This window comes from Ipomoea triloba, chromosome 15, assembly GCF_003576645.1.
Source record: "Ipomoea triloba cultivar NCNSP0323 chromosome 15, ASM357664v1".
NCBI lineage: Eukaryota > Viridiplantae > Streptophyta > Magnoliopsida > Solanales > Convolvulaceae > Ipomoea > Ipomoea triloba.
In genome coordinates this window covers 15,654,034-15,726,122 of record NC_044930.1, presented here as the reverse complement: position 1 = coordinate 15,726,122, position 72,089 = coordinate 15,654,034, and the positions used below count along the sequence as shown (strand labels likewise).

General features: G+C 37.0%; 3 protein-coding genes, 1 long non-coding RNA gene, 1 other non-coding gene and 1 pseudogene across 6 annotated transcripts in view; 2 read left to right on the top strand and 4 right to left on the bottom strand.

The window, feature by feature from the left end:
* The window catches only part of LOC116005759, a 591-nt gene extending 36 nt beyond the window's left edge, over positions 1-555 (bottom strand). The window contains exon 1 of the mRNA XM_031245995.1: positions 1-555. This exon is cut by the window's left edge and continues 36 nt beyond it. Coding sequence (XP_031101855.1) covers positions 1-555 — 555 coding nt within the window.
* Positions 556-15,127: 14,572 nt separating this feature from the next.
* On the bottom strand, positions 15,128-21,891 carry LOC116005758 (annotated as a pseudogene).
* LOC116007720 lies at positions 21,392-21,498 on the top strand. Its single transcript, XR_004095324.1, has one exon. It is a non-coding gene; the product is annotated as a small nucleolar RNA R71 (small nucleolar RNA).
* A 4,780-nt stretch (positions 21,892-26,671) lies between the features above and the next one.
* On the top strand, positions 26,672-30,173 carry LOC116007219. The gene is made up of 5 exons (XM_031247831.1): positions 26,672-27,405; positions 28,142-28,360; positions 29,032-29,130; positions 29,349-29,450; positions 29,599-30,173. The coding sequence occupies exons 1-5, from the start codon at positions 26,884-26,886 to the stop codon at positions 29,722-29,724; spliced, it is 1,068 nt and encodes a 355-aa protein (XP_031103691.1). The 5' UTR covers positions 26,672-26,883; the 3' UTR covers positions 29,725-30,173.
* A 25,473-nt stretch (positions 30,174-55,646) lies between these two features.
* LOC116007586 (CASP-like protein 2B1) lies at positions 55,647-58,119 on the bottom strand. The gene is made up of 3 exons (XM_031248301.1): positions 57,761-58,119; positions 57,528-57,660; positions 55,647-56,080 (listed from the first exon to the last, which is right to left on the bottom strand). The coding sequence occupies exons 1-3, from the start codon at positions 57,982-57,984 to the stop codon at positions 55,832-55,834; spliced, it is 606 nt and encodes a 201-aa protein (XP_031104161.1). The 5' UTR covers positions 57,985-58,119; the 3' UTR covers positions 55,647-55,831.
* A 7,226-nt stretch (positions 58,120-65,345) lies between these two features.
* LOC116007334 overlaps positions 65,346-72,089 on the bottom strand; it is a 9,712-nt gene continuing 2,968 nt past the window's right edge. For both annotated transcript variants that reach the window (XR_004095235.1, XR_004095233.1), the window contains one exon: positions 65,346-65,953. This is a non-coding gene — a long non-coding RNA (uncharacterized LOC116007334). The remainder of the gene's footprint in view (positions 65,954-72,089) is intronic.

Here is a 72,089-nt window from a genome sequence, read left to right as displayed (position 1 = left end):
TCTGATTTCTTCTTTCATCTTCCTTATGAACTCTTCAACCCTCCTATTAAGCTCTTCTGTGTTTATGTTCATATCATTGTCTTCTTCTTCTTCTTCTTCTTCATCATCTGTCTGCAACGCATCTACTAAACCTGCTCCTCCACCTTTCTCATCATCAGCTTCTACCTTCAAAGCTCCACCATGCCCTGATGATGAGAATATCTCTTCTTTCTCTTCTTCTTCTTCTTCTTCTTCTTGTTGTTGAAGCTGATGAGCATCGTGGTCAAGGCCAATAAGAGTCTCCGGTGGCAGAGATTGAACATTAAATGGCGTGTAGTCGAGATCAGTAAAGGAAGAGGTAAAAGTGAGGGTCTTAGCGAGAAAGAAAAGTATTCCATTACAAATGAGGAACATGTACTTCCTCTCCAAGGCGTGGGAGAAGTGAAAATTATAGGAGGACAAAATTAGGAGAGACAATGGGACTAAGAACTGCAATGCTTTCTTGAGGTAGCACAAGGGGTACTTGTTTGGTTTTGTTGAAGTTGTTTCAATGGCTTCACTTCCATACAAATCCATCATTGTATTCATAGATCAGAATTAATTAAGAAAGGTCGTAGGTATATATGTAGGGATCGGAATTGAAGCACGGTGCGTGATGAAGTTTGATATATATATGGGAATGAAATATGATTTTTAATTTGTTTCTTGAGACTTGAGACTTGAGACTCAATTTGGCAAGGCTAGGCTAGCAGCTTATTCTATCTTTTACATGGGGAGCTGAGGCCAAGCTTTATATTTACGTACAATTGTACGTGTGTGTAGTATGTGGTGGTGCCATAAGTCCATAACAATAATAATACGTGTAAATGTTGTTTGCCGAGAATACCCTTGATGATTAAATTGAGGGTAGCTAGGCACTAGGCAGGCAGGCAGAGAGACAAGCAACCAATTATATACATGTATATTTTTCTCTATTAATATTAACTTTAGTGCAGAATATATATAATTAAATATATTTTTTCTACATCTAAAATGGATCATAATTAAATTTGGGATCAGCCTTATATATAAATTTTGTGCTTACTGAATAAAGCTTTGATTAAGATGAGAGGTAGGCAAACTATTGTACTGTGTTGACTAATTACGTAATTAGTCACACATTTGGAAGATCTCATATATGAGTTGCATGCATGACTTAGAGTTTTAGAGAACCCCCTAGAAAGTGCATGTCTATCTCTTTTCACACAAATTGCATAATTGTTGTATTTACACATACTATGTTATTATTAATTATTTATTATTTTTATTATTAATATTGTTATAATTATAAAGAAAAGCTAGAGTTTGGGTGATAAGTCATTTTCTAAACACCACATAATTTTCATTTTTGACATTATATTGTAGTAGAAGGCATTTGAGAAAACTATAAGTTATTATATTATATGGATGGTAAGCGTAATTTTGGATAAATAGTGTTTTTGAGCATAGCTAGCTAAAAAGTAATGCATTGATGCATGGTTAGGAAGAAAACACTTGGTATGATTGAGTGACAAAATTATTGGAACCTCAAGACTACTTTACCAAATTATGGAAAAAAAAATTGTGGACCAAAATGAATGTAGAGGAATCCTAATTTTGAACTTGAATGAAATGTTATATATGAGTAAAATGAAGGTATAGTAAGTGATGCTGGGAATCGAATTCCAATCCCTTTATAGATGTGTTGAAAGTTGATGCATGGATATATATGATGGTATATTGGTATTAATCAAACCATAAGGAGCATAACTTTATGGTACATGCATGTAGCGAAGTTTCTAGCACTTGCTGCAAAAAGATGAGTCGGTCGGCGTGACTCAGACGGCAGCAACAGTTCTAATGCATTATACATTATCCATATCAATAATATTAAATTACATCAACTCGTATTTTATTTTTCTCTTATAACGCAATATATTTTAATTGATTTTTAAAAATCACAATTTTGCATGTTTTATGCAATAAAATTATAAGGATACATGATAAAAGTTTTATTATTTAATTAAGGGCATCCATGTTACAAAATTTAGTTTTTACAAAGAGAACTCCTCAAATGAGGCTGTGATGTTAGAGCAAAGAAAGGAAGAAGCATCGGATTGGAGACGATAGTTCTTTCTCATAACTTCTCAGAAAACATTGGGTGTGTTTGATTCATGAGATTATACACAAAGAATGAGAATGAAAGTCAAATATATTATTTGGTTGATAATTTTTTACAACAAAAGTATATGATTTGATTACCCTTATACTTATAAAATTCATTACTTAATTGAAATAATGTATCATTCCATTAATTAAACCTTATCACTATTATTTCATCGCTTCCTCATTTCGTCGCATCCTCACTCACCTCTCATCACTGCATTGCAATAAGTGCTAATCCTTAATTAATATTTTTATGTGCATAATTGATATCAAACTCATATGATTTCATGTTAATTAGAAGGTAAGTATGTGCTTATTTGATTACTTTGTGTCATTTAGGTGATTTAGAGGCACTGATTGTAACATCATGTAAATTGGAGCTCAATTGGATGTGTTTTGAAGTCATCTTCGCACAAAGACATATTCTGGGAGTCATGAGATGTCAAGAAAGTGAAAAAGATCTAGTTGGAAGTATCATGACATGACTTGGGATCCAAAGGAACAAAGGAGATGAAGAGATAAGCATTTTGCAGTGAAAATCAGGGCTCACGCTAGTGGTCACGGCACGACTCCACTTTGTTCTGCACTTTTCTCTAACAGGCAACGTCTTGGTATTTTGAGCATATCTCGAGGTAGGAGTATCTAAATCAGGTGATTCAAGAGACATTGAAACTTACACTCAAAGGGCTACAACTTTAATGAAGATCACAAAGGCTAGTTCAGACGTCTACAAGGTCAAAAATGACCTACAAACCAGAATAACTGCGTAGTGTGGGTGGTTACGGTCGAGGTCACGGTGTGAACTCAACCATGACCTTTGGAACCTACGAATTGTGCTGAAAAGTCACGGTAGAACACACACCGTGAGCCCCATCATGACCACAGGCCTAGAATCCTTTTTAAATTGTATTTTTAGGGCGATTTGAGAGGTATAAATAACCCTAGGCGGTTATTTTTAGAAAACTTTTCATTCCCCACTCTCTCTCCAAACAATTCCAAACATTTCATTTGTGTAATCAATTTTATAACAATTGAATTTATTTGAAGAAGAGTTGATTTTAGATTTTTTCTTGCAATTTATAGATTTTATTTCCCTAGTTCTTAATCCAAGCTAAGTCTTTCTTGTTTCTTTTACAATTTCTTTCTTCCAATTGTGATTGCAATGTCTCTTGTTTCAATTGATGCTTTCATTTACATTCCTAACATGAATGGATGGATTCAATTAGGGATTGGATTAAGTCATCTTTTATGATTGATGCTATGTAATTGAATTGTGCTATGAGCTAGTGTAATAACTTAATTATTGCTCTAGTTGTGAGCTTGGTGGTTTGTATTGACTCTTGTATGTATGTGGACAAATTATGCAAGAAGTACATGGACAAGGTGTTGTCACTATGATAATAGAGCAAAACCATACTGATTAGGGTTGAGAATGTAGATGTGGATGGAAATAAGGTTGGGAAAGGTGGTTTCCCGGGAATGTCGTTCTCAAAGGATAAAAATTTGGACACGATGTGTAGTAAGTCAAAAGAAGGACTAAAGCCCTTCAAGTACGAGATCCAAGGTGTGTGCAAGCATTAGGTGGAAAGTAGCAAGAATCAAGTGTTCAAGTGTCAAAAGTAAACAAGTATTCAACAAGTAAACTAAATGATTTGATATGAAACGGGGTATCTATTAGCTTTTCCTTGCAATAGTGCTTCTAGTGTCTAATCTAGGAATTGCATGATTATTATTGGACTTCAATTGAGGTGATTGCTATTGCCATAGCCATTTTAGGTATTGATGGCCTATCATGCTGTATTAGAGCACCCGAGTGACAGTGTTACACCTATGAGACATTATCAAACACCTTCTCTACACCTCATTCCAGACTAAACCTCTCGGATCTAACTCGAGAAAAACAAGTGAGATTTAGGATCTAGCATGTAGCAATCTCTTGCCAAACATGCTAAGTCCTTAAGGAGTAGGAGATTTAGGACTTTAATCCCCCTTTTTGGCATCATCACACCAATTTGATGTTGGGGCTTTAGACAAAAAGGAGGTCGACAATAGCAAGCCTTTCATCTAATTCACCTTATTTAGCAAGAAATACAACTACTCGGTGGATGAGTTTCTTTGATCTTGGGAGTCTACACAAGAGATGAGATGGGGAATCCCGCTTTCCGTAAGTACCGCCCTAAGTTCTACACGGATCGCGAGGCTTCTATCTATTGGAAGAGCATCACGGGTAATTCAGAGTACAATTCGAGTAATTTGCACGCAAAGGACATCATACCCAACCATCTCAAGGCAATAAGGTTAGCATTGGCGATCAATCTATCCAGGGGGACAACAAACTTGAACAAAGCCTATTGCCAAGATCTCTTTTATTTGTGGAGCATGGAGAAGAACGAGCCAGTGAATATGGGTGTGCAAGTGAAAAAGTGGCTTGCAGCTCAAATCAAGACAAATGTGCAAACCGTGTTTGTTGGGACATTGGTGACGGAGCTATGTCATGGCTTGGATCTCGAGGAAAGATTGGCAAGAGAGAAGATTGAAGCAAGGATGGAGTTGATTACAAGTGCGGAGTTTCTTAGCATGGGCTTGAAGAAAGAAGGTGATGCCGCGAAAGAGGAGAATGAAGGGGAGGAACAACAAGAAGAACAAGGAGGAGCAGAAGCCGAGCCGCAGGTGATTCCACAACTCCACAAGTCATGGATTGGAGAGCAGGGAGCTTTCCAACTTCAATTACATCACAAGCAAATGGCACTCCTCCATCAACATGGGAACACTCTCACCCAATATGGAGACACCCTCACCCAACATGGAAATATGACCACTCAACATGGGCACATGCTTACACAACAAGGAGAGGCTAACACAAGGCATAGTGATGCCATTGCCTTGTAAAGGGATGAAATTGCTAGAGCAAGAGAGGCCGTGGAAAGACAAGGACGAATGATTGAAGCTCTTCAAGCGCAATTTATGAGCCATTTTCGCCCTTCGTCCCATGATAATGATGATCAATGATGCCCCACTACTCCACTCCATTCCACAACTCCAAAACTCATTACCTAATTGAAATCATGTATCATCATTCCATTAATTCAGCCTTATCACTCATCATTTCATTGCTTCCTCATTTCGTCGCATCCTCACTCATCTCTCATCACTGCATTGTGATATAAGTGCTAATTCTTAATACTTTTATGTGCATAATTGATATCAAACTCATATGATTTCATGTTAATTGGAAGGTAAGTATGTGCTTATTTGATTCCTTTGTGTCATTTAGGTGATTTAGAGACATTGATTGTAACATCATGTAAATTGGAGCTCAATTGGATGAGTTTTGAAGTTATCTTCGCACAAAGACATATTCCGAGAATCACAAGAGGTCAAGAAAGTGAAAAAGATCTAGTCGGAAGTATCATGACATGAACTACGATCCAAAGGAACAAAGGAGATGAAGAAATATGTATTTTGGACTGAAAATCAAGGCTCACACTGGTGGTCACGGCGTGACCACCAGCGTGACTCCACTCTGTTATGCATTTTTCTCTGCCAGGTGACATCTTGGTATTTTGAGAATATCTTAGGCTAAGAGTGTCTAAATTAGGTGATTCAAGGAGCATTGGAACAAAAACTCAAAGGGCTACAACTTTAATGAGACCACAAATGCTAGTTCAGACGTCTACAAGGTGAAAAATGACCTAGAAACCAGAACTACTGCGCAGAATGGGTAGTTACGGTTGAGGTCAAGGCGTAAACTCGACCATGACCTATGTGCTAAAAAGTCATCGTGGAACTCACACCGTGAGCCCCATCATTATCACAAGTCTAGAGTCCTTTTTAAATTGTATTTTTAGCGCGATTTGAGAGGTATAAATAGCCTTAGGCGGTTATTTTGAGAAAACTTTTCATTCTCTACTCTCTCTCTCCAAACATCTCCAAACATTTTATTTGTGTAATCAATTTTAGAACAATTGATTTCATTTGAAGAAGATTTGAAGAACAATTTTAGATTTCTTCTTGCAATTTACAAATTTCATTTCCCTAGTTCTTAATCCAAGTTAAGTCTTTCTTGTTTCTTTTGCAATTTCTTTCTTCTAATTGTGATTGCAATGTCTCTTGTTTCAATTGATGCTTTCATTTACATTCCTAACATAAATAGATAGATTTAATTAGGGATTGAATTAAGTCATCTTTTGGCTATGTGATTGGATTGTGCTATGAGCTAGTGTAATGACTTAACGATTGCTTTAGTTGTGATCTTGGTGGTTTGTATTGACTCTTGTATTGTTGTAGACAAATTATGCAAGAAGTACATGGAAAAGGTGTTGTCACTATGAGAATTGAGCAAAACCATCATGATTAGGGTTGTGAATATAGCGGTGGAACGCGTTGATGTGTAGCAAGTCAAAAGAAGGAGCAAAGCCCTTCAAGTACAAGATCTAATGGGTGTGCAAACATAATGTGGAAAGTAGCAAGAATCAAGTGTTCAAGTGTCAAAAGTAAACAAGTATTCAACAAGTAAACTAAATAATTTGAGATGAGACGGGGTATGGATTAGCCTTTCCTTGCAATAGTGCTTCTAGTGTCAAAGCTAGAAATTGCATGATTGTTATTGGACTTCAAGTGAGGTGATTGCTATTGCTATAGCCATTTTAGGACTTGATAGCTTATCATGGTGTATTAGAGCACCCGAGTGACAATGTTACACCTATGAGACATTTTATCAAACATATCCCCTACACTTCATTTCGGACTTTACCCTCTCGGATCTAAGACGAGAAATGCAAGTGAGATTTAGGCTCTATCATGTAGCAATCTCTTGTCAAACATGCTAAGTCCTTAAGGTTTAGGAGATTTAGGACTTCAATCCCCATTTTGGAATCATCACCACGATATGATGCTAGGGCTTTGGAGAACCCAAGAATCAGCGATTTCCCATAAAGTTTGCATTTCATTTTCCCCAATAGTTAAGATGTTCTCGTTAACAAGGCTCATCCTCTTGCAAGACAAATCAACTCGTTCCTTGAGTCCAAATTGGTTGTGCTTCAAGGAGCGTTGTTCCTTCTAGACCTTTTCTTGGCCTTGATGAAAATTAGCCATCCCTTATAGAACAACTTCCATTGAGCGCAACATAGAAGCCATCATCGTCTCAGTGTTGGCAAGTGAGTTAAGCATAAATTCGTGAAGTTCCTAATCACAAGACGATGATCCAGTTTGACTCGTATGAGGGAGTTGAGTCTCGACGAAGGTTCTGGTAGCATTGGCTTCTTGAACAACAAAAGCCTTCGTCTCATCAGTCACTTTCCTGATGCGACGGATTACCTTCTTCATCTCCTTAAAGTGTTGCTTGTTGTCCCTGGCCATGGATTGAAGAACATTCAGAATTGATGAAACACCGCCCATTGGCCTTGGAGTTTTATGTAGCATCGCCTTTAGTTCAGCACTAAAAGGCATACAGTCTTCGTGGCTCGCACCACGTGGTGCATCCCTATTTCCACCATTGGTTGTGCTCGGACTTAGCTCGTAAACAAATCCTGCCAAAAGAGGCGGATGAGTTCGTGCTGATGGAGTAGTTGTTGGCTTGCTATCATTCCTCGGTACATCTTCCTCTCAAGGTGTGAATGACGGTTGGCGGCCTGAAATCACTTGAGACAAGTCCCTCTTTGGAATTTCTATATCTCCGAATGGTGAAGGACTGTTCGGAATGTCAATGGTTTCAACCCTTTGGCTCGGTACTGCATCCTCTCGAGCAAGAGGGGTTGAATTGACCACTCCTTGGTCTAGAATCATTTGCATCTTATTGATTACCTCCTCAACTTGCTCGGTTGACTCATCGACAATAGATGGTGTTGCGTCCTTTGCCTCAGGAACATTGTCTTGATTATGTGAAGGCTTGACCTCAGCAACAGAAGTGGCATCCACTTCGTCCATCACTATATCTACCTTTTAGTTTGTTTCATCTCCTGTCTCCTCGGCCTGATTGTTACAGTTGCTTGGGCCAGCTTGAGGATTGGGATAAACAAACCCAACTTCAAAGCAAGAAATTACTCTAGCAAGTGTGAGTTGTTTTCTCAAGGCTTAGTTTGGGTCAGCATGAGTCGAATCGTCGTCGTCGACCGCTCTGCCCTTGCCTTTGGCATGATCTCTACGAGCCATTTTCTCTTGAAAGACTCAGTCTATCTCATCAATTCGGGTGGCTGCGTAGACGGAAGAGGTGCTCATCCATTCTAAGGAAAAAGTCACTTCGTCCCACATGTGAGTCAACCCCTCAGTAACAACTGTTAGACTCGATATACTATTTCTGCTAATGAACAACTCGTTGAAGCTCGACTAGTAGGGTTTCTTTGCTAGGGTTTCTTCATGGGCTATTTGATACGCCAACGCGGCATCATCATGTATAGGACTTCTTGGTGGAACTAAGTCCTCGATAGTGGTTGTAACCTCTGTTTCCTCGCCAGTTGTACGAACAATCCCAACTATCACGTCGGACACATCTTCACTCGTCACCTCATCTATCCGAGTAGGTTCTTGTGGGAGGCTTGGTCATAACATCATCTAGAGCCGCATCCACTCGTTGGTCTTCCCCCTGAGTAGGCGTTGTCTCAACTATTGGTGTGGCCAACCCCTTGGCCATCCTTTTAATGTGCCTTAGAACTACAAGGCCACAAGATTTAGAAATCTTAGACTTTTTCTTCTTCTTCTTGGGTGGTTCAGGTGCCGATCCGGCATCAGTGGCCGGTTGAGTCTAGGTGCCCTCTGGTTGCTTGCGTTTATGCATCTGGGCTTAATAAATCACCTCGGCCAGGGGAATGTCAGGAGAGCTTTCAACTCGGACTATGTCCAGAACTTGGACTTCTATAGTTGGTGCAACAGCTTGAGTCTCAACTATAATAACCACACCTGGAACTTCAGCCAGAGAGACGGCTGGATCATAAGCTAGAATGGGTGCTTAGATGGGTGGTGGAGCAAGAGCAGATATCTTCTTCTTCGAAGGCTTCTTCGCCGGCTCAGCCTGATCTTTGGCTAGAGCCTTCAAAGTGTCTTTCTTCGAAGCCTTGGTAGGTGCCTTCTTGTGTAACACCTCAAGTACAGTTAAAGTGGAAGCTTCTTTCACAGCCGGAGAAGATGGTGCTCATTTTGCTACCAAAGTCTTCGACTTTTTCTTTGTTGATGAGGGGGCTACTAGAGTTGTTGCCTTTTTCTTCTTATAGCCTGTGGTCTTTGACTTCATATGGTAATGAGTCTGATGAGTATTAGTGCCCTCACGAAGCTTGACACCTTTGGATTTCAACAGCTCGCCCACAAGAAATCCAAATCCAAGAGTTTTGGTGATTGCGTGATGACTAACTCCATCCTTAACACATGACTTGAGGAAGTTATAGACTACCATTGACCAATCAATGGGGTAGTTGTTCAAGAATGCGCTCAACATCCTCAACTTGTCCTCAGACACATCGTCGGTGTCATAAGCCTTGTTCCCAACCACCTTGCTCAGGATCTTCACAGAATACTTATCTAGCTTGAGCATCTTCCTTTTTTTTTTTATGGGAAACTTGGGCTTTGCTGGAGCTTCAGCACCACAAATCATCTGCCAAAAGGCATCTCTCTCGTAAACATGACTAGAGCAGTGTAACACCCCGCATTTCCGTATTATTATTTTAAATATAAATATTTAAATTAAGTGGTTATTTTCCTATTAAGTAATTATTAAGATGATTATAAGTACAATTATTTCACTATGGGCTCGGGACAATATACTTTTATATAATATTATTATGTTACTACCAAAGTGTCCTTAGCCCAATATGCATACAAATATGTTTCATACTATAATTATTATAAAGCCCAATGATTTATATTTTCTATAGCTATCTAAGCCCATAATTATGTGTATATGTCTTATAACATATTGTTAATATGGAACCCAAACACCTAGACCCAACCTTCCATATTTGGCCCAATCCAAAATGGGTAACCTAGTGCTTAGATATAAATAGTAGCTTCCACATTTGGTAACCATGGACCCTCTCCCTGTCTCTCTCGTCTCTCATTTTCCTCTCTCCCGAAGTAGCACTACAGCCTTACCTCACTTCTACTAACCATCATGAACGGCAAACCAGTAGCAAGAAATGGTGAACCAAAGCTCCCTCTCCTCTCGTCGACGGCAGCAAGTGGACGGAACCCGCAGCAGCTCCGGTCTCCTTTCTCTGTTTCTGACGAGCAGCTACGGTAGCAACGGAGTTGGCGCAACGGTTTACCGGCAACGGAGCAACAGCTCATTCCCTCCGGTAGCTTCTTCCTCTTCATCCTCTCTTCCACTCTCCGCAAACCAGAATGACGTCCACCTCCTCTGTTTTTCCGGCGTCGAGCAGCAAGAGCAGAGCAGCAAACGGCGGCATTTCCGTTGGCGAATCAGAGCAGCGGTCGTCGGCGGTGGGAGGTCTTGGCGGTGATGCTCCCGGCGTGGGTTGCAGCGACGGTAATATCGGTTTTCCTCTCGTCGACGGTAGTGGGTGGCGGACTGCAGCAACGACATTCCCTCCCCCGTCAGGCACGAGCACCATGCAGCAAAAGGCGGCAAACCATCCAGTCCGGCGTAGCAGCGCTATAATGGAACTCCCGTTCAACGCCCAGTTGTGACGTGTGGATCATCTCTGGCATTGTGGTGGCGACGGCATGGCGTGTCCGACAGCGGCATTATGGTTCCAGCAAGTAGCAGCTTAGGCTTGGCTTAGGATTAAGGTACAGTTCCTTATTTATAGTCTTAATTATAGTAGGTGGGCTAGTATTAATTTCTACCTTTGTTATTATTAATTAATTAAGGTAATCTCATAATTTATTAATAAGCCTATAGCTTTAGTGTTAATTATAGTATTATAGCCTATGTATAGATTAGTATTTATAGCTCCTAATTAGGATTGTTATATTAAGTAGGCTATTGAGCTTATTATGGTGATTACGACGATCTTATTAGTAGCTAATCTTTGATTATGGATTAATGATAATCATGTTATTAGGTTTAATCATAGCTTTGGTAATAATGACCCGTATCAATGCCTAAGTATGATCCTAGTCCAATTAGTGATTGTTATGGACCCGGGTAATGATTATAATAAACCAATTAGGACCATTAATGTCATTATATTTATTAGTAGCCTATAGTGATGGTATTAGATTACATTAATCTTCAGGTTCGTAAAGTATGGACTTGCTTTTGAGATGAGCTTATGTTGGTGTGGCTTTTGGATTAATACGCTACAAGATGTAACCATCATGTCTCACAAAACCTATTTTACACTCTTGATCTATAAGCATATGATTTGGTGTTGGAATCCTGTAAATTTTCTTGGAATTATAGCTTTGTTGATGGTCTGTGAACCTTTGTTTGTGGATTGTTGGACTTGTGTTCATCATCCTTTGTATCTAGGTGTGTGTGGATAATTCTTGTTATGGATTCCATGATTTATTGGCTTCTGAGATGTATGATCTGTGTATTCTAAGCATGACTCGTATTCTGGAATGATTCATCGCATGATCTGTTCTGTCCGGTGTGTTGGGTTGCACTTACGGTGCATGTTGGCGGAACAATGTGCCCCGCCAACACGTTCCGCAAGGGTAACGGTGGTAGGTTGTGGCGGAGAGAAGCGATCCGTTGATCTCTTCCGTCTGTTCGTGCGGTATAGTCCAGCGGACCAGGGCACTCCGCTACTGTGTTCTGCCAGTTCATTTGTAATTCTGATCTAGTGTCTGTTTTTGCGATCCTTGGACTCTGTTTGATTCCTTTTGATTCTGGAATGTGTGCTGAACCTTTTGTTGAGTATTCTACCTTGATTCTTGAGTATTTATTCATGATCTTTAGTCATTGATCTTGATTTATTGAACTAGCATTGTTAGCTTATCCTTTGCTATCATTCTGAGTATGTACTATGTTTATATTCTGAAATGAACACTGTTGTTGGGTGATTCTTTGGGAATGAATCTGAGTTGGTATGTGGAGACTTTGACTCCTTACGAGTGTCTCCTTATCTTGTTGAGTCTTTGATATTCTTGTTGGGATTTAGTTGGTGGAATTATGGTTTATTTGTGATTGGTATTGTTTGGGGTATTGTATGCCTCCGTAATTAGGCCCGTGTGCCTCTATGATTGGGGATTGGGTACCTCTGTGATGATGGGCTCGTATGCCTCTGTAATGATGGGCTCGTATGCCTCTGTATGGTGATATTAGTATGGAGGGTTGGTTTGGTGGTTGGTATTGTAGTTTGGTGCTTATTTCTTGGTATCGTTGATTGTTGTCTTCCTTTGTAGTTCCTTGATTGAGTTGTATCTCGATTGATATCTTGTTGTTTCTTTGTGTTTACTCTGTCTGTTGAAGTCATGATTCAGTCAGTATCTTGTATCTGGACGTGATGTCTTGTGCATTCGTATTGGATATGTGTTTTCATTGGAAGAGTCCTTGGTTTATGGCTTATTCAGCGTGTTGTTGTTGAGTATCCGTTTTAACTAAAAGAACAGTTCGTTGGTGTGTATATTCTATACGGGTGTGTAAACCTATTTACAAACTTACTATATTATGTATGTTCTCACGAGTGTGAGTGGTGGTTGCTTAGCAGTCTTTTGCTAATGGTTTCTTACATGTTTTCCAGGTATGGAGTAAGTCTAAGCGAGAGCGCGTTAGAGCTTTATCATTATGAGGCCAGCTTAGACTAGTTTATGTTTGTTTAGACTTGAGTTTTTGGGCCTGTGTGCCTATGTTTGGATTATGTACCTTTGACTAGTATTCCTGTTACGTTTATGAGTTGAGGATTTTATGTTATGTTTTCTTGGATAGCCTGTGCGTCTAGGCTGTATTTTACCTAGATGTGGCATGATACCCCTTAAGTTATAAATCGCTTCCGCTATGTTGTGTTTGGTAGTTGAGATAGGCAGCTTTTATGCTTAAAGTTTAGCTATCTCAGCTTGTGAAAAGTTGGGGTGTCACAAGCAGTCTAGATGATAACTGTCATCCCTTTCTAAAAAGTCAAAGAGAGTCCTGATATCACCCTGGACAATGGTGACCTTCGCGCCATTTACAGTGGATAGGATGGCATCCTTAGTGTTTGAGATCCTGGAGTTGATGTAGAACTCCGTCGCATCATCCAAGTGATGTTGCTTGTAATCAAAGGTCGCGTACTTCAGAAGTCCTCCATCCTCGAGGCACTTCAAGACCTTTTTGCCTAACTCCTTGTCGTTGATGAACGTGAGCAAGCCGGCAGTATCCAGTATAGAACCTGTTTGCAGCTTGGGCTTGAAGGTTTCTATGATGGGGGCATTAGATAAGGGTTCCAAAGACTCAACATACTGAGTGGGGGAGTGCACCGATTGCTCGGATTGCTCTAAGTGGGTTGAATCTTGAGAGTTCGCCGCCATTGATGGAGGTTGGAAGCTTTGAAGAAGATTATTGGTGAGTAAAAGTGGTGATAGTAAAAAAGGGGTGAAAATGTCGTTCTGTTGAGGATTGGGCTATGACACGTACTTGTATGAATTGCAAGATTCTAGACACTAATATATTGAAATTCAGAAGGATCTAAGCAAATTATGACTGAGTATGTAAAATAAAAGGAATGCAAATTAAACAGTGAATAAACTATATGAATAAAGATGGGTCCAGATTAGAGGTAGTGCTTTCTTGATGCACTAACTCAAAATTAAAGGAAAAACAATTCATCAAGGGAATTATGGCAATGCACAAAAGAATTCAGGTTCAAGCTATGGTAGTAATCAATAAACAAGAATTAGAGTAGGATTGCCTCATTGTTGTGATGAATCAATCCTAACCCTTAAAACACAAAAGATTTATAAGCCCCAAAATGCCCCCTATTGATGGACAATTTAAATAAAGTGTCCTCGCAAGTGCACGAATCACTGTAGCAATAGTGTACAAAAGCAAGGGTCGAACCCATAGGGAATTAATACTATGCAATTTAAATTCTTAGAAATAATTGATTCAAAGCATGCAAAAGTCAAAATGCAACAAGTGCGGTATCAAAAGTGATAATTAACTCAAACGCGGTGTAGAAAACCAAGAAAAGAAACAAGCTATTAAAAACCTTGACAAAAAGATTGTAAATAAATTAATAGCTAACAGGAGAAAAGAAAGTTTAGGTATGTGAATAAACTATCATTATAGTAAAGAAATTTCGACTAATAAATAATTGAGCACTAAAGATTTTATTTAGCAAACTGTAAGCATTAAACAGTGGCATTGTAATTCATACTCATAATGCATTAAAATGGTAATTGCTAATTATTCTAAGCTAAAACCAAAAGCCAAAGGAGTGAATCAGAGTTTGTATTCTAATTTCAAATTAAAAGCAAATAAAGGAAAAACTATTGCCTAGACATTAACGCTGCTAACTTAGAAACTAAGAACTAAAACCAAAGTTCCAAAAATAAATAATCAAAACTCTTAACAACTTGAGAATTAAAGAGCCAGATGGACGTGATGCAAAGTGAAAACAAAGAGGAAAAACGAAGCCAGAATTAGATGCCAATTGCCAATTGAGATTAGCTACCCATTTTAAAGATATAATTATCTCAAATATGCACAGTGTACTGTCATCAAATAATTAACACATGGAAAAGTGATTTGCTAAGCAAACCCAGTGAAAACAAACAACAATAGCAAATGAATGATTACACTCGAAGAGAATGGAGAAAACTTATGCCGATTACTACTGTCTCAGAAATTGCCGCAGCGCCAAGACCTGCTACGATCGGACCTACAAACGCCGACCGAGGTTGCTTCGGAGAGAAATTGGTAGATTGGTGATTCGGATGGATTTTTCTCCGAAATTATCCGGTGATGAGGTGCTCCTTCCTTCAATCCGCCTCCCCTCTTATAGCACTTAGTCTCAACTGATTCTCCGATCTTGCCCGTACCAGCTCGCAAACGGCCTCAATCCAAGGCAATCGGCGAAGACCATTCCTTCAGCTATTCAATCGGATCTTCAACAAGACCAAAACTCCTCCATTTACGTCGTCCGGAGACTGGGTTCGTTGCTGCCTCGCTCTCTCTCGTTCGCATCCGAACGTCCGTTCGCGTCAACCTACTACCTCGCGTCTTTCTCTTCCGATCGAATGCTCTGTTGACTGGAAGATAGGAGAGTCTGGGCTTAAGAACTGGGCCAGCAAAGAATAAACAGCCCATTTGGCAAAAACCCTATAAAAGTATTAATAAAAGCAGCAAAAAGCCCATTCTTCATTATTTTAACAAAACTAATTGCAAAACAATTGATAATAAAAATATAAACACAATTGATTCTTAAAGACAAATTAATAGCAGAAAAACTATTTAAAATAGTACTAAAAAATTATGTTTATCAAATTTCCCCACACTTATTTATTTGCTTGTCCCTAAGCAAAGAGATTATTAAAAAGGAATAAAAGAAATAAAACCATGTATTAGATCAAGCTCTGCCCAAACAGCCATTCAAAATTATTGCCTCATTAATGCAAAATTAGTATCAACTCAAAGAATGTATAGAACATTTGACTAGAAAATTCAATGAGCCTAATTTGTAAAAAAAAAAAAGCTTATACCCCTTATATGTATTATACAAGAATTCTATAAAATAAATATGGAAATTTCATAAAGTACCACCTAAGCCAAATTCAGAAACGTTCTATCACAGTGTAGGTGCAAAATATGAAGGGCACAAGGATCAAGACATTTATTGAAAATTAAAATGCAAATGCTCGTCTCTTCCAGAGTTCACTCATTATTTTTCTGTTTATGACTTTTTCCAAAGAGAACTTCCCCAAAAAACCTCGCCATTTTACGCCAGGCATGTTTGGGTTTTCAATTTTGTGTGTACTCATGAAACAAACCACAACACTTATTTATTTATTTATGGTACATGTGTAGGTGGCTGATTCAGTGGAGTAGAATCTCTGATTTATTGCAAAAATAAATAACTAATTAAAACACTCTCAAATTTTTTTTTTTCTTTAATATTTTTCACCTCACTTATGCCACATAGATGATCCTTGAACCCAACAAACTACACCACAATTTATAGCACTCAAGAACTATTTAAGAATTTGAAAAAGATAATATAAAGTGAAACTAACATACAAACCATCAAAGAAATTGCATAAAACATATAAGGGTGTTCGCAATTTTCAAATTCTCTTTATTTTGCTCTTTTTTTCTTTGTTTTTTTTTTTTTGACAAAGTTATTCAAAATATAAAACTAAAGCAATCAATAACTAGCCACATGCAATATACACACTAAGAGCTGACAGAACTTTGCATTATTTTCATCATAGGCTATTCAAAAGGTTTATTGGGTAAGAGCTCAAGTTCAAAGTTTTTTTTTTTTTTTTTTTGGGTAAGAATGAATTGAAATAGAAATCCCTTCCCCACACTTATTCCAAGCATTGTCCTCAATGTTGAGAACAAAAATTAAAAGAGAAACACAACATAAGAGCTCATCAAATTACGGAAAGAACAAAAATAAGGGAAATGAAAATAAAAGAATTGAGAAAGGGAACCAGGTTGCCTCCCAAAAAACGCTTCAGTTATTATGACAACATGGGCATTCATAATCTTGCAACTGTACCTGGTCAACAATATGGGCTGATGGATCACCCTCAAAGTATTGCTTAAGTCTTTGCCCATTTACCTTAAATTTTTCACCTGTTTCTGGATTTTCAATCTCACAGGCACCATGAGAAAATACTTCAACTACCACAAATGGCCCTGTCCATCTTGATTTTAATTTACCTGGAAACAATCTCAATCGAGAGTTAAATAACTAAACTTTCATACCAGGTTCAAAATTTTTCCTCAAAATGAATTTATCATGATAGGCCTTGGTTCTCTCTTTATAAATTTTTGAATTTTCATAAGCTTCATTTCTCATTTCATCCAATTCATTCAAATTCAATTTTCTTATCTCACCAGCTTTTTGCAAATCAAAATTCAGAAATTTAATAGCCCAATAGGCTCTATGTTCTAACTCCATTGGTAGATGACAATCCTTGCCAAATACTAACCTGTACGGGCTCATGCCAATCGGGGTCTTGTAGGCTGTCCTGTAAGCCCACAGTGCATCATTCAGCTTGATGGCCCAATCCTTTCGGGAAGAATTTACTGTTTTTTTCCAAAATTCCTTTAATTTGCTTGTTACTCACCTCTACTTGGCCAGAGGTTTGTGGATGGTACGGGGTAACCACTCTATGAATAATGCCATATTTTTTTAGTAGACCTGCAAAAAGTTTATTACAGAAGTGGGTACCTTCATCGCTAATAATAGCTCTCAGCGTCCCAAACCTGGCAAAAATATCTTTCAAAAACTTCAAAACAACTTTATTGTCATTTGTCCTAGTAGCTACAGCTTCAACCCATTTTGACACGTAATCAACAGCCACAAGAATATATTTATAACCAAAGGAAGTAGGAAAAGGCCCTATGAAATCAATTCCCCAAACATCAAAGAGATCAATAACCAGAATATTTGAAAGGGGCATTTCATGACGCTTACTTATATTACCAGTCCTCTGGCATCTATCACACTTAGCACAAAATTCAAATGCATCCTTGAACAAAGTGGGCCAATAAAAACCAGACTGCAAAACTTTCAATGCAGTTTTCTTCCCACTAAAATGTCCTCCGCAACTTAAAGTGTGGCTATGATTCAAAATATTTTGCTGTTCAAACTTAGGAATACACCTTCTAATTATTTGATCAGGACAGATTTTAAACAAATAAGGCTCATCCCAAAAGAAATGTTTTGCATTAGAAAGAAAATGTTTTTTCCCTTGTGAATTCAAGTCTGGGTGAAATTGACCCGAGACTAAATAATTCACAAAATCTGCATACCAAGGCTCTTTATTTTGTAACGAAAGCAACTGTTCATCAGGGAACCTGTCATTTATAGGAATGTCAAAATTAGGACAATTATTAGCACCATCAGGTAAACGAGACAAATGATCAGCGACCACATTCTCGCACCCTTTCTTATCCTTGATAGTCAAATCAAATTCTTGAAGCAATAAAATTCATCTTATTAGCCTAGGCTTAGCATCTTTTTTAGCCAACAAAAATTTCAGAGCAGAATGATCAGAGTAAACAATCACCATAGAACCAATCAAGTAAGAACGAAATTTTTCTAATGCAAAGACTACAGCTAATAATTCCTTTTCAGTAGTTGTGTAGTTAACCTGAGCATTATCCAAAGTTTTACTTGCATAATGAATCACATAAGGCAGTTTATTAATCTTTTGTCCTAAAACAGCACCTATGGCATAATCAGATGCATCACACATTATTTCAAAAGGATGCTCCCAATTAGGTGCAGCAAGAATGGGAGCAGAAGTTAATTTTTCTTTCAAAAAGTTGAAAGCAGACAAACATTCATTGTCAAACTTGAAGACAACATCTTTTGCTAACAGGTTACACGTGGGCCTACAAATTTTTGAAAAGTCTTTTATGAAGCACCTGTAAAAACCTGCATGACCAAGAAAACTTCGCACTTCTTTCATAGATGTAGGGGGAGGTAATTTAGAAATAACTTCAATTTTAGCCTTGTCAACCTCTATGCCCCTGTCAGAAATTATATGCCCCAAAACAATGCCTTCTTTAACGATGAAATTACTTTTTTCCCAACTCAAGGTTAAGTTCATTTTAACACATCTTTCAAGCACAGAAGATAAATGAGAAAGACAGTTATCAAAAGAATCACCAAACAGAGAAAAATCATCCATAAACACTTCAACATATCTTTCAATCATATCAGAAAATATCGACATCATACACCTTTGAAAAGTCGTAGGTGCATTACATAATCCAAATGACATTCTGCGGTAAGCAAAAGTGCCAAAAGGGCATGTAAATGTCGTTTTTTCTTGATCTTCAGGTGCAATAGGAATTTGAAAATAACCTTGAAAGCCATCTAGAAAACAGTAATAAGCATGCCCAGCTAATCTTTCTAACATTTGGTCAATAAAGGGCAAAGGAAAATGATCTTTTTTAGTGGCAGCATTCAACTTTCTGTAGTCTATGCACATGCGCCACCCAGTTACTGTTCTAGTTGGGATCAACTCATTTTTTTCATTAGTAACTACAGTAATTCCAGATTTTTTTGGCACTACGTGAACTGGACTTACCCATTTACTATCTGAGATTGGGTAAATAATACCCGAGTCCAGCAACTTTAGGACTTCTGCACGTAAAACCTCCTTCATATTTGGATTTAACCTGCGCTGAGGTTGACGGACAGGAGTTGCCCCTTCTTCAAGTAGGATTCGGTGCATACAAACTGTTGGACTTATTCCTTTAATATCTTCTACTGTCCAACCTATTGCACTTTTATATTTTTTTAATACTTCTAGCAGACTCTTTTCTTGTTCCTGTGAAAGGTTAGAGGCAATTATTACAGGGTAAGTATTATTTGGACCTAAGAAAGCATATTTTAAAGAACTAGGAAGAGGTTTTAATTCCAGCTTGGGCGGAACGTCAGCTACAATTGAGGGATGGTGTTTTTCTTTTATTTGCTCCAGACAGTTTGCGAGTGAACAACCTTCAACACCTCCCTCTTTTATTGGGCTTTGATCATGTTCCTCTTCATCAGCTTCGACCTTCAACGGAGATTCATCTAAAAACTCAGCAGAAATTATGGAATCTAAAATGTCTACAGCAAAGCAATGATTATTATTGTTTTCAGGCAATTTCATTGATTTCAGAATGGAAAATTCAACAGTTTCATCAAGGACAGTCATGGTTAATTTTCCATTTTGGACATCAATCATTGTTTTTGCTGTGGCCATAAAAGGTCGACCAAGAAAAATAGGCATGTCCTGCGCATGATTGCACTTTTTATTTATATCTAAAACAACAAAGTCGACAGGAATTATTAATTTGTCAACTTGGACCAAGACATCTTCTACAATGCCCCTAGGATATCTAACAGAGCGATCAGCAAGCTCTAGGGACATTGTAGTAGGTTTTAATCTATCCAGACCTAACTGCAAGTAGACAGAATAAGGCATCAAGTTAATGCTTGCCCCTAAATCAAGCATTGCCTTTTCTTTCTTAGAATTCCCCACTGTAATATTTATTATGAAACTACCAGGGTCTTCTAATTTTGGGGGCAAGTCAGTTTGCAAAACAGCACTAACGGTTTTAGACATAAAAACATTTTCATTATGTTCATACCTACGCTTTCTAGTGTTTAGTTCTTTCAAAAACTTAGCATAGGCAGACATATTTTTAATCATGTCTAACAAAGGCAAATTGACATTCACTTTAGATAAAAAATCATAAATCTCAGAAAATGATCTATCAAACTTTGAATTTTTCAACCTACCAGGAAATGGAACTGGGGGAGCATATGGCTTAGGGGGCACATAAGGATTATTAGCATCATTATCAACATTCAAAATTTCAACTATTTCAGCTTGTTTAGAAGTGGTATTTTCTTTAACAACATTTTCAATAACTCTACCACTTCTTAACACAGTCATAACCTTAGCTTCTTCAGGTTGGCTAGGCAACTTACCTGGCACATGGCCTTGTAGAGCTTCGGCAATTTGCCCCACTTGGACTTTCAACTTTCTCATGGAAGCTTCATTTCTAGCAAGTGAAGCTTCAATTTTGGCAAGTGATGCCTCAGTTCGTTGGAACCGTTGATCGTTCGCTTCTTGTTGCATCTGGAACCGCTGGTCATTTGCTTCTTGCTGCCTATTACAATTCTGTATAAAAATATTCAAAGAATCCTCCCAAGATGGTTTTTTCGGTTGAGGTGGAGCAATTGGTTGAAAATTATTCTGATTATTATTCCAAGAAAAATTAGGATGGTTTTTCCAACCCGGATTATAAGAGTTAGAATACGGGTCATTTCTAGGCCTTTGATTGAAACTATTCATTGCATTGACCTGTTCGAAATTATTAGCGTGTTTTTCAACCATAGATGCATTGTTTTGCTTCATACTCATCATAGAATACATGTTTTTCACTTGTTTAGCTAACTCAGACACTTGAATTTCCAACCCAGCATTTGAATTAACTTCATACATACCTGGCGTCCGCCCCCTTATACTCTTTTGTTGGGAGTTTGCCCCTAGCATTTCATACAATGCTAAGGTTTCCTCCGCAGTCTTTTCCCTCATGGCACCTCCAGCCGCATTGTCAACCATTGATTGGCTGGTTTGAGTCAAACCATCATAGAAAGTCTAATTTTGAAGCTCCAACGGGTAGCCATGGTGGGGGCATTGAATGAACAACATGTTGAACCTTTCCCATGCCTCATGGAATGGTTCACCTTCAGCTTGCGAAAAGGTCGCAATTTTTCTTCTCAATTCAGCAGTTTTAGCATGGGAATAGAACTTACCAATAAACTTGTTATACACCTCCGGCCATGTCCGAAGGGACCCAGGTGTAAGAGTCATGAACCATGTTTTTGCTGCATCTTTCAAGGTATATGGGAAACACCTCATCCTTAGTGCAACCTCGGTCAAGTCATTCAACGGGAAGTGTTGGACTATCCCGTAGAAATCCCTGATAAAGGTAAGGGCATCTTCGTTTGCTGAACCGTGAAAAGACGGCAATTGGTTGTAGTGAACCGTCTTTAGCTCATAATTCCTGGCTGCATCAGAAAGCACTATGCAAGAAGGTGAAGCTCCTACTTGGGGTCTACCAAAGTCTTTCATTAGCCTGGGGTTGGGTTGAGGGTTTGGTTGAGGAAGTGCATCCATGGTTGTGGTTGTGTATTGTGATTTAGGTTTAGGATTTTCAAAAGGTAAAGACTTTTTCTTTTTCTTTTTCTTGTCAATGTTGTCGTCCAAAGGCAATAGTGTAGGTTTTAAAGAACGACGACATTGCATAAATTAAAAGCACAAATAAACTAACAAATAAATAAATAAATAAATAATCAATTAAGAGTAAAAGGGAAAGAAAAAAAAACTAAACAAATACTAAGCACATTGTTAAATTTTTTTTTTTTGAAAGCAATACTAAGCAACTAAATTAAATTAAATGAGTGTTCTAATTATTTAAAGCAGAGGAAGAAAAAAAACAAATTAAATTGCACAATAAATAGTTCCTCGGCAACGGCGCCAAAAATTGATGGACAATTTAAATAAAGTGTCCTCGCAAGTGCACGAATCACTGTAGCAATAGTGTACAAAAGCAAGGGTCGAACCCATAGGGAATTAATACTATGCAATTTAAATTCTTAGAAATAATTGATTCAAAGCATGCAAAAGTCAAAATGCAACAAGTGCGGTATCAAAAGTGATAATTAACTCAAACGCGGTGTAGAAAACCAAGAAAAGAAACAAGCTATTAAAAACCTTGACAAAAAGATTGTAAATAAATTAATAGCTAACAGGAGAAAAGAAAGTTTAGGTATGTGAATAAACTATCATTATAGTAAAGAAATTTCGACTAATAAATAATTGAGCACTAAAGATTTTATTTAGCAAACTGTAAGCATTAAACAGTGGCATTGTAATTCATACTCATAATGCATTAAAATGGTAATTGCTAATTATTCTAAGCTAAAACCAAAAGCCAAAGGAGTGAATCAGAGTTTGTATTCTAATTTCAAATTAAAAGCAAATAAAGGAAAAACTATTGCCTAGACATTAACGCTGCTAACTTAGAAACTAAGAACTAAAACCAAAGTTCCAAAAATAAATAATCAAAACTCTTAACAACTTGAGAATTAAAGAGCCAGATGGACGTGATGCAAAGTGAAAACAAAGAGGAAAAACGAAGCCAGAATTAGATGCCAATTGCCAATTGAGATTAGCTATCCATTTTAAAGATATAATTATCTCAAATACGCACAGTGTACTGTCATCAAATAATTAACACATGGAAAAGTGATTTGCTAAGCAAACCCAGTGAAAACAAACAACAATAGCAAATGAATGATTACACTGGAAGAGAATGGAGAAAACTTATGCCGATTGCTACTGTCTCAGAAATTGCCGCACCGCCAAGACCTGCTACGATCGGACCTACAAACGCCGACCGAGGTTGCTTCGGAGAGAAATTGGTAGATTGGTGATTCGGATGGATTTTTCTCCGAAATTATCCGGTGATGAGGTGCTCCTTCCTTCAATCCGCCTCCCCTCTTATAGCACTTAGTCTCAACTGATTCTCCGATCTTGCCCGTACCAGCTCGCAAACGGCCTCAATCCAAGGCAATCGGCGAAGACCATTCCTTCAGCTATTCAATCGGATCTTCAACAAGACCAAAACTCCTCCATTTACGTCGTCCGGAGACTGGGTTCGTTGCTGCCTCGCTCTCTCTTGTTCGCATCCGAACGTCCGTTCGCGTCAACCTACTACCTCGCGTCTTTCTCTTCCGATCGAATGCTCTGTTGACTGGAAGAGAGGAGAGTCTGGGCTTAAGAACTGGGCCAACAAAGAATAAACAGCCCATTTGGCAAAAACCCTATAAAAGTATTAATAAAAGCAGCAAAAAGCCCATTCTTCATTATTTTAACAAAACTAATTGCAAAACAATTGATAATAAAAATATAAACACAATTGATTCTTAAAGACAAATTAATAGCAGAAAAACTATTTAAAATAGTACTAAAAAATTATGTTTATCACCTATTTTCATAGTAGGAAAATTGGATTTGAAATTGGTTAGGCTCGAGTCTTTCATCAAACTTTAATTGATATGAAATCCTCTCCAAAACAAGTCAACAATTGCTGGTCATCAATCAATAACAAGAGGAATTAACAATCCAATTCAAACATAAAACCCTAGGTTAATAAATTATCCCTTTATGCAATAATCAACCTAGCATCAAGAATAGCAATATAACCCTAATCCAAACCCAAAAGCTAACTACTTACGCATCATAATGGTAAACAAAGCAAAACTATAATGAATAACCATAAACATTGCAAGAAAACTAAGAAGAAGATCAATAAGGGAAAGAGAAAGCTTTACTAAAGAATAATAAGAAATCCAACTCCAATCCGCAATCCAAGTTTGAAATTAAAGCAATCTATGTAAAACTAGGCTAAAATTTTTTTGAAAATAGCTAGGCTAAACTATGCTAGGGAAATCTAAAGAGATTAGAAGAGGAAAAATAAGCTAAACAAGTCTAGGGTTTGGAATCCCTAAAAATGTAGAAAAACGCTGAATAAATAGAAATCTGCGTAGACCTCACGGCCTACCTCACTGCCATGGGCCTGACCGTGAGGTGGTCGCGGGTCTGTTTGGGCTTTAGTGGCCTCACGGCCATTTACATGGTCGTGTGGGTGGCCGTGAGGCAGATTCCTCCTTTGCTTTAATGCCTGTTTCGTGCTCCGCTGCTCCTATCTTCCTTGGGTGGGTTCCTTAGCTTCCGAAATTGATCCAGTAAGCTCCAAATACTTCCTTTGCTACTCGTTGTGGACAATTACACCTAAGAACAAATAACACACAAACAAGTTATAGATTCCCACTCAAGTTATAGATATTTTGTACCAAAAATCACCAAAATAAGGAGTAAATAAAGGTTAGAATCAGAGATATCAACTCCCCCACATTAGAACTTTTGCTTGTCCTCAAGCAATTACGAAGGACAATCCATCTTCCAAGTAATGAAATTGATCACACTTCCTCCTTGCACAACCAAGCAAACCACCAACCAACTCATGACAACCAAACCTGCTTCAAGAATCATCTTAGTATCACCAGTGAGTTCCATTCTCATGCAAAAAATCGGGCACCAAAATTAAGGTAGATTAGGACCCTGTATGCACAAATACTCAGTTGAGATTATGCAGAACTTGGCTTAAGATGAGATCCCATAGGCTTGCCCTTCATACTCCCAATAGATCAACTCTAAAGCTGCATGCTAAGATCAAGTAGGTCTTTATTCGGCTTGTAATGGGACTAAGGGTGAGTGGCTAAACAAAGAAGGGGTATGATAAATAAATAAAAGGATAGAGTTTAATTTCACACGTATTCACAACTTAATTTAGAATAGATATTGCAAAAATGGACAAAGGAGCAGTATGCAATTGAGAACACAAGAATACTCTAACATGGTGGGATTGGATACAACTTTCCAGAAAGATAGAACACTTGCACTTTTATTCAGTTTTTCTTTTCCTTTCACTTTTTCATCACTTCAAACTTCTTTTCTTCAAACTTTTTGCTGAAAAACCATTTGGGTCATCTTGCTGACTGCCTATGGGTTACACTCGGCCTCCCTGCAAATTACTTGAACTTCTCAACTGGCTACTAGGCTATTTGATCCTCTCGGTCGGCTACTAGGTTGCTTGGACCTCTCGGTTGAATACCCAACTGTTCAGACCTCCTGGTCGGCTACCAGACTACTTGGACATCTCAGTCGAATACCAGGCTGTTTGGACCTACCAGTCGGCTGCCAGGTTGTTTTACTCACGCAACCTCCCTCGCAGTAGGGTCTCATCGTCCTGCTCGCCTAAAGAGTCGTCGACGCCCTTGTCTGCCAGTCGGCCATCTTACGCCTTCTTGCTCGATTGGTCAACACTCGTCTGATTGGTCGCACCTATTCTGTACTCAGTCCGGCCACTGACTACGTCCATCTCCTCTTGTCTGACTAGCTGGGGGCCTGGGTGTACCCTTATCCCATCAATACTTTTCTTCATAAGTAATATCCAATTTATCTATAATTAGAATTAGATTACCTCATAAGTAAGGGTCACACTTGTGCGAGACCGTCTCATGGATCCTTGTTCGTGAGACAGGTCGGGTCGAAGCAACATGTAAATGTCATACTTATATGCTCAAATGTAATACTAATCAATAATACAATTTTTGTTACTTATAAGAGAAAATGTAATACTAGCTTTTAAAGGAAAATGTAATATTTTTGAATTTTGATGTAAAAGTATTATATTTTCCAAATTTCTATTAAAAGTATTACATTTTCTATAATAAGTAATGTTGACAAGTGTCCCTTATTTATAAGGAAAAATATAATACTTTTGAGGAAAAATGTAATACTTTTAAATCGAAATTTAAAAAGTATTGTATTTTCCTTTAAAAGTATTACATTTATCTTTTTAAGTAACAAAATTTTTATTCATGATTAGTATTACATTTGAGCATATAAGTATCACATTTCCATTTTGACACAACCCGACCCAATACGTCTCACACAAGTTTTGCCCATAAGTAATAATCAATTAATTTATCATGATTAATATTATATCTTTTCTCAAATAACTTTTCAACCCCTAAGTATATTTTAATTTTAAAATATAGTACATTATTTTCTAAACAAATACCAAACTTTTCTCATAAGTAACCATCATTTATCACTACTTAGTATTACACTATTCATCATAAATATTGTATTTACATTTACACTTTACCCGTCTCGCGGTCTCCATCTCACAAGGGAGTCATCATATCTTAATTAAAATTCATTAAAATGCAAATTATATGGTTTGAAAAAAAAAATATATTTTCTATATATTTTATGAACATAAAATTTGAAACTGGGCATCAGCGCCTTGGAAGGCTGAAAATTTTTGAATTTGGTAGTCCGCCAAAAAAATCGCCTTCGTCTCCACCGAATACTCATCACTCATCAGACAACAAAGACACACAGACAGACACACAAACACAGTCTCTCTTTCTGGACAAATAACCCTACAAATACTCCAATCTGTCTCCCAAGTTTCAAACTTTAATTCCTCCCATTGCTCATTTGAAACTTTAATTCCACCAATCTGGGGCGAAAATGGCTTCAATCAAGCAACCTTCTCGCTATGCCACCGCCAACTCTTCATTTGAAACCCGATCCTCCACCAGATCCGACCCCTCTTCTTCCACGGAGGTCGCCCCGAAGTCCCAGCTCCTCCTCCGCCCCTCCTCGCGTGATTCCTCACGTGCCATCGTCCCCTCTAAGGCCGCGAGCAAGGGCAACGCCAATTTCAGCTCAATGGTGAAGAAGCTAGTTGATCACAGGTCGAGCTCGGCGCAGGCGAAGAAGAAGACGGGCGAATACAAGCTGGCAATACCGGCGGATTTCATAGCGGCGAGGAAAGGGTCGACGGGCTTCACCTCTCTGCACAAGAAGCTCTTCAAGGGATCGGCGAAGAAAGCGGAGGGGGGTGAACCCAAGGCGCTGACAGAGTTCAAAGGGAACACGCGGACATTGGCGATGGTGCTACGAAGTGAGAGGGAGCTATTGAGTATGAACCAGGAGCAGGAGAACCAGATTACTGAGCTCAAGTTGTTGCTTGAGGAGAAAAACAAAGAGGTATTACACACAAAATGTTTGTATATATTCAAATGATTTTCCATTTGGATTCCATATTAGGGCAGCTCAAATTTGAATATGACTTTTTGGGATTCCAAGCATTGGGTTCTATGCTAGTATTAGTGACAAATCTCTACCAAAATTCTGCCTTTTGGACATATGAATCAAGGCAGAAAGGATAGGGTGAAATTTGAAATAGTTTTTTTAAAAAAAATAAAAATTAAATGTCCTTTCCAAGGAAAGTACTCGCTAACATGTTAAGGGAATGCTTGATTTGTGTTGTTGCTTAACTGTGAAATTTGAGTGTGATCTATGATCCAAAATTGGACATCCTGTCACTGATCATGGAATTATACTACTTGAAAGGTTTATGAATCACTTGGATTGAGATTACAATAGAATTGGAAGTCTGGAAATAACAACTGCAGGGTGGTGTATTCTCTCTCATATAGAAGGAGAATCTGTTGGATACTTTGGAGGGCAGATCTATATTGTATGTATAACCTTTTTTATTAAAAAAAGTTAGATCCCTTGCCTTTTCTATTTACTTCATGTTTGATTAACTTTTAGAATCTGCATTTTAAAATGCATGTACAAGCTTTATGCATTCTCCTTTTTTCTTTCTAACTTGCCTGTTTGGGATGGTTGTTTGATTTTATTTTGTATAATGAATTTTTAGCATATACCATCAGAATTAGTACAACCTTCTCACTAAATTGTATACGACTAATTGTAGGTAGAGAAGTTGAAGGATTTGTGCTTGAAGCAAAGGGAGGAGATAAGGTCACTGAAGAGTGCCGTTCTTTTCCCAGAGGTTATGAATTCACAAGTACAGGAACTTATGGAGAAGCAGACTTCAGAACTCAAGCAGGCTAGACAACTTATACCTAGTCTGCAAAGGCAGGTCACATCTCTTACTGACCAGCTGCAATACCTTGCAGAAGATCTTGCAGAGGTAGTACTTATATATAATTACTTTTGCTTGAATCACCTTATTTTGATAAACAGAATCATTAATTAATTTACACTTTGCCTTTATTCTTGTGACATATTTCACCTCCGCGACCAGTTGAACTTTCATTTATTCTGCATTGTCTATAAACGGTTTTGTTTAATTGGTTTTAGAAACTCCTCTTGGCCTTTGAGGAAGTGGCATAAATAGCTTTAGCTAAATCTTTGAACTACCTAGTTTTGCAGTCTAGCCTTCACTAATGTGGAATAATTGAATAATTTTGTTTCATCATCTTGCAAAGATGGTTTTTGTCAATTGGGCTCTAAATTTGTAAGGGAAATTCTGTTGCTTTCCAGATTTACACAGTAATGCTCAGTTTCCTAAGCAGCAATTTTCAGCTGCACGATTAATGATAAATTCCAAGGAAATTAGTGAATGATGTGTCTTTGGTGTTGTTTTAGCTTCTTTCACTTAATAGGTACTTTAAGGATTTAATTGAGACATAATTTTTTCAATGTTTTCTCATTACATGGCTCCTTCACTGCCATGAAAAACAATTACTTTGTATATCACAAGGTATGAATACATGTTCCTGGTGTGATATTTGAATTCTTAGACCGGTAAGAGTAGCAATCAGGTTTTCTCTTTGCATTTGCTGATTATGTTTTTTACAGGTCAAGGCAGATAAATACTCAATGAGAGGGTTCTATGATAGCTGCATTAGTTCTCCACGAACACCTGAATATGATCATAGAGAGGCAGCAAATTCTCTGGTGAAGACATCTAAATTAATACAAATTTTTGGTGCAAATGGATAATTACAGCTAGTGATTACTTTTGATTTAAATGAATATATTTTGAATTGGTAGCAATTTTTGTGTTTAATGAAGTGATTACAGAAGAAATTTTGACATTATAGCACTTATTTTTTTTTGGGTTTAAAATTTGAGTTCTATGTTTTGAATTTTTGTTTCATGTATGACCACTTCAGGATTTTAGTTCTGAAGATAATGCAACACCAGTAAGCCCTGATGATATGTTTCTCAAAGATCTAAACCCTTGTTTAACACCCTATGACAAGACAAAGTCGAAGGTAAGTGTCAAAACAAAATCTTGCCAGTGAATGCTTCATTTGTTGAATTTCTGTTAGATACAATAAGGTGTTGGATCTTGTTCATGTCAAAGTTCAGAACCATTTTAGTATACCCTCTATCTTAGCTTTTATTTTATTTTTCTTGCAGGAATTTGATACATTTGATGTCCCAGATGATCAAGATTTGCATAGCACTATTAGCTTCAGTTCTTGTGCAAGGAAGCTGTCAAAAAACTCAGATTGTTGCCAATGTTCAAAGTCAGGGAACAAATGAGTTGTGATCATATGAAAGGAAACCTACATGTAAAAAGCAGCTGCACAATAATTACCTCCAAATTCTGTCCAATCTTCTACCCTGAATCTCAAATGCCAGAGTTGAAGATTATCAGGCCAATGTTCTCTTTGTTTGTGTTACATGCACTGCTCTCTGTGCTCATTTACTTCAGTGAGGTCAATCATTTCTGGCCCCTAAAGCGGTCTGTGCGTCTTGGTTTAAGTGGTGTTTGGCAAGTTAGCGAGACAAATTTTACTTGACGGGCTAAATTTTGATTGGTTAATTGCTCGTTTCTATTTGTCTCACCTATAAGTAATAAAGCATTAGTTTTATTTGATGTATAAGTTAGACAATGAGATGTGTTGGTTCAAACACTTTATTCTACCAAAAATGGGCAAATTATTGTAAGTGATATGTGGATCATAATAAAAAGTGTATTTTTAATGTATTAAAAATAGAGTAAATTTCACTTTTAGTCCTCAATTATTATGGCATTATCATATTTAGTCATATTCTTTTAATTTTGTCATATTATATTATTGATTTTGAACAACTTTCACTTTTAATCTTTGACTATTGTTGTATTGCCACATTTAGTCCTATTCTTTTAATTTTGTTATATTACATCCATAACTTTGAGCAGTTTTCACTTTTAGTCCTCGATCATTATGACATTGTCACATTTAGTCCTATTCTTTTTAATTTTTTTATATTACATCCATGAATTTTCATTTGATTGCCACTATTAACCTTCCGCTAAAAATACCACTATTTTACCATTAAAAAATGAGTTATGATATTGAAACACATTGATATTCTTAAATTGGCATATAACAAAGGACAAAAAATCCTTATACATATCTTAACTCATATTTCTATGAGTTACGATATTACATCATTTGATATTTACAAGATTTCTAATGTGTTTGAAATACGGAGTATGAGTTATGATATGTGTAAGGATCTTTTCTTTGTTATTTATTCTTTGTTATTTGTCAATTCTAACGGTAAATAATGGAATTTTTAACAGAAATACATGGCTGTAATATGAAAAAATTATGATGCTTCCTTGTGTATCTTATGCTTGTCGATTCTAACGGTAAAACTTCAACTTCGCTCGGTCGCAACTTCGAACAGGCAGGCTCGAGCGCTTGACGGAGTTCATGGATCTTAATGATCGCGAATGGGCAACTTACTCCCAATGCCCTATGACCGGACAAATAAACGGGCACCTTGCTCTCGTGATGGGCACTAAACCCAAAAGATCGGTTCGAGGACCGTAAAGGGCACCTTGCTCCCACGAATCGGTTCGAGGACCGTAACGGGCACCTTGCTGCCGTAGCGCGCACTATACATCCAAAAAGATCGGTCCGAGGACCATAACGGGCACCTTATTCCCGTAGTGGGCACCTTGCTCCCACAAATCGGTTCGAGGACCATAACGGGCACCTTGCTCCCGTAATGGGCACTATACACCCAAAAAGATCGGTCCAAGGACCATATAAGGCACCTTGCTCTCGTAGTGGGCACCTTGCTCCCATAATGGGCGCTATACACCCAAAAAGATCAGTCCGAGGACCATAACAGGCACCTTGCTCCCACAAATCGGTTTGAGGACCTTTGGCCCCGACCTTCTCTCTGTGTTACCCCGTGCGTTCAAAACTCCCCGACTATCCGGAGCAGGCGCGATTGAACCTGCCATAACACAACAAATCAGGTGGACTAGATCGGAGAAGCACTTCATAAATGGTGCTTTTGACAATTGATGCTGATCTTGAAGACTATATAGACATCCGCAGGTCGTCTCAAAGCCAAGCATGGTTGCGATGAATGCACTTCCCGACCACCGGGCCAAGTAGCGTGTCTCCTCTATTTCCTCGACTATAGAAGTCATATATATTTGTTGAAATGGGACAGCTAAGATAAGGTTTCTAGGCTTGAAAGTTCACGAAGCAGAAGTGGGACAACCACTAGTAGCCGGAGGATCAACCTTGAGCCGGATTCCCGAGCTTCATCTCCGTTAAAGCTCCGCCACCGATGGATTACCCGATTGCAAATGCTGGTGTTTACGCATGAAGTGATCAGAATTCTCTTTGCAGCTCTTAATGGGTCTTCATTTCTCTTTCACTTTGCCGACCAACTTCATAATCGGACGTGTGATCATCAACCAGGACGGATTAGATTTGCGAAGGAAGCCGATCGTCATGTGCTCTGTTGGCGACTGTTATGAAAAGGTGTTGCGTATGTGACATCATCATTATCTACTCACCGCTTCTAACCACAAACAAATCCAAATTACATGGACGTATGCTGTGGGTGATGTGCACGCGTGAAGAAATACACTACATGCTCAATACCTCGGTCACCATGTGGATCAAGAATGAGAGACGGCTCCACCACTCCATTGGCGTCGAGCCCGATTGTCATTACGTTATTTTCATGGTATGATGGTCTGGCGGCATGTGCGTCATCATGGAAGTCGGGTGGTGCTAACAACACCATTGATCGTCGTCATCCAGCCGCATCAGGTTCCCGATCACTTCTTCAAATTGGGAAGTCTCTTTTGATCTGCGATTTAGAACATGAAAGCTCTGCTTCAACCGGTCAGCTCCTTGATCCTGTGGCTACCGCGAGATTGGACAAATTTAATCAAATATGGTTATGCTTATGGTCGGGCCGCCAGTTAAATCTTGCCGTCAGAAATTCTCCAAAGCCGAAGGCATATTATTCCAATTGTAAATTTGTAAATTACAGTAGTAGTTTCAAATTGTAAAATATATAGCCTAATATGTAATTTGTGTAGGCTATAGTCTATTACTTTTAGAAAATTGTAATAGCAAACTTGAATGTAATAAGCCCGGTTAGGTTGGTTCATCCACCATCGTCATGTAAGCCCGAGGTCAGATCTCGGCATAATTACGACGGCGGTCGGAAAAAATGTTACGACGGCGGTCGGAAAAAAACGCTACGATGGCGGTCGGGAAAAATGTTATGGTCCTCGGACCGATCTTTTTGGGTGTATAGTACCCACTATGGGAGCAAGGTGCCCGTTACGGTCCTCGAATCGATTTGTGGGAGCAAGGTGCCCGTTTTGGTCCTCCCGATCTTTTTGGGTGTATAGTGACCATTACAGGAGCAAGGTGCCCGTTACAGTCCTCGAACCGATTTGTGGGAGCAAGGTGCCCACTATGGGAGCAAGGTGCCCGTTATGGTCCTCGGACCGATCTTTTTGGGTGTATAGTGCCCACTACGGGAGCAAGGTGCCCGTTACGGTCCTCGAACCGATTTGTGGGAGTAAGGTGCCCACTACGGGAGTATGATGCCCGTTATGGTCCTCAGACCGATCTTTTTGGGTGTATAGTGCCCACTACGGGAGCAAGGTGCTCGTTACGGTCCTCGAACCGATTCGTGGGAGCAAGGTGCCCACTACAGGAGCAAGGTGCCCTTTACGGTCCTCGAACCGATTCGTGGGAGCAAGGTGCCCACTACGGGAGTAAGGTGCCCGTTACGGTCCTCGAACCGATCTTTTGGGTTTAGTGCCCATCATGGGAGCAAGGTGCCCGTTTATTTGCCCAATTATAGGGCATTGAGAGTAAGGTTCCCATTCGCGATCATTAAGATCCATGAACTCCATCAAGCGCTCGAGCCCACCTGTTCGAAGTTGCGACCGAGCGAAGTTGAAGTTTTAAAAGCTTGTGAATTTTTTAATTCACTTTGTAAATTGTACATGGTCATATATATAGATTAGTCGTGTGCAAAGCCCGGTTAGGTTGGCATTACCACCACCGGTGCTATAAGTCCAATTAGGTCGGCATCGCCACCATCGGCTCGGTGAGCGAGCCCGAGACCATATCTCGGTATAAGTCCTACGTAGTAGGCAACAAAGTCCAGTTAGGTCGGCATTACCACCACCGGGGCCTTAAGCCCGATTAGGTTAGCATTTCCAGGATCATCACGATGAGCCCGAGATCATATCTCGGCATAAGCCCTACGCAGTAGGCAATTAAGTCCGGTTATGTCGGCATTACCACCACCGGTTCTATAAGCCCGATAAGGTCGACATCGCCACCATCGGCACGGTGAGCACCGGGACTAGTTCTTGGCATTGAGCCCTACAAGGTAGGCAATTCAGCCTGCCAGGTCGACATTCCGACCCGGGCAAATCCAATCTCCTGATTGGTCAAATCCGATCTCTCGATCAATAGAGTTCGAACGACCCTTATAATCCAAAAGACTGTGCTTAAAGTTGTGCTCTTTTTTTCCTTAAGCTAAGATTTATTCCCACTGGATTTTTTCTTAGTCTAAGGTTTTTAACGAGGCAACCTGCATAAGTCGCAGACTATTCGGTGAGTTTTTCCAGCTCGAACTCTTCCTCGTTAGCGCTTAAGGTTGTGCACTTTTTTCTTAGTCTAGATTTTTTTCCCATTGGGTTTTTTCTTGGCCTAAGGTTTTGTAGCGAGGCAATCGGCGTAAGTTGCACGCTATATGGACATGTTTTCCAGCCCGAGCCCTTTTTCGTTGGCTCGACATCAGGGCACGGACTGGGGGCTACTTGATAGGGAATATACCCTGAATTTACCTTCCCCGTATTTTATACATATGTTCAGTATACAATACGGGTATGAGCCTATAAAAAGGACCCTAGTCCTACATGTAGAGGACTTTTTCCTTCTCATCTTCTCTCTAGGAGACCCAAAGGCCATTCAGGCTCCCTACTCTCTACATTACTCAACAACAATGAATAAAATGGGGGATTTGGTCTAAAATTATTCCAGTTATGTTATACTTTACATACATTGCTATTTTCTTCAATACATGGAGGAATTAATCCTTATCAAAACACACACACACACACACTAATAAGAGCCAAAGAAAGTTATGCTTATAATGGGTAGAAAAAATGACGGTCAAATTATTAAATGAAATGGATAGTTCAGATTGTTTAGATGTATATTTTTCATTGAGATTTCCTAATTTATCCTTAATTATATATTTATATGATTATTCATTAAATTTTTCGTTAAATTTTTCGTTAAATTTTATCTTCTCCGTTAATATTCCGTTAACTTTTAACTTACTCATTAATTTCTATAAGAAAGGTCTTAGGTTTGAACCCCATCCCAATCAAAGTTGGCATTTTGTTAAACATATACTATGAATATGTTAGAATATATTATTCAAAAGTAAGTACCTCACTTTATTATTCTTATTAAATTAAACAAATTAGTAGTTACAACAACAAAAAAATACATATGCATTTCTTTAATTTATAATTCTTTGTCTACCGTGCCTTTATTAAAAAAAATCATTAAAAATTTAAAAACACATATAATTTCATTAGTTATATTGTCTATATTTTTCTATAATGCAAAGATTCCTTACCTTCAAATTTATTAATTAATTATATTCACTACATTTTCAAAGTTATATAAATATCAAAGTTATATATTTATTTACCAAGTATTATGTTAATAACATGGAAAAAGTCTAAAAAATAAAAACATTTTGAAACCAATCATATTAACTACTTAGGAAGGATTTGTTGATAAAGAAGACATTCAAATAACCCAAGAAATTGATTTAAAACTCATTATTAAAAATGTAAAGATGCTGAGACTACAATATTGCTGGAATCAATCTTTCAAATTCAGAAAATGAAGAAATTTCAAAAATATCTATCGTTGCAGCATTCATTAATCTTGTATATATATATATTTATTGTGCATTCTTTAAATATACTAGAACTAATATAACTTTACAATTCATTTCATTTTCTACAATCAAACTGCTTGGATTAAAGATAAAATCAACATCAATCTTGACAACAAAAATAATTGGTATATAGGATGTAGCTATTATTTAAAAATGTTTATGTACAAAGTGACAACCTATTTAACTGCATGCATTGTGATGAAAAAGGCAGTAGTGGTACTCCAAGATAAGTATCAAATCAACAAAAAAAAAAATTACAAAAAAAAAAAAAATACACACACACACACACACATGCACACACAAAATCAAGTAATATACCTCCATTGATACTAATTCCAAAAATATGAACTTCAAAATAAACATGTGTAAAATGGATGTACAAACTGTTGATGAAACTAGACATATTGCAGCATTAGTATTTGATACCTTTGATTCTTGACCCATTTTACCCCATACTTTAACCATTTTTTTTTTATAACAAAGTGCTTTAATTTGAGTGGAATCTATGACTTGTTTGTGTGGTTTGATGTTTCTAGATAAAGTGGGTCATCACAATGAGTGTAATTGATTAACTGAATTGATGAATACACAGAGTCCTACACAGTAATACTACTATAGCAAGTTCCTATACAATAGGCCACTAATAAGGAAGACTAAACCATAACCACATATAAGCCTAATATATCTAACACACCCCGCAAGCTCAAGGTGGGATGGACACAACATTGAGCTTGTCACGCAGTAAACCAAACCGTGATGCAGGTAGAGGCTTCGTGAAGATATCGGCGAGCTGATCTTTCGTAGACACAAAAGTAACCTGGAATTCACCCGAAGAAACCTTGTCACGAACAAATTGAAAATCGATCTCAACATGCTTAGTCCTCGCATGAAACACCGGATTTGAACACAGATAGGTGGCGCCAAGATTGTCACACCATAGAGTTGCAGGATGCTCAGAATGAAGACCAAGTTCACGAAGAAGTGAACACACCCAAGTGACCTCGGTGGAGACATCTGCCAGACCTTTGTACTCAGCTTCTATGGAAGAACGGGCTATTGTTTTCTATTTACGAGAAACCCAGGAGATCAAGTTGGTGCCAATGTACACGGCATAACCACTAGTAGATTTCCGGTCAACCGAACACCCTGCCCAATCAAAATCAGAGTAAGCATGTATGTCGGAGGACGGCGACGGTGTTAGATGAAGACCATAATCCAGAGGCCCCAGTGCTTAGTAGTCGGTGCATGCATGAACTGGCATAGACGATTGATAGAGTAGGAGAGATCCGACCTGGTAATAGTTAAGTATTGAAGAGCCCCTGCTATGTGTCTATATTGCGTGGGGTTGTCTAAAGGTTCATCAGTCGAGACTGTAGAATGTGTGACGGCAGCAGGTGTGGCAAGCGGCTTGCAGTCTATCATGCCGGCCCGGTTTAATATATCGCCCATATAGCGACGCTGCGACAGAATGATTGAACCATCGAGTGATAGAGTTTCAATCCGAGAAAGAAACTAGGCTTCCCCAAGTCCCTGATTTTGAACACCGAAGATAGACGCTGAAGCAATGTGTCTTGCAAAGTCGGAGAGGTGCCCATCATTATAATGTCGTCAACATATACTAGTAGAAAGACACGGGCCGACCCTGCGGAGTAATGTAATAGAGAAACATCAGTCTTGGATGCGCTGAAACCTGTAGACAGTAAAAAGTCATGGAGTCTCTTAAACCACGCCCTTGGTGCTTGTTTCAGACTATAAAGAGAACGCTGTAAGTGACAAACGAAGTCCGGGTGTCCTGGATCTTCGTACCCTGGCGGCTGTCGCATGTAGACTGTTTCGAATAGCTGCCCGTTGAGGAAGGCATTATGGACATCAAGCTTGCATAGAGTCCACCTCTGGGAGACTGCAAAGGAGAACAAGAGCCAGACTGTTGTTGGTTTAACAACCGGGCTAAAAGTGTCAAAGAAGTCTTCCCCGGCAATCTGATTGAAACCCTTAGCAACAAGGCAGGCTTTATGGCGTTCAATCGTTCCGTCTGCTTTCCTTTTGATGCAATAGACCCATTTGCATCCAATCACATTCATGCCTGGCTGTGGTGGCACCAATTTCCAAGTGTTGTTATGAAGTAAGGCATTAAACTCTTGGTCCATGGCATCCCGCCATTGCGAGTGACTGACAGCTTGAGTGTAGCAGGTAGGCTCTAGTGTACCCTCAACTGTAGACAGAGCGAAGAACTGTTCACCTGTTCCCCGAGTCATATGTCTTAAACGCATGAAATGACCCCGTTGATGAGCCTGCTGAGTGCTAGTGGAACTATCACGGGAGCTTTCGGTGTTTGATAAATCCGAACTGCCTGTGCTTGGTGAAGTGGTAGGAGAGGTACCTGCAGTTTCCAATTGGGGACCCTCAATAGCTAAGGGTTGAGTAGCTTGTGAGGGCTCCGGGTTAGGTGGAGCCGTGGTGATAGGACTTGAGTCCCAAGGTGAGCTGATTGCAGACAATTTGAACCTTGCTCAGAAGAAGCTGTTGCAAATGGAAAAACAGATTAATCAAATCTAACATGGCGACAGATAAAGGTTTTTCCTGTGTTGATATTTAAGCAGCGATAACCCCGGAAAGACGTAAGATAACCTAAAAACATGCAAGGTGCAGAACGAAACTCGATTTTATGTCGATTATAGGGGCGCAAGTATGGGAAACAGAGACACCCAAATATTTTGAGGGAAGTGTATGTAGGTGGTGTTTTATATAGTTTGAAGTGTGGGGTATCAAAGTTTAGAACCGAAGATGGGAGTTGGTTAATTAGGTAGGTTGCACTTTCAAACGAGGAATCGCAATATTTTAGAGGTACGGAGCTTTCAGCTAATAGAGCGAGGCCGGTTTCAACGATGTGTCGATTTCGACGCTCGACTCTCCCGTTTTGTTCATGCGTGTAGGCACAGGTTTGCTTGTGGACAATGCCAAGGGATTGAAACAGTGTATGTAGTCGGCGGTATTCGCCCCCTAAGTCCGACTGAATGGCCTTGATAGAACGCGAAAAGAGGCGTTCTACCATGGCCCTAAAATGATCAAAAACTTTATAGATGTCTGTTTTTACACGTAGTGGAAAATACCAACAGAAATGCGTACTATCATCCACGAATAAAGCAAAATAACGAAAGCCCTCGGCAGAAACAACGGGTGCCGGACCCCAAATATCTGTGTAGACAAGATCTAAAACATTACAACTGGAAGTGTTTATTCTATCTAATGGGAAACGCGATGACTTTCCAAGTTGACAGGCCGAACAGAGTTGTGGAGAACCAGTTTTATGAGAGATAACTGGACAATCACGAAGAACATGACGAAGGGCTCGGTCATGGGGGTGGCCTAACCGGCAATGCCAAATAATTGGTGAAGCACGAGCGGTGAGAAAAGCCATTTGCGCCCGTGGGATGGACAACCGATACAGACCACCCGATCACGGTCCTTTAAGTAGTATTTCCTTGGTGATGGAATCCTTAACAAAGAACGAATCATAGTGGAATTCAAAATAAACATTATTATCGGATGTAAAACGGTAAACAGATAATAATGGAACAGACAGGTTGGGAACATGCAAAATATCAGAAAGATGTAAGGATTTCGAAACAGTGGGGATCGTTGAATAACCAACACGGGATATAACCAAACCTGTACCATCTCCCACTCGAAGGACGTCAGCACCACCATATTCATCAGAACGAGACATCATGCTTGCGTCGGGCGTTGCGTGGGCAGTAGCGCCGGTGTCGGGGTGCCAGGCTACGAAATCGGTCGTCACGGACGCTGCTTCGTCATTCACGGCCATGTGCGCCTGTGGTGGATTGTCACTGTACCGACGGTAACAAGACACAACCGTGTGTCCATGGGAGTAGCATATTTGGCATCTCGGAGAGCCGTTCCTTCCTCGCCCACCATTCTAGCGGCCACCTCCGCGATTCTGCCTGTCGCAGTTGCCGTGGTGTCGACGACCGCGATTAACGGTCATGGCCATCGGAGTCCCGTTCGACGGCACACAATCATCAGAGTATTTAAACTCTTGTGCCTGAAGAAAATCCGCCAGTTGCGGCAGAGTCACCGGAGTTCCGGTCACAGTTAGAGAGGCCGCCATGGATCTGTATTCCGGTCGGAGTCTGCAGAATACATATAAATTTTGCTCGTCGAGGGAGATTTCCTGGCCAGCCAGTGCGAGATCTTCCACGATCAACTGCGCCTTACCTAAGTACTCAGTCGGAGATATGTCACCTTGCCGGAGGGACTGGAGGCGGCTGAGCAGGTTGAGGCAGCGTGTGCGAGTGGTGGAGCCTAGCGCCGTTTCCATCGAGAGCCATACCTCCTGGGCAGTGGAGCGAACGACTGCCAGATACATGACCTCCTCCGAGAGGGAGGAGATGAGTAAAGACAAGATGCTTTGATCTTGTTGAGTCCAGACAGAATGCGCAGGATTCACCAATGGTGGCGCTGTTTCCTGTTCTGTCGTGGCAGTGCCGGCGACGGTCGGCGAAGGCAAATGGCGTGGTGAGCATGGTGATTCTCCGTTAACGAACCCAATGAGTCATTGACCGCGCAGGAAGGGAACGATCAGTGTGCGCCAAAAAAGGTAATTCCGTGTCGTCAATTTTATCGACAAGAAATGGTGGGCGGAGTTAAGCTGATTGGGTGCGGCCGGTGGTGGAGTAACGACTGTGATGGTGCGGTCAGAGGAGGAGTCGGCCATGGGTTTGAGTTGGTATGGTATACGTACGGGAAAAAAAAGAATAAAAAAGGAATAATAGACCTAACGCAGTCTGATACCAAATGAGTGTAATTGATTAACTGAATTGATGAATACACAGAGTCCTACACAGTAATACTACTATAGCAAGTTCCTATACAATAGGCCACTAATAAGGAAGACTAAACCATAACCACATATAAGCCTAATATATCTAACAGTCACAACGAGTCAATAAGAGGCTTTTTGGAGCATAATGGAACAATTTTGAAAGCCTAGATTTCACTTAAGTAGGATCGGAGCAGCGGAATGCGAAGCGGGAGAAAAGTTGGAAAAATGAACTCACACGGCCACCCAAACGGCCGTGTGAGTGGCTGTTTGCCCCGACGCAGGTTCTGTCCAACCATACGGCCATGTAAATGGCCGTTTGGGTGGCCAGTTGTCGCGAACTCTGCACAGTATAAAAGTTTATTTTCTGCATTTTGTGCCCAAGTTAGAACCCTAGATAGTTTAGACTAGTTCTCTTTCATTTCCTTAGAGCAAAATAGTCTAGCCTAGCTTAGATCTACACAACTTACTTATTTTGGAGCATTGTATTGAAGATTTGGAGTGGATATTAACAACTTTTTTCCTTCATTTTATACCAAAGTGGTTTATTCCTTCATCTCATCTCTTCTTTACATTTATTGTGCATTTATGATTTCTTTGCTTGATATTGCTATCTTTACCTTACAAATGAGTGAGTAGTCCTTTATTTAGGTTAGATTAGGTGTTTATTGCTTCTATTGATGCTAGTTATTGCATCAAGGGGATGAACACGTATTTAGGGTTCTTGAGTTTGAATTGGGTTTTAGTTCTATCTTTCAATAATTATTGCGCAGTGATTGTTGTTTGTCTTTAGAAAGTCTTTCATCACAATGAGAATTGTATGGAAAACTTGAGCCTTCCCAATCTCAAACCCAATTTCCCTTCTAGGGAAATAGGGGTATATTGGGGCTTACAAAGCTTTTGTTCTTAGAGAATTTGGGTTGATACACCATGGAAATGGGCAACCCTTGTTCTAATCCTTGTGGAAACTTGGATTCTTTTGTGCTTGCCTCAAGAACCTATGGTTAATGTTCTCCCATCAATCTAAGTGTCAATTGCATTAATAGAGTAATATACCTAATTTAACCCATCTTTCCCAATTGAATTACCTCCTAGTTTTAATCTTGCTTTCCCTTTAATCCAAAATACCAAAAATATTCTAGTTTAACTCCAAACCAATTATGATTTACTTGGATCCTTATGGATTCCAATACCTTGGTGCCTAGAGTTTAGGTAACCGCTCTTTACGCGCCATAAACCCCAATCCTCAGTGGAACGACAAATCACACCCATTTTCTTCTCACCCTACACACTACATCAATATTGTTACTATCAAGTAAACAAGTTATGGAACTAGAACAAAATGCATTACTCATTAATCTTCTACAAATATACGAGTAATAAATATTAATATTTTGTTCAATACTTTCACATGAGAATGCACGACACACATATCACAGCACAAACATATACGGGGGAAAACTATCACTGCCAAATATCAATAGACGCTTGCAAGATCGAGAGTTCATAGTACAACTAAGATTTCAGTCATATATACAAACACAACAAGACAAATCCACAACTTCCTACATCATAATCTCATTGCATGACGCTGCCCTCTATACTAACACATTACCAAATACCAATAAATAAATAAGTATTGAAGATAAAGACAATGACAATGGTACTCGAAAGAGAATTAAAAAGACTTAGAGAAATTCAAACGAAAAGTAGTATTTATTTATACTATCATTTTTAGACTAATTTAGTATTTAGATTAGCGTTTTTACAAAATTGTAAGCATTTATTTTCGTGACAGTTATAATCAATTTCTCATATATTATCTTGCATTCATAAATTTGAATTATCGATTTAAATAAACAAATTCAACATTCAATTACATATGCATGAACATCTCATATATAATCTTGCATTGATATATATACTTTGAAATATTTATTAAAAAATAAACATGCATTATCTCATTCGCGCAATGCACGAGAAAAACTAGTGTGTATATATATATATATATATATATATATATATATATATATATATATAAAATAAAGCCCAGGGAGTTGACCAATGAAATTTTGCCTATTTTCCCTCTTAGATAAAATAAACTTTCTCTATGCATTGGTGGAGTGCTAGTTAAATTATTAAATAAGCAAAATGTATACAATTGAACAATTAAACAACTAAAATACGTACAATTGGAACATTTTTTTTAAAAAAATTTTCAAACATAATTTGAGTTAATAACATTTCAATCTTTTATTCTAACTAACATAGTAAAAGAAAGGGAAACTATTTCAATATAATTGTGGACATTTTAAATTCAATAGCCTAATTTCATAAAATGTATAAGCTCAGAGATTTGTTTGACACATTTTCTTAAGATAAAATAAAACTATATTTGTTTTTATTGTTGGAATAATTGCCAATTAGAGCAACAAAGCTACAAAAGGCACTGAAATATGTTTATATAGTTGTGAATTAGAGAGTACATATTCTTGAGCTAAAGGAGAAGTCCCTTATTGTTCAGTCCCCACCACTGAGCGCCAGCCTCACCACCTGGAAAACAACTGCATCAAAGACAAACTAGAATTTATTAATCCTAGAAAATTGAAAAAATAAAATTTATGAAAAAATAAAATTGGAAGAAAAGCTTATAGCTTACAGGAGGCAATGACCAAGACAACAAAGAGGATGATAATAATACGGGTAGGCTCGAATCCCTTCCTCGATGACAGAGGATTCAACCCTCTCTTCGTTATGTTCTTCTCAAACTTCGCTATTTTTCTGTCTGCAAGCCGTTTTGAGGTTGTCTGCACAATTCAATAAATTAAATAATCACTTTCCTTCTTTTTTAATTTACAAAAAATAAATAAAAATACAAGAAACGACTTAAATTAAAAAATCAATAATCAATAAAATTAGCTATCTAATTAACTTGGTTGGGTTACCTGCATAGAGATTAGAGCAAATCATAACTTTGTTTAAATACCCATGCAAATAATCTCAATTTGGACACAAAAGTATATTACTGTTATTTCCCAACCTTACCCACCCCAATGTGCTTCAAGTAATATACTACTACGGGTGTAAAATAAGAGGTGCATTTTTTAACAACTTAATTACATTTAAAACAATGAACAATTTCATTCTTTGGTCATCAAACTCTATTGTTTGATTATAAGGAATTGCAATTTCATGAAATTGGAAAGAAAAAAAAAGGAGAAAATTGACAAAATTAAAATTACTCTTGATTATTATTATTATTATTATTATTATTATTATTATTATTATTATTATTATATTTTAGTCTTTATAACATTTCTTCTCTTTCAATTTTTAATAATTCTATTCCTCCTTACCAAACAATAGAATTTAAATTTTCACTCTATTCTCACCTTATTCTTTTTTCCACGAAATTACAATTCCTTTATCCCTAATCCATCCTCCCAATCAGACACCATGTGAGAACTTGATGAATAAGGGTGATGGGATAGGGGTGAAATTTAAAAAAAAAAAAAAATACAATGGGGTGGAGGAATTTTTTTAATCCCCGATGAAAGCAAGAACCATACCCTTCTCCTTATTCAAATTAAAATCTCTAACTTTTAATTTTTATATAGTACGTATGAATATACAATAGTAAATAAATAAATAATCTACGGAGATGGAGAATTCCCGGTCTCCATCCTTGGATTAGCTCTACAAGGTGGAGATGGGAAAGATTTTATCCCTAAACCTAGCAAACGAAATCGTGATCAAAATAAAGAATATGTCCCCGACGCATACTAAACACAATGCCTATATTTTAATTATTCAAAAAAAAAAAACTCAATATATTTTTAAAAGACTTTGACCAAAACCCATTAACGTATAATCATTAATCTAAAAACTCATTCCTGATATGATTACATGTTTTTAATTTAACCAAAACAAATTATAAAATATTCACAAAATTTACGTGTAATTTAAACACTTACAGATTTTATTATTCGAGTAATGGGAAAAACATTAATAATTAATCTAAAATGTGGACGGGATAAATCTTGTTCGGGGACCTTAGTAAGTAAAAGACCACAAGTACACTAACTTACGTTGTTCATAATTAGTCAAAATAGAATTTGTAATCTTGTAATTACCAAGTATACTAAATTTGATGAGATTATCCAAATACTTTATAATTTGTGTAAAGGAATAGAGAATAACACTGAATATCGAATATTGTCAGCCAGTTCCACAATGACAATCTGGCCCCATTCCAACCAAAATCAAATAAATTAATGTGATGGCCCTACATGCAATCGCAAATATTTGGACAATCAACATAGAGTAAAAGGAGTTACAAATTAAATTGGAGGCGCTAGAGTATGCGATTTTACCTTTGTCACAAAAGTTACAAATTAAAGTTGAAAATTCGAAATGGTGTATTCAGATTATTCACGACATCAATTTTCCTCTCCCAAACAACAGTAAAGAAAACAAGAAAGAAGTGATCTGCTTTTCCTAACTGTGTTACTACTATCCTAGATGAATAGTCTTATAAATTTAAAATAAAAAATTACCGATATTACTATATTAGTATCAGGACGATTTGTACCGAATATATTTTTAGATTGTATTGAATATCATAGAGGCTAATCAGACATACTATAGGATAATCGGCACCGATCAATACCATAGAATTTTTCAAGTATATTTATAGATTGAAGAATGGCTAAAAAGAAAAGATTATTAAGAAACAAATTACAAATCCAATGGAAAATTGAACTGGAGACAAAAAGTTTACTGCAGAAATTCGGAGAAAGAGAGAGAGGAATTGATTTTACCATTTTCGCCTTAGTTTGGGTATGAAACCGGAAGGGAATGAAGATGGCAGAAGAACGCCGGCCCTGTGGGAATAAACAAACAGACAGACAGACAGACAGAGAAGTCAAGAGATCCAAAACCTAGGATTGAATTCTCTTTTATGTAAGTTTATTTTTATTGTTATTTTCTCTTCAAAGTTTCCTTTTTCTGTATCATTGTAGTAGTTGTAATGATATGCTGCAAAACGGGGAAACGTCCATTAAAGACATGTATTAATTGCGTGCGTTTCAGTTTGGAAAACCACCATTTTGGAATAAAATTTAAGATTTATTACAAATCGGAAATCACACTCTTAGTCCTTAAATTATATCATAATTATTGAGTTAATTCTTGAATTCATTTTGTAATCACTTTTTACCTTTTATTAATTATTTTTGACTCTTTTCATAAACCTTCGTGGAGTATTCAATAAACAAAATTATTAAACTTAAAATTATAAGGTTAAACTTGTAATTTAACTTTAATTTTATTTTCCTCCCCACAACTGACTAGTAGTTTATTGTCCAAATAAAAAAAAGAGCAAATTGTTATTTTGGTCCACTGACTATAGGGGTCCAATTAATTTCCATCCACGACTTTCAAAAGTGTTAATTGCATAGCATGACTTTTCAATTTGTATCAATTTCGGTCACTCCGGCCAAATACCGGCCAAATTCGCCGGAAAATTCAAAACCCTAAAATAATGAGGGTATTTTAGTCATTTCACATATGTTTTCTTCTTCTCCGGCGTCTTCTTCTTTTCCGGCGGACCTACTCTGCTTCTCCGGTGTCTTTAAGCAACCAAGCACAAATATTTATTACTAGTGTTGAGCTTGACCATCCGTAGAAATCGCGAAGGACGATTCGGGTCTTCTTTCTCTAGTTGTAGAAATCGATAACGACGTAAGGGCTGGAGGCGCTATGGCCGTCTTTGGGTACCAAGTTCCGGGCTTCTATAACCTTTACTATCAGCTTCCTTTCTGTGTCCATCTCTAATCACATTACTTATTGGGCAACTCTGAGAGAGAGAGAGAGAATGAAATTAAAGGTGGTGGAGGAAGGAGAGGCACAGAGCAGGTCCGTCGCTACTTGAGTAAAATAATAATAATAATAATAATATTCCTTTCTGTGCTCATCGCTACTTTCAAAATAATAATAATAATAATAATAATAATAATAATAATAATAATAAAGATTTGCATAACAAGTACTCCGGTGAAGCAGAGGCGCAGAGCAGGTCCACCGGAGAAGAAGTAGACGCCGGAGAAGAATAAAACATATGTGAAATGACTAAAATACCCTCATTATTTTAGGGTTTTGAATTTTCCGGCGAATTTGGCCGGAGTGACCGAAATTGATACAAATTGATAAGTCATGGTATGCAATTAACACTTTTGAAAGTCGTGGATGAAAATTAATAGGACCCCTATAATCAGTGGACCAAAATGGCAATTTGCTCTAAAAAAAAATAGTGAAAAAGTTCACAAAATTTGACAACTAATCTCATATGACAATGAAGAAAATATGTGACTTGACATACCTACCTCTTACAGGGCGTTTGGTTGGAGGGAATTACAATTCCATTCTACTTAATTCCCACCTAATTCCGCATGTAACAAAATTCATTCGTTTGGTTGGAGGAAATTGTAATTCCATAGAATTGTAATTCCCTCATTTTTATGGAATTAGAATCCCATCCCCCCCCCCCCTCCCCCCTCCCCCAGGGATTTTAATTCCATGGAATTTAGGAAGAAAAAAGATAGTTTTGAGACAAAATTATCCCTATCTTTTTTAACCTAAAATTGATGCAACTATTCAAAATTTGCATTATTTATATACATCGACTTTCGTGTATGTTCCTTTGAATTCTTTATGTGCAGAACTCTTCAAAATTTACATTCTTTATATGCAACAACTCTAACAATTTGAAAATTAATTTGTCAATTATAAATAATAATAATAATAATAATAATAATAACAATAACAATAACAATAACAATAACAATAACAACAACAATGGATGTTTTGGACTTTATACTACTTATTCCCTCTCAATTCCCATGTATACCAAACATTGGAATTAAAATTTCCAGTAATTTTATTCCTACAAATCAAACACTGGAATTTAAACTTCCACTTTATTCCCGCATTATTCTTTTCCCATGGAATTGCAATTCTTTTCCTACCTAATTTCTTCCCTCTAACCAAACGCCCTATTAAATCAAGTTTATACTATACGAAACTAATTTATTTCATCTTTTTTGTTTTTCTTTTGTTTATAATTCAAGATAGCATACAACGATATCGTATAAAATTACAATGATCGATTAGAGAAATTAAATTATGCTAAGAGAAATTAATTACAAGTTTAACCCTCAAATTTTAAATTTAGAAAAATTCTCATTTCTTTATTGAGCGTTCCATCATTTCCATGACTGTTTGGCGAAAAGAGTCAGCAATGAAACAATTAAAGGGTGAAAAGTGGCAATAAAAATAATTGATTTAAGGGCTAAGTTAACAATTATGGTATAATTTGAGGGTAAACAATGTCATTTTCCCTATTAAAAATTTAGAAAATGTTAAGTATGGTCATAAGGAATATTACTCTTATTGTATGCCTTGCATTAATTGAATGAAAAGGAAAAGAGAAGATAAAAAAGTGAATTGCCCTCTAAAATCAATTATCAATCTAACAAACTATTATAAGCAATAGGTCAACTATTATGTAGTGTGATGACACATCTGTTACTATTTCAAATGGATGGTCATAACATCGAATTCTGTTGGTGATATTGATTCTTTGGGTTCAAAGTATAGAACATATATTACTTTGTAAAGAGTCATTAACGTTTTTTTTTAAAAAGGTAAGATAATGAATAAATATACTGCAGTATAACTATAAAAAAATCACCTATTTATTTCTATTTAATGTTTCCTTTTATTTATTTCTATTTAATGTTTCCTTTTTCTTAATTATTGTACAGCTCAATTGATTCATAGTCATCCATTTATCTTTTTTTTTTTTTTTAAAAAGAAGAAGTCATCCAATTAAAATAACGGCAATAAGAATAAGAAATTAAGAATTCAATACAATCGAATAAATGTAATATTATATAATCTAAATCTAAAATCTAATCTAATCTAATATAAATCTAAATCTAAATAAAAACATAATAAGTTTCAATCGAAATTAAATCCTTGATTTATATTTGTTTTTGCATGCTAATAAAGGTATACATTTTTACTTTAAACGTTGTACACTTTAATTTTATTAGACAAAATTGTCCCTACTACATTTTTGTTAGACAAAACTACCCTTACACCGTTATAATTCCGTTGATATTTAATTCTAATATTGATAACTCCATCATTATTATCATACACTTATATCTATCATATATGTTTTTTCCAATTATTTAATTATCATTTTATTAAAATTATTATACAATTAATTTTATTGTTGATTATATTTTATTTAAATTTCTATGAATCGTAAATCATGTGTGTATATAATACATATATTATTTGGGTATATATAACTTGAAATATAATTTTTAATTATTTATATTTATCATTATTTTAATATTGAGTATGAATTTTTGCACATCACGCTTACAAAATGCTTGTGTGTGTGTGTGTGTGTGTGTATGTATGTATGTATGTTTGTATGCTAAGGATCCTATGAGAACAGTATCATAGGAGAGAAATAAGAACCAATCTTAGTCTTATATTTGTAAAAATTCGACGTATCTAATCAGATTTTTAAAAAAATGCGGTGGCATTTCTGTAGTTACCATCAACTTTATTATGCAAACTTGAATACTTAAATATGCAATCTTTAACAACTAAATATGCAAATCTGGTAAATTTTATAAAATCAACGAAAAAACTAAATTTTAAATATAAACTGTAAACGTTAGATACTTAGATCTTAAGCAGTAAAAAGTGAACCACTAAACCAAATAAAACTAAAAACTCAGTCATAAACTCTAAAATCGAAATCCTAAGTGCAACACACTTTCGCATTTTTGTAAGTGCAATCTTTTAATACTAAATGTGCAAAATGTTAATATTAAATGTTCAAACCTAAGAAAGTCTAAGAATTACATATTTTAGTGTTCAAGTTTGCATAGTAAAATTTGTAATAATTACAAAAATGCCATCGTGTTTTTTTTATAAATAAAATTGATAAGATCCATCCAATTTTAGCAAATGTAAAACTAAAATTGGTTCTTATTTCTCCCCTAATAACTTGTTCTCATTTGATCCAATACCTTCCCACACTCTCTTTTGATATTTATCACTTTCAATATTTAGTTTCAACTACTAGATTTTTTTTTGGGTTTGCCAAACAATGTCTTAGTCTAGTTTAAGATCTATTTTGTTAGCATTATTTGTGGTCTATTTCAAGTCGTTTTTAGTAGGGGTGGGCCTTTCGGGCTTCGGTTCAGTTTTTTTTCGGTTTCAGTTTCAGTTTTTTTATTTTAAAAAATTTAAACCGTTCGGTTCGATTTGAAACAGTTCGGTTTCGATTCGGATTTAATTCGGTTCGATTTAAGTCCCCAAATTTCAGCGTTTCCTAATTTTCCGAACGTACTATCACATTATCCATATCCAAAATCTAAACATTATATAACAAAATAGCAATTCAAAGTCCGAACATACTACTAAGTACTAATTGTGAGGCAAAGAACAATTGCAGCAAACAACAAAAGTGCAAAGTAGAGAACAAGCTATAAAGAAATATAAAAAATTTAAGAGAGATACCAGTGAGAATAGGAATTAAAAGATGGAGCAGGCATCAAGGGACTTAGATTTACTTATTTATTATTATATTTATTGTTGTTATTGTTGTTGTTGTTATTATTATTACTAGTATTTTCGCCCGTGCGTTGCACGGATTGGATTTTGTTATAATATTTTAAGAATATTTGGATCGATATACAATTATATAAATTATAACATCGAATATTATATAACGCAATTGATGACATTGGTTGGATCGATTATGTTTTTTTTTAATGTTTTTCTGGCTTGAATTAGAGCAAATAATTGTCCAATTACCCAATGCGATGCACGGATAAATTTTTTATTATATATTTAGATAATAAAAATAAAGATGAAATTATAAAATAATTCTAATATTGAACGTATACATTTATTTGATTATAAGATTAGTGCAAAAGTATTACTCAATTAATTAAATAATATATGACTTGCTTGTCAACAATTATCTTAAAAAGATCGATATGTAATATGACTTATGTAATTATATTGTTACTAAAATAAATGTGGAAAAATGAGAAATAATTTAATTATATTTATTATAAAAATAAATTCAACGATCAATGTTTAGCTTAATTATCATAATGCCAAGACCTTGTGGTCTAATGGCACCCGGTTGCACTCCCATATGGAAAAGGAAGGGGATAGGTTTGAGTCTCAGTGAAGACAATGTTGACTTTTTGTGCTTAGGTTGAGAAAGTAATTATGAACAGATATTACACTAATATATATACAATTATACTACATTCTTTTACAAAATTATTGGGTTTATAATATAACTTTATATTTAATTATTATGTAAATTATATATTAATTTGTAATACCTAATACTAAAATTGTTAATAAGTATAGTTATCATTCTATGCTGTTTTTTCTTTTGCAGGAATGGTGTTATAAAATCAAGCTGTTTGGAAACATTACCTGGGAGTCATGGAGTAGGCACTCCACTGTCTGTTGGTTGACTGCGGAATGTTGATATTCCTGGGACAAATAACAACGAATTGGTATCAAACTCTTTCATTCAAATGAGTGAAATTCTTGTTCTGGAATGAATCAAGAATCAAGCCATTACACATAACATCCATAGAGGTCAAGTCGGGCGAGGAGGCCAACGACTGTCTCATTGCTTCTTTGCCGATGACCTCATTTTGTTTGGTAAAACCTGAGTGAAAAGAAGACATCCCCTTATCTTATAAGAATCCGTCACAAGTGAACCACTGAATGAGCTTACACAGCTTAAGCAAAAGATTCAATATTGAATAAGAAAATGGATGATAAGGGCTTCCATTTTAAAGGCTTTTTCTCTCTGGCTGAAAGGCTCTCGCAGTAGTTGTTTTGTAAGGGCACCGATGTGGTAAATATGGAGGAAAGAAGTATAAAGTACGCGTAATCTTATTCAAGTAAACACCTCACAGTGATGCGAGCTTGGGATCCAAATTAGGCCGGAAGTCGGATCTTTTAGTTATCGAGGGTTGGTAAAAGTCCTCTCTCCTCCATAAATGCGGGTATTTATAGGAGAGGCTTCAGGGATAGGATTCCGGACCTCCGGCATGGAATACACGTGGTTCGCATGCACTGTCGACCCCCACTCGCGCCTTGTGGCCGTACACGTGTTAGTGATTCGGAAAGCTTGTCAGGCCTGCCACGGTCGGGAGGTCGGGAGATCGGGATCACGCATTTCAGGTCGGTGCAGTGCTACGGGTCGCCTACCGTACGTGCGTATGCCCAGTGTGTATTACCCTATCAGAAGACGGTGAAAGGGTATTGAGCTAGAATGCTTATACAGGGGAAATGTTGATATTCCTGGGACAAATAACAACGAATCAATCAAAGACAAAAACAGGCTCCATTAGTGAAAGAAGAAAATTGTTTTCGATTTGTAGAATTGAAAGGAAACAGGCGCAACAACATAATTTGCAGATTTGACAGTGGGGAGGTATGGAATAATTGCACTGCGTTTCTCTTTTAAAGTTCACAATATAGGATTAGGGATTTATATAAGGTTGTATTTTATTACGATAGAATAGTAGTATGATAGGAATTGTAATATAAAATTGTAGTACTATAGGAATTGTAATGTAGAATTGTACAACGAATAGGAAAATAGGAAATAATCGCATCCTAAATATTGTAGGACTGTTTTGGGCGAGAAGCTTAAAGGGGGATTTTGTTTTTATAGGAATTGTAATGTAGAATTGTAGTACGATAGGAATTGTAATGTAGAATTGTACAACGAATAGGAAAATAGGAAATAATCGCATCCTAAATATTGTAGGACTCTTTTGGGCGAGAAGCTTAAAGTGAGGATTTTGTTTTTATATATAGTATAGATTATTATTATTATTATTATTATTATTATTATTATTATTATTATTATTATTAAAACCTAACAAAGTTCGGTTCGATTTGGTTTTTACTAAAACATTCGATTTACAAGAATCCCGAAATGTTCAGTTTTGTATTATTAGTTTGGTTCGGATCAGTTCGATTCAGTTTGGTTCGATTCAGATAAATTGAACCGAATTGCCACCCCTAGTTTTTAAGTTATTTAAAGCCTCTCATTGCGCTAGTTTTAGAAGTTGACTATTTTAATAAAATATTGGGTTTTTTACTCTCCGCCCTCCCATTCAACATGAGTATGGCTGTTAGTGAACAAAGCTTTCGACAAACTACTCGTGTTCGAGCTCGGTAAACGTTTGTTTATGTTCATTTATTAAGGTAAACGAACATTAACAAACAAAATTTAGAGCTCGATTAATAAACGAACAGAGTCTGAACAGTGGTAAGCTCGTTTGCTAAGTGTTCGCGAACAAGCTCGTTTAATGTTCGTTTAATAATGTTTGCAAACATGTTTACAAACACACACACACACACACACACACACATATATATATATATAATTGTTCGTGAACGTAGATTATTTATTGTTCACGAACAAAATGTGTTCATGAACATGTGCATGCGCTTGGTTATTAATTGTTCACGAACGTGTTCATGAACATGTTTGTGAATGTGTTCGTTAACGTTTGCGAACACGTTCGTGAACGTGTTCGCAATCATTAAAGAACACTAACGAACGCTTAACAAACAAACATGAACATGATTTTCAAAAACCTTAACAAATGAACATGAACGCGAACCCTCCAAAATCCTTAACAAACGAACACGAACAACCTCCGTTCGTTTATGTTCGGTTCGTTAACCGCCCTAAACATGAGATAGAAATTAGAGTTTTTGAATAGGGCAAATTATTGTGTGGATCATGGTCCACATAGCTGTATGGACCATGAATATATGGTACATTTTTAATATACTAACAATATATTGTTTGTGTAGTGAATGTATATTATTTGATAGTATATAAAATAGTGTATTTTCAGTACTCAAATAATGTACTTTACGCACACAAATAATATATTTTTAGTATATTAAAAATGTACTTTTTTTTATAGTCTATACAGTTGTGTCGACCATGTTATATGTAATAATGATTATTTTGATAGATTCAAGGCTTCATTGTGTTCTTTGTGACTCCGGTTATTTCTCTCCATTAATCTATTGTTCCTTTTTTTTTTTTTTTTTTATAAAAAAAAAAAAAAAAAACATTAATCTATTGTTCCTAGTCAAAGCATTGTTAATTTGTTATTCGGAAATATGTGGGGTTGTTGGTTTTGTTCAGTTTGGCCATTCGTATTTCGTAAGTTTGAGGGTTTGATTCTTGCATTGTCGGACATTTCTTCATTGAGTATTTGAACATTTCCAAACAAATTAACTTGACCAAAACTTGAAACTTGCATCAATGAGTAGGTAGATAAGTAGTTTTGGGGTACATGTAGTTGATGTTTCCAGAAAAATAAGGGTAGTTGGTATTTTGAGTTGACCTGAACAGTCACTACGGTCGGATTTGGGATTTGATTTGCGCGCAAGACAGAGCATCTATGCTATACAAGTTAACAAATCATCAAAAGACCCTTGTATATATAGTGGATCAAATCTTTCTTCCCAACCAATGTGGAACAAAAGGCTTACTTGAAGCTTTTCCCACACAAAATCTATCTCAAATGGGTCTGCTTTGAAAATCAATTTCTCATTCACTTATTATCCATTTTGGGCGTATAATATATCGATCTTTTCGTCTCATTACGAAGAACCTGAATCTACTTTGACCCGACCCAATCAAAAGTGGACCCTACATATATTTATACCACAAAATGGCCACTTAAAATGCCATTTTTGTCATTTTTTCCAACAATTGATGTTAATGTTTTGGCTATTTCACATTTTAGGGGGGGGGGNTTACGGATGACATGACTACACCTATGAGTGTGACTAAATATGAAGCCATTTCTATAAAGTCTTATATTATCTAAAAAGAATTCACACATTCTCGTACGTGAATCAAATAATGGTATATAATATTCCAAAGTTCATATTGGTTATATAATTTAACTTGACCTAAACACTGACACATAAATGAGATACATAAGTACGTGATAATAAAAATAAGGGTTCAAATTAGCCATTGAACGTAATCTCAAAGTGCAATTAGGTCACTGAACGAAAAAAAGTGCAATTAGGCCACTGAACACTCCAAATACATCCAATTTCACCAGATAGCAGGTTACATTTCATTTCATCAGGTTACCTGCTTATGTGGATGATTAATTGACATTTTAAAATAATTTTTTAATAATAATAACGTTAAAAATAGAAATAAAATAAATAAAAAATTTAAAAATTTAATTTAGAAAAAAACAAACAAACAAGCAGGCATTGTATTTTTAATTTTTTAATTATTTTTTTTTAAAAATTAAACTTTTAATTTAAAAAAAAAAAAAAACAAACAAACAAACAAGCACGACACTGTATTTTTAATTTTTTAATTATTTTTTTAAAACAAGGAAGCAGTCATTTAATTTTTTATTTTTTATTTTGACATTATTATTAAAAATTTATTTTAAAATGCCAATTCACCATCCACATAAGCAGGTAACCTGATGAAATGAAAGGTAACCTGCTATCTGGTAAAATTGCATGTATTTGGAGTGTTCAGTGGCTTAATTGTATTTTTTTTCATTCAGTGACCTAATTACATTTCCAGATTACGTTCAGTGGCTAATTTGAACCTTATTCCTAAAAATAAACATGTGAAAAGAAACAATGACCATAACTTGTATTAATTCTATAAGTGTTCTGCTAGATTTTTTTTATCCAATAATTATGAATTGTGAGGGTTGCTCTGGTATGTTAGCCATGTCTTTGAAACAAAGTGGAGTAAGCTATGATACATAGATAGATTTATAAACATTAAACAACTGCAAAGAGTAAAGTTAGTTTTTAATTTCTTTGTTCAAGAAAAACTGTAAAGTTAATTTGTTGTTAACACAAAGTTCAATGAAATATTGGATTGTTAACACATCACATATGAGTAAACAGAAAGTAGTTCTAATTTTAGCATACTGCAAACACAACCAAGTGTTACATGGCATATTTTCTATTCAAACAGACTTGTAAACACATACACTGATACACAGACTACTGCATCTCTCTCTCTTTCTCTCTCTCTCTCTCTCTCTCTCTCTCTCATATGGATTATGGAATATAAAAACATTGCATTACTCTTACATGGCATATTTTCTATTCAATTTCACAATTTTTACTCAGAAATTTAACGGTACAATTAGAATGTATAGGTATCCTGTTATGTAAATTCTTCCATTCAAAGATTCCACAGATCAGAATACAATTACCAAATAAAAATAACCCCGTATGGATCATGTAATGCAACAAAAGCAAAAAACATGGATTTTCATTCTTATTTTACAGAACCAAAGCACCCAATTAAGTTTCACATACATGGAAAAGCAAGCTACCAAGTCACACATCTTCTAGTTAAGCTACTACATATATATATATATATCTAGTCTTTCTTCATCTTCCATTGCACTTGGATTTATTTTCACCATACAAACGGAAGAGACTGAAAGCCGAGATACCAGAGAGAATTATCATGCTAATGCTAACAATGAGTGAACTTGCGATGCCTTCCCCGACTTGGTTACAGAACTTACCGTACATGTTACATATCCTCATCCATTGCAGTTCGCTCTGCCCTATCTTGGCATACACAGCAGACTGTGCTGCAGCTGCTACAGCACCCAAACTCAAGTACGCCATCAGCTGTGCATGCAAAGATTAGATTTTAACTGTTACTAGACAAGTAAAGTAGTAAACGAAGTGTGGTTAAGCTTAACAGAAAAGGCAACAATTTCTAATTAAAGCTTTATGAACTAAATGGCATATGATTGCTGATCTCCTGAGTTTGGCATCAGAACTGGTACCATAAGTAACGAAAAGAGGAAAAAAAAAAAAAGGTTCCTGAATTTCCTCATTTAGAATTCAATTAATAGCCTTATGGACAGGAAAGATTGGATTGCCACCAACTTGGTTGAGCAGTAAAAAGATCTAGACTGGCTACTAGGTCTAGCCGTCTAGGTTCTAACATTGGTTGGACCACACAGTGCATTTATGACTGGTTGGTATGCACTCCAGCTGCTTCTTCAGATTTGGCGTGTAGTACTTATGAGAGACCTGTTTTTGTTTAGAGTAATTCTCCACGTCCCTCCCTATAACTCTCACTTGAGGTGATGTTCAATTAGTTGGCTGTCTAATCACGAGACCCCCTGAATTGCCAACTAGCTAATTAGAGAGAGCCACTTTAGGATGGACAATCGACCTCGTCTAAGGGCCTCCTATCACTTTCCTTTTATTTATGAGGGTCACAATTATTTCTGTGGAATTTGGCCTTTGACCTGTCTGCAATCTTAATGCAGCATAATACGGGTCCTCACCCACAAGGAACTTGGTCCATGAGCGTGAAATGCAAGAACACATTACCCACCCGCAAAGTTATATATTTGCTTTACTCAAGACAGTTGAGCTAAGACAACTCAGAACTCAAAAGTCAGTCAAGATTATATAACTGTTGTAAAACTACAGGTTAAACTAGGCTTCAAATTTGGGGGATGTATTATGTTAGAGAACATATTCCTCTTTCAGAACCATCAACTCACAAAGAAAAAAAAAAGTTTGATTTACACCAATATGGCATAGTAATCCAATTGAACAAACACTTCATATCTATTCAACCATATATGCACTTTGTGTAAAAGAACAAATGGATTTGGTATCACAAGAGCTTCATACAAATTGTTCGCACTCAAGAAGCAAAGGCTCTCAAATGCCTTGTGGTAAAGAAATAGGATTTGCAACCAGTTTCAAATAAGTATCCTAGCATAACCTCTTCTAAGGGAAGAGAAATTACATCCCCTCCTAAATCTGTACTTTTCCCATTCTATTACCCAAGTCCTCACTGCCCGAGTCCACTTGCATAGAGTTTATTCAAGAAAATCCAATCCCATCTCACTGAAAATCATATAGTTATAAAATTTTCTTAACCCTTTTTTCCCCTTTTTATCTAAAAGCTATATATATGGAAACAGATATAAACAACTAAGATGCCTAAAATAAACCAACTTTATATAATCATATCTCAAGAACTACACATCATACCTTGACTTGAAACATAACATGAAAGTATAGCTCAGAAACAGACAATTTTTATCACCTGATCACCAGAAAAGATAGCCCAAGCCAGGGGTTTGTTGAAGAGAACACTTCCTCTAATCATACTCACTGTGCACCTCACAACCTGAACCAGTGAGTAGGCAGCAGCTAATCCATTGGCTATCACCAAAAACCTGAAATCCAAAAAGTATATGATACACACACCAAAATTTTAATTTTGACTGTAAAAAATGAAACCCCAGCAGAATTTATTAGTGAGAATTAAGGGCTTACACTAGGGCTTTCATGTCTGTAAATTTAGCTTTCTTCCGAATGGAGAAGATCTCTCTAACCTGACTATCTGTCCCTATAAGAACAGCACCAACAATCGCTAACCCACAAATCACACACCTCAAAACCAGCTCTGCAAGTCTTACTCTCTTGTCAACCACCTTCAGGTTGCTGCCATGGTAGACTGGAACATTTCCAGGGCTCACTCCAACACCCAAGTAGCTCATGGTCACCAATATGCTCCTAAAACCCACACCGGCAACCCCACAAACTAAAGAAAGCTCCTCAACCCCACAAACTATGGCAAATGACAAAAGGAGTAAATAGGTATTAGTCCTCAGAAAAGAACACACAGGAATTCTCAACCATCTAGGCTACCAACACTTATTATATAGGATAAATAGTCACCTACCATGGTTACTTTTTTTTTTTTTTTTTTTTCTCATTTCTTATGACATTCGAAGCTTTTCATTCCGGAATTTAATTTTAAAATATATGAGATTTACATTTCAATTACTCTGTATCTATTTTCATTTTCCAATCCCATTTACAACATTTTTTAAATCTAGTCCCTTAATTAATAGTCGTTGAGAGATATAAAATTTTAAAAGAGTCACAAAAAGTCTAAAAATTGTAACGAGTTATAGAACTGGATTACAAGTATAAGGCTGGCCTCATCCCAGCAAGTGAACCACTTGCTGGGTGAGGTGGCCAAATAAATATATATTTGTTTATTGTGTATGTCGCCACCTAGACTTGCAAGCTTGCTGCTGCAGCAAGCTTGCAAGTGGCGTTGCCCGACATGACTGTTTTTTTTTTTTTTTTTTTTTTTTTTTTTCNTTTTTTTTTTTTTTTTTTTTTTTTTTGTTTCCTTAAGTATTTTGTTTTCCTTTTCTTTATTGAGAAAAATATATTAATTTTTTATAGTGATGTGAAATTAGGGCCCACTTTTAAAAGTTGAATGGATTTTTAGGGATGTAGTGTGAATAGTAAATGATTTGCAAATTGGATGATGTGGAGGTGGGACCCATTTCTGAAAGTGAGAGAAAGTTGTAGGGATAAGGTTAGCCTAATAATACAAATTTCAACCCATCGAAGTGCGTCCTAACCTCTGTGATCAGGAAATTGGTCATTGAGAATTTGAGATTAGGCACAGTTAAGAGACCAGTTTATTCGGTCACCACTACTCCAAATATCACATCAATATTCAATATATGTCACGATCAACTTGAGCTACTAGTCACATACTACCACGCTAGACCTATTAATGAGATTACGGAGTTGTGTTCCCTGCTCCGATACAATAAATAGATATCACCACCAACTAGTTGAACACTCTAATTTTCTACGTTCTAGTAAACTTTCTATCTAGGCAAAAAATCTCGAGCTCACTTTGTGTCTATTGTCTAGGAAGGTGAACTAATTGTTATTATTAATGCCAAGTAGTTTGTAGCTCAATGACACCTTTGCGGCTCTCTCATTTCAGGTTCGAACCCCTGTGAGAGACATTGACTCTTTGTACAACATATACTTACATTGTAATAGAGTCATTCTATCTCAATTGCACCTATATTCCACTATATATTTTACGTAGCGTGTGTGTATGTATTTGCGTTCAAATGAGGACAGCTATTATAATGAGGATGTTAGGACAAATTATGTCCATTGGTTTTTTATTTTGGACTTTTGAGATTGGATTCTAGACTTTTTTTTTTTTTTTTTTACCTTTTTTGGCGCATGTTTTGTTTTAAATTGGGGGGGAGGGAAATAATTTTAGGGATTGTTTTTAAATGGTATTTCTTTTTTCTTTTTTTTTTTTCCGAACATTTCTCGTTCACTCCACCATGTGCGTTTTCTTTTTTCTTGTAGAATTCCAAAGGTGAGGTTTGAGAATATTTGCATACCATGCTAGGAATCCTGAACCAGCCACTGAAGGCCGATCACTGATCCAAATAGTGTAAGGAAATTGATTCTCGAAATTCAATAGAAAATGGAAATTACAACAGAAATATCCACGAAGGATAATAACACAGGAAAATAAAACCTACACAAGGTTGAATAAACCTGATAAACAACTTTGGATGAAAACTGGACGATCTCGGGTGATTGGAAGCACGAGTCGTGTTGCCACTATCCTTAAAATCTTATTTACCGCCTCCCGGGGTGCTGGAGCGTTGCGGTCTAGGTTTCCCAGGATAAAACGTACTACGATCCTACGTTTGAGCACACAAACTTGGATCCGGCGAACTAGGACGTGGGATGAACGTAGGTGGCTAGAAGGGATGATGAGCAGTGTTTTGAGGGAGAAAAACCAGTGTACTTTGTGTGTTTTCTTCATGTCTTCTAAAACTGCTGCTCACCTACGAATATATAGTAGAGGAGAGTGGATCATAGCATTAATCATGGCATTGATAATCCATTAGTAACCTCCACCCACTAGCAGAATATTAATTCTGCCACTAACCAACATTTACACCCACTACCAAGTCCATTGTTCACAAAATAACTCTGAAAATAATGATTGGAATTAATCAATTTAATTCCGTAATACCAAGAGTCATTTTTTAACGGACACAGTAGGTGAAACGTCGCGTTCGAGAGGGCACTAGAGTCGCAGTGCGAGACATGGTCCAGTCTGCGAACCATCGAGACATCACCCGTGCCGCGAGACGTGAAGTAGTGCATGCTTCGAGACATCGTGCTGGCAAACTTGTTCTGTGATGGAAAACTTGTTCGTTCGTGCCCACAGGTACCGGCGTACACGAGTCAAGCCTTTTCAGGCTTAGTTTGGGATTTGATTTGCACTCCCCCTGCGCGCGAGAAAGAGCCTCTATGTCATACAAGTCAATTAGCCTTAAAAAGCCTCTTGTATTTATAGTGGAGCAAATCCTCCTTCCAAACCAATGTGGGACAAGGCTACATAATCTTTTCCTCACTTCAAATTCCATCTCAAATGGGTTTACTTTGAGAACCAATTTCTCATTCACCCATTATCCATTTTGAGCGTACAATATACGGATCTCTTCGTCTCACTACGAAGAACCCGAATCCACTTTGACCCGACCCAAATCGGTTGTGGACCCCACTTTAAATTGTACCACAAAATGGCCACTTAAATGCCATTTTAGTGCTATTTTTCCAACAAATAGTAGCAGATGATGGCGTCGTCGAGGGGAGTCCTTAGTCAATCTCAACTTCCAGACCACTAGAATTTAAGCCGACAGTAAATTTACGTAAAAGTGAAGAAGACACGAAGATGATTGTCGACCTCAACACGAACGATCTTCGGTTGCGGCGTCATATTCCCATTTTTGTGTGTGCATTTGTTGGGTGAGTTATGTGCAATGTACGTTTTTATTTTTTTCTTCTCATTTTTTAGATGGAGTCGCCAGCGGTATGTAAGTTTTCAATTTTTTTCCCGTGTATCAGTCTAGTATTCTCTTCTTTTTTCTTTTTTTTTTCCAGGTGGGTGTGTTGTGTTTGGCGGCAGAATGCGGTTGCGTGCGTGGTTGGGGAGGAATGTGGGTTGTGTACTACGTAGTGTGCATTAGTTTGGTCCAGTGTGTGCATTGCTTGGTGGATTGTGTGCATTTTCATTATGCTGGGTTCCGGTGGAATGGTTGTGCATTCTATAGTGTTTGGGTTCTTTGTCGAGCTGTCAGGGTGTGGTTAGTGGTTCATGTTCACTTGTTTGGCCTGTTGTGTGCATCGCAAGGGATGGGGGGGGGGGGGGGGNTTTATGTGTTTTTTATATGTGGTGTGTGCATTTTGTGTATTGTTGTCTTTGTTGAGCGTAGATGGATTTTGAGAGTTGAGTTGGTGGTGTTTCTTACTTGTGCTTTGTCATTGTTTCTATTTTTCAACGCGAGCTCAATCGGTCACACTTGACAAGTATGTTATGGATATTTCGTATGGTGGAATGAAGTACTGGTCACCAACTTTGGACAATTCTATCTAGCTTTTTATTGGGCAACATTTTGATAATTTGTAGCATAGGGTTTATATATATATATATATATGATTTATGAATAATGTCCACTTCTTTGTACTGTTGTATGCATTTTAGACCACTGTAAGATATTTGACAAATAACATTGGATTAACATTCGTGCGCCTAGGTGCACCTAATTATAACGTTAGGTGCAACTAGTTATAACATTAGGTGCACTTAGTATTGATGTTCCATTTTATTTGCATATGTAATACATTTTACTTGTAATACAATTTATTTGCACATAAGTTCACTATATGAAACTGCTATTTGCACTTGTAATACATTTTACTTGCACTCCGATGTTCAATTATTTATGAAAATGTCACTGCGTTTTTTTTAAATCAGTGTTTCTCATCCGTTAGATCTGGACATGTGGACAAATGGCATGCGTCATCATTTCTTTCCTGGGCGAGCAGTACGCACCTGAACACGATCCTATATATATATATATATATATATATATATATATATATATATATATATATATATATATATATATATATATATAATATTCAATTACTATTCATTAATTAATCTCTGCATTATTACAGGCATTCTCAAATAATTAGGATTGACTGTTGTTGTAGAGGTTCTGGGCAGGTGTTGTGATCGACACTCTTTACGGGTATACCAGTATCGTTGTAGAAAATAAAACGGTGAATTTAGGTAAAATTAATACAAATTCTTTCTTTGAAAAGTCGTACTACGTATTGTAGGTATTGTATTTTTCACTTTTGGTCGTGGAGTTAAATTGTTCAAATTTAGGGTGTGTTTGGTTGACAGGTTTTGGTATAAGGTATATATATCAAAGTGATTGTTATTGTTTGGTTGACAGGTTTTTAGAATACTACTGTAGGTTTGAAATACTCCATTAGTGTAAAACACATACCGTTATTAAATAAAGGTTTCATTTCCCTTCCTCCTTTCTTCCTCAACTATTAATAATCCATTACCCTTACCAAGTATTTGATACACATTTCGATTCTGATTCCCATGGTAGAAATCCATTACCCTTACCAAATATTTGATACCACAAAGAGTCAATACCCCTACACTGAGATTCAAACCTGAAACTTCTTATTTGACAAACCATAGTTATGCACTTATGCTGTTCGACCACAAGGCCATTGGAGATCAAATTTAATATTTGGTTATTGAAAATGTGATAGTTTTAGTAATTATTATACCGTGGAATAAGGTATTATTATATGCACTCAACACACTAATATTTTTTCTCATTAATTTTTTTTTCTAAACTTCAATTTTTTTTTAATTTGTGTACAAATAAAATTAATGGATAAAAAATATATTATTAAAAATTTTTAATTGAGATATTTTAAATGACACTCATATTGATATATATATTTTTTAAAATAAATCTATAGGTACAGAAAAGCATTACTTTAGTGTGTAAGAGTTAATTCCATTTTTGATCATAGATTTATAGGTGACAATCCACTTTTAGTCCTTTTTTATTAAAACATCCACTTTTAGTCCTAGTATTATTGTGACATGATCAATTTTGGTCCTTTATCAACAAATCAGTTTAAATATCGTTAAATACAATGAAATTTCGGTCTTCAATTATGAATGTTTTCAAAAAAATAAACATAAAAAATATAGCGGTTCAACATACTTTGTATAAAAGAGATTGAAATGTCTTTGTATTTAATGATATTTCAACGATTTTGTTGCTGGAGGACCAAAATTGGTCATGCCACAATAATACTAGGATCAAAAATGGATGTTCTAATAAAAAAGAACTAAAAGTGGATTGTCACCAATAAATCTAGGACCAAAATTGGAATTAACTNTATATATATATATATATATATATATATATATATATATATATATATATATATATATATATATATATATATATAATATTCAATTACTATTCATTAATTAATCTCTGCATTATTACAGGCATTCTCAAATAATTAGGATTGACTGTTGTTGTAGAGGTTCTGGGCAGGTGTTGTGATCGACACTCTTTACGGGTATACCAGTATCGTTGTAGAAAATAAAACGGTGAATTTAGGTAAAATTAATACAAATTCTTTCTTTGAAAAGTCGTACTACGTATTGTAGGTATTGTATTTTTCACTTTTGGTCGTGGAGTTAAATTGTTCAAATTTAGGGTGTGTTTGGTTGACAGGTTTTGGTATAAGGTATATATATCAAAGTGATTGTTATTGTTTGGTTGACAGGTTTTTAGAATACTACTGTAGGTTTGAAATACTCCATTAGTGTAAAACACATACCGTTATTAAATAAAGGTTTCATTTCCCTTCCTCCTTTCTTCCTCAACTATTAATAATCCATTACCCTTACCAAGTATTTGATACACATTTCGATTCTGATTCCCATGGTAGAAATCCATTACCCTTACCAAATATTTGATACCACAAAGAGTCAATACCCCTACACTGAGATTCAAACCTGAAACTTCTTATTTGACAAACCATAGTTATGCACTTATGCTGTTCGACCACAAGGCCATTGGAGATCAAATTTAATATTTGGTTATTGAAAATGTGATAGTTTTAGTAATTATTATACCGTGGAATAAGGTATTATTATATGCACTCAACACACTAATATTTTTTCTCATTAATTTTTTTTTCTAAACTTCAATTTTTTTTTAATTTGTGTACAAATAAAATTAATGGATAAAAAATATATTATTAAAAATTTTTAATTGAGATATTTTAAATGACACTCATATTGATATATATATTTTTTAAAATAAATCTATAGGTACAGAAAAGCATTACTTTAGTGTGTAAGAGTTAATTCCATTTTTGATCATAGATTTATAGGTGACAATCCACTTTTAGTCCTTTTTTATTAAAACATCCACTTTTAGTCCTAGTATTATTGTGACATGATCAATTTTGGTCCTTTATCAACAAATCAGTTTAAATATCGTTAAATACAATGAAATTTCGGTCTTCAATTATGAATGTTTTCAAAAAAATAAACATAAAAAATATAGCGGTTCAACATACTTTGTATAAAAGAGATTGAAATGTCTTTGTATTTAATGATATTTCAACGATTTTGTTGCTGGAGGACCAAAATTGGTCATGCCACAATAATACTAGGATCAAAAATGGATGTTCTAATAAAAAAGAACTAAAAGTGGATTGTCACCAATAAATCTAGGACCAAAATTGGAATTAACTCTTTAGTGTAATGTATATGTATATTAAACTTTATTTTTATGAACACATAGAATGACTGAATGAGCATTATAAACATATTATAGAGTGAATGAAAATAGATTTGATGTACCCGTAATTTAATGTTTATGTACATTAATGATTAAGTTTATGATCATATAGAATAAATATTATGAGTACAATACATGATGACTGTTATTAAATATAGAGTCAATTCCTTTTTTGGTCCTAGACTTTGGTAAAGAAAATTTTAGTCCTCTATAAAAAATCAGACAATTTATGGACATAGTTATTGTGACGGGGACAATTACAGTCCTCCGTTTGTATTCCCCGTTAGATAGTTGTTTGAGAGGGGGCAATTGTGTCATTTCACGATATCATTAATCCATGGAAATACATTAATCCATTTTTCCTTAATTAATCTTCATTAACATATAATCCATTCAATCTTCACCATAATTAAACAGATAATTACCTTATTAGTCATTCTAATCCATCTTGAATCTGCCTTCATCCTCTGTTCGCTGAAGCCTTCGCCGAGAAGAAGAACAACCGAAAACAGAGGAGGGAGACGCCGCCACCGTTCGCCGTCGAGGAGTCCATGCCGCTGCTACCGTCGATCTGCTGAACCTACTGGAGATTCCAGCCCCGTCGCTGCTGCCTTGCGTCGCCGAAACCAGGAGGGAAGCTCTCACAGTCTTGCCTCGCCCACCGAAATGGACCGTTCGCGCTACCGCCAGAGTGCCTTGCCTCGCCGGGAAAAGGGAGATCAGGGGATGCCATTGTTGGAGTTGCTGTCGTAGCTTTGTTCGTCATTGAGCTTCATCGAATGAGAAACAACCCACGCTGGAGAGAGAGGTACAGAGAGACGAGAGGGTGAGGAGGTCACCGTCTGCTAAGCCTCGGTTAGAGGAGAAGACCACGTCAGAAAAACAGACCACCATTTGTCGCCTATTGTTGCGGGTGAGGAGGTTGCCGACTGCTAAGCCTCGGTCGAGAACTACTTGAATTTTTCTAATGTGATAGAAATGCCTCTCATTACATTCAACTAACGAGATAATAGACGGAGGACTAAAATTGTCCCCGTCATGATAAGTGTATCCATAAATTGTTTGATTTTTTTTTATGGATGACTAAAATTGTATTTACCACTATAAGTCTAGGACCAAAAAAAAGAATTGACTCTTAAATATAATATTGCATATGCAATATAATTTTATGTACAATAAAATTTGTTTTTATGAATATATATATATAAAAGGATTATTATGAACCTCCTACAGCGCGAATTGAAATAGATGTAATGTACATGTAGTTTATTGTTTATATAAATTAAGCTTCGTTTGTATGAACGTATAAAAGGAACATTATTGACCTAGTATGGAGTGAATGAAAATAGAATAAATATTATGAAAACTAGTGCATGATAGTGTTATTAAACATGATGCACTAGTTGAAACTTAATATAAAATGATGTCGTTTTGGAAAAGTGTCTACCATGCAGCTAGACCATGATCTTGTTATGGTCCACGCTACAATTTGCCTACTTTTAGTTATTCTTTTTAATATATTAAAATTTTCATCTTACACTAGACTAATTATAAGCCACCAAAAATCATATTGTCCAAGGGGAATTGGGAAGTAAATCGTGAATCGCCTAATCAGTACTTGTACTTCTAGTTATTTAGCACACTTTCAATTGTGTAAGGATTAAAAGTGATATATTTTCAATAGTTAAGAATCAAATCTAGTTTATTTAAAACTCAAAAATTAAAAATATAAAAACAAGTACAAATTGTTTACTGATCAAAACTAGATTTAACCCATTATAAAATTATTAATAAATTTTGAAAATGAAAACAATAAGTGTATTATCAGGGAGTAAGAAAAATAATGTTACTTGATATCTATTATTTTATACAATAATTCACCCCTTATTTTAGTTGTTTTGATGCTTATTTTCTTTATCCTAGTGAAATTGAGAATTGTTTGTGTGTTATATTGTCCAAAGGGTTGAATTATCCACAAGGAGCAACAAAGGAAGAATTTTGGAACATTTTGGACAAGTTTTGGAAGAAAAGAAAATTACCTAAGGAAGGAAAGGAAACAAGAATAAGAATTGGAAAAGAATTGGAAGTTGTCTCATGGGCCCAATGCCCATCTATCTCCTATATATTCTACATATTCTCTACAATTTAAGGAGTTCCCAACCCTAATTAGTTTTAGTCTATTTTTTTCTCTCTTCTCTTTAGATTTCCCTAGCATAGTTTGGATTAGTTTTACATTAGATTATTTTTAAGCTTGGAATCTCGAATTGAAGTTGGATTTGTTCTTCATCATTAGTAAAGTTCTCTTCTTCCTTTATTTACTTTCTTTTCAGATTTCTTGCAATGTTTATGGTTATTTATTATTGCTTTGCTTTGTTTACTTTTATGATGCATGAGTAGTTAGCTTTTGGGTTTGGACTAGGGTTCAATTGCTATTCTTGATGTTAGGTTTATGATTATTGCATAAAGGGGAATAAATTATTAACCTAGGGTTTTTATGTTTGAATTGGATCATAAATTTTTCTTATTGATAATTGATGCGCATCTTTTATTGATTTGCTTTGGAGAGGATTTCACCACAACGAAAGTTGGGTGAAAGACTCAGCCTAACCAATTTCAACCAATTTTTAATTTCCTACTATATGAGAATATGGGTAATTTGGGGGCTTATAATGCTTTTGTCGTTTTAAGGTTAAGATTGATGCATCACGAAAGTGGGGCAATCCTAGCCTAATTCTAGTTTATTGATTACGAAAGTAGCTGAAATGAATTCTTGAGTGCATTGCCAATAAATCCCTTGGTTAATTGTTTTTCCCTAATTTTGAGATTGTTAGAGCACCAAGATTGCAATACCCCTAATCTGACCCATTCTTTTATCATATAGTTTATTCCTCATTTAATTTGCATCTTTTATTTTATTTACATTCCTTAATCTTAGTTTGCTTGGATTCTAGTGAATTCCAATACTTTAGTGCCTAGAATTCTACATATCATACAAGTACGTGTCATAGTCCCAATCCTCAACGCAACGACATTTACACCCACTTTTTACTATCACCATTTTACTCATCATTACTCCTAAATTTCTTCTCTTGATTTTACATTCTTTATGATTATTGATGGGGGATAGGCTAAGGCTCGGTACCAGGAGCTCAGAGTAAGAAGAAGGGATGACCAATACCGATTGAGAGAAGGCTCGAAGGAAGGTATGATGACACGGCGAAGGTCGGTCGACAATCGGTCGGTCAATCGAGGGGTCATTGAGAAGGTGACAAGGAAGCTAAAGATCTTAGACTGAGAGTGATTGAACATAACTATTGAAACAATTAATTACCATGGAGGGAAGGTCGAGCCAAGGAAGTAAGAAGAAGATGAATCGGACCAGACCGACCTAGAAAGGGCCGAGGCAGGTAAGGCGGAGCAAGAAAGGCGGTGTAAGATAAGCAGTTATGAGGGTTTCCTAAAGAGTTGGCGGCAGAAGGGAGGAGATACGGAAGGAAGGTCGAGATAGATTAGGAAAGAACCTAAAATGTAATAAAGAAAGAGTTCCTAAAGTAGTTTAGTAGTTTTCTAAAGGAGAAATCCAATCCCTCCTAGCTTGTATAAATAAGGGTTCTAGGCCTCGAGAGAGAAAGAGAGACAAGCAATTTTTCCACACTCATAGGCTATTCATTGTATTCAAAGGCAATTCGTAATACACAAGTGGGCTGGAAAGTTACTCTAGTTTTCCGATAATGCTTAGTCGATTTTCCGGTGGTGTTGGCCTGCCTTTCGACCATTCTGTGGGAGATAAAACCAACATTGGCGCTGTCTGTAAGGATCGATCGAAAGGTTGTGTGGTCTCTAGCTGACTGAGAAAGTTGAAGGAACGTAACAATGGTGACTACTAGGAGTTATCAAGGTTAGGGAAAAGAAAGAACGTAAGTTCACGTACAAGTGAACGTCACTACTAGACAGACTGTATCTCAAGGAAGGGACCAGCGAGAGTAGTTATCCCGACCCCGTAATGGCGATCTGCGAGAGCAACTCAATCACTCTCGAGCTCAAAGTGAGCAAGTGCGGGTGGATGACCCACCTACTAACGGGGTTCAAGTCGGAGAGGCGCTTCCACCTCCTCCGCCAATCGCGCCAGATCAACCCAAGCCATTGGGAATTATGGGAGCGCTTACTTGGCTGGCATACATTTACGAGCGAGAGGTGTACCTTCGTGAAAGAGATAGGCCTCCGATGGACCAGCCATCAAGGTCTGTCCGACCGGTGGTGCAATAAAGGTCGACCGCTTGGCGCCGATCTCAGTCGAGTGGACATCATCAGTCCGTCTTTGATAGGCTGGCGAACCAGGATGTACCGGGTGATGAGAATCCGAGGGAGGTAACTCCTAATGAGCCTCAAAATAGGCAGGAACGGCGGTATGATGAGGTTCAGAGTCAAACTGAGGAACACTCTGTCCGGGAAAGTAGTGGAGAGTCGCTAGTTGGCCGAGGTCGAAGGCCGGAGGACGTTGCTGCATTAGCTCGGCAAGTTCGTGAAAGGCCTTCCTGACAACTCTAACCGGTTCCGCGCAAAGGTGGTGCATGAAATTACCCGAACATTCTGTAAACAGTTTCACCCAATTGGCCAAGCTCTTCTTGACCAATTATTTCGCTTACTTACGCCTAATAAGTGCCAAGAATAGTCGAGTTTAGGGTCAATTATAGGACAATATTATATAGTTTTGCCACCCATTTGTAATCATTTCCATGCGTAAAGACTCTAATAAGATCAAATCAACAAATTCAACTTTAAAGTTGTGTTTTAAGTCATTCCCGCAGGATATAGCAGGGTCCGAGGCCGAAAAGGAAGCAACAAACGAAGAAGCAACCGGGCAGGATCTGACCACAAGGGCCTCACGCGTGAAGGAGGCGTGGACCCATTCCAGTACGCGTCCACGCCCCCGTTCACGCGTGAAGGCGGCGTGAACTGGACCATTAAGGGCATTTGCGGGATTTCGACTTTAGGTTGGCTATTTAAACCCTTCCTCTGCATTTGAGAAGGAGGGAACCCCAATTTCCAGATCTGATTTTCCCTTAGTTTCTCCCCTTTGGGGGAAATCCCCATTTCTCCTTAGATTAGATTAGTTCTTCATGATAGATGCAAGGAGAAGGATGAGAGTGAAGATGTAATAGATCTATTTGGTTTCCTAGGTATATTACTCTACTCTCGTTCTTGTTATACTAAGACTTAAATCTATTTGCTTTGTCTATTTCCCCTTTGTTGATCTTCGATGTTGATAATGTTAGAGTAGATTAGTAGAGGGGATTGTTTGCCCCACACTAGCCCTTGTGATTGATGATTAAATTATTCCATTTGCTTGTGAAAATGATGAAGTAAGGTTTAGTTTTGTGTGGTTGATGTTCTTCATGATTTGCTTCTATTTCCGACTGGAGTAGATAGTAGACTTTGTGAAAGTGAGTGTGTGCGCGATAGCGGCCTCTCACGAGTCCAACTCATCCACATCCCCGCCCTCTATCCGAAAGGATGAGACTTGGGAGGAGTGGTAGGCAAGGTGTTCGATTAAATGCCTCAACCGAATGAGGATTGAGAGTCTAAGTGTGACGTCACTCGGTATAAATACCGTGACTAGTGTGACAATTCCCGAACCTCGTTTCTACAATCCCCATAGTGAGGTCAATCACATAGGCTAATTAAGGCATTCAAACCCCTTGTTCTTTTAAACCTTTTCCTATTAAATTCACTTTTCCAACCCCCAATTCATGACTCAAATGTTCTCTAGTGATTCTCGTAAGTCTTATCTCTTAACATCCTAAATGACAACACTAATTCACTCCAATTTGTCATCCTTGAGAGACCGACACTCGGGGAGTCTTGACTCTTCTTTTATCACCTACATTACACACCTCACCACTAAAAACTAACAACACATCAACGCCCGAAGAAGAACTTTATGTACCTATCCGGGATTACGCAGGATCCCACTAAATCACTTAGGTTGTTCCTGGCGAGGTGGCAGAAAGAGGTCCATGCGATGGATGATCTAGATGACAAGACGATGCTAATCTTGTTCATGGAGAATCTAAGGTTGGGAAAGTTCTATACCAACCTCCATACCGAATGACGGAGTTCATACGCACGCTCAAGCTATTCAAAGGGCTAATCGACACGCTGACGCTGAGGATGCAATAAGGCAGAAAAGGATCTAGGAAGGAGGGTTGTCACGACACAAGAAAGTTTGATAAGAGTCGGCTAGGCCGACAGGAGACGAGTCGGAACACTGAAAGAGCCGGTCGCAGTTCAAGAAGTTCAGGCTCAGCCTCAAAATGAGGTACGGCCAACGAACGCGCCCCAGACCACCGGGCAGATGTCGGGAACCGGCAAGTTTTGTTGGTTGCATCGATCGACCACTCATTCGACCAAGGAATGTGATTTCTTGAAGAAAGAAATGGAGGCCATTATACAAAGGAGTACTTTGAGTTAATGGTGTCAAGGTCTGCCTTGGCAGCATGGGAATCGAGTCAAGCCGGAGATGGTAACCGTGATAAGGGGAAACATCCCGCTTCATAGGAGAAAGAAGACAAGTGGAAAGGGAAAAACGTCATCAACATGATTATCAGAGGACCCAAAGGGGGTGATTCGACTGGGTCGAGGAAAGCTTGGGCTCGATAGTTGTATGTAGGAGCTATCTATGGACGGGCGGAGCAGGTGAAGAGAGCATGTCGAGAATCGATCACCTTCATAGATGGCGACCTACCTTTAGGTGAAGGACCTCATAGAGATGCCTTGGTTATAGCTATGGATATAGTCGGTACCGTCGTCAGGCGAGTATTGGTGGACAGTGGCAACAGTGTTAATGTGCTTTATCTGGATACTTTCGACAAGTTGGAATTGGACAAAGATATCCTTAGGCCGGCCATGACTCCTTTGGCTGGATTCACCGATGATTCGGTTGAGGCTGAGGGATCTATAAAGCTACCGGCCGGGAGGTAGAAGCGGAGAGGTTTTATGAAAACCTCACGCGAGAGGAAGACGAAGACGAAGACATGGAAAAGACAAAGAAGTCAAGAAAGAAAGAAAGGGAAAAATGGGCTTACAGGAAAGGTTTGTGG

Coding starts and splice junctions, on each gene's coding strand:
- LOC116007219 (XM_031247831.1), top strand. CDS start 26,884: ATGGCTTCAATCAAGCAACCTTCTCGCTATGCCACCGCCAACTCTTCA. Junction 28,361..29,031: donor TTGCAGAAGATCTTGCAGAG/GTAGTACTTATA, acceptor TGTTTTTTACAG/GTCAAGGCAGATAAATACTC. Junction 29,131..29,348: donor GAGAGGCAGCAAATTCTCTG/GTGAAGACATCT, acceptor TGACCACTTCAG/GATTTTAGTTCTGAAGATAA.
- LOC116007586 (XM_031248301.1), bottom strand. CDS start 57,984: ATGAGCTACTTGGGTGTTGGAGTGAGCCCTGGAAATGTTCCAGTCTAC. Junction 57,661..57,760: donor ACAGACATGAAAGCCCTAGT/GTAAGCCCTTAA, acceptor TTTGGATTTCAG/GTTTTTGGTGATAGCCAATG. Junction 56,081..57,527: donor CTATCTTTTCTGGTGATCAG/GTGATAAAAATT, acceptor TTGCATGCACAG/CTGATGGCGTACTTGAGTTT.